This window comes from Halichoerus grypus, chromosome 2 (genome assembly GCF_964656455.1).
Source record: "Halichoerus grypus chromosome 2, mHalGry1.hap1.1, whole genome shotgun sequence".
Lineage (NCBI taxonomy): Eukaryota > Metazoa > Chordata > Mammalia > Carnivora > Phocidae > Halichoerus > Halichoerus grypus.
Genome location: NC_135713.1, coordinates 206,197,886 through 206,266,990, shown reverse-complemented (window position 1 = coordinate 206,266,990; position 69,105 = coordinate 206,197,886). Strand labels below are relative to the sequence as shown.

The 69,105-nt window shown below is 57.3% G+C and overlaps 2 protein-coding genes across 2 annotated transcripts; both read left to right on the top strand.

Moving 5' to 3' along the window:
- Positions 1 to 22,336: 22,336 nt before the first annotated feature.
- On the top strand, positions 22,337 to 68,858 carry TIMP2 (TIMP metallopeptidase inhibitor 2). The gene is made up of 5 exons (XM_036069582.2): positions 22,337 to 22,758; positions 55,785 to 55,885; positions 57,863 to 57,971; positions 63,997 to 64,121; positions 65,937 to 68,858. Exons 1-5 carry the CDS (start codon positions 22,629 to 22,631, stop codon positions 66,132 to 66,134), a joined length of 663 nt encoding a protein of 220 aa, XP_035925475.1. The 5' UTR covers positions 22,337 to 22,628; the 3' UTR covers positions 66,135 to 68,858.
- Positions 38,502 to 45,047, top strand: CEP295NL (CEP295 N-terminal like). Its single transcript, XM_078066211.1, has one exon. It carries the CDS (start codon positions 42,946 to 42,948, stop codon positions 44,980 to 44,982), a length of 2,037 nt encoding a protein of 678 aa, XP_077922337.1. The 5' UTR covers positions 38,502 to 42,945; the 3' UTR covers positions 44,983 to 45,047.
- Positions 68,859 to 69,105: the final 247 nt, after the last annotated feature.

The following is a 69,105-nucleotide window of genomic DNA, read 5'->3' as shown; positions in this document are numbered from 1 at the left end:
GACCCCCCTGCGCCCCCTAGAGCCGGCCTCCAGCCCTGCTGGGGTAGGGGGCCCACCGCGGCCTGTCTGCCCGCGTCAGATCCAGGGGGCTGCGCGCCTTCCAGGCCAGACTCGGGAGGGGCGGGAATCCAGGCCTGCGTTAGTTTCCCCGGGGCTCCCGGCGCAAGTCGCCCCCACACGCGCGGCTGAAAATGACACCTCTCCCAGTTCTAGAGGGCACAGTGCAAAATCAAGATGTGGGCAGGGCTGGTTCTTTCTGGAGGCTCCCAGGGCGGGTGGGACCTGTGTCCTAGCTTCTGCTGGCTGCAGGCGACCCCTGGGGTGTGGAGGCATGGCTCCCACCTCTGCGGCCGTCAGCACGACCCCCTGTGTCTCCCGCCTCCCTGCCCTTTCTCTCATAAGGGTGCCGTTGACTGGATTCAGGCCCCCCTACATCCAGGGGGAGTTCATCTCCAGGTCCTTGATTTAGTTTCATCTCCGAAGACCTTTTCCAAACATGGTCATATCCACGGGTCCTGGGGGTCAGAACGTAGACATATCTTTTGGGGGAACACCATCACCCCACCATGGGGCTATTCGGAGTCCGGGCGCAAGGTTGGATCTGCTCTTGCATGCCTTCCCTAATCCGATCCCTGCTGGTGCCGAGGAGAGGCGTCCTGGTCCCAAGGGGGAGCTCCTGCCTTCCTGCCACAGCACCCTTGGGTGCCCAGAGCCGGATGGGGGCCTCTGGCACTTCTTCTCTCACTTGAAAATGCCAGGCTCTCTCCCCTCCTGGTGGCTGGGGACGGACATTCAGACCCGGAACATCTCGCCCTTCCTGGCATGAGCTTTCTTTGAGTCAGGGACTCTCCCATCCAACTTCACGAGACCCCCGTGCCTGGCGAGTTTCCCGGCCACCTTGGCACACGGGAGCTGGTGCCCACTCCCGCCCGTGCCAGGCCCTGGGAAGTGATCGAGAAGCTGACCCTTGGACACTGCAGGAGAGTCTGATCCATCAGCGAGCTCCCGGAGACTGGCGAGGGGGTTGGGTGGATCATGGACCATGGACCATGACATCTTTCAAAGATCCGAGGGCCGAGGCAGGGAAGCCACTGAGAGACAGGTTTTGATTTAATGTGACCAGGCACATTCTAACCATCAGAGTGGGCTGGGAATGGACGGCTGGCACTTGGGGACGTCCTCGGGGGCTGAGACTGGGCCGGCGGGCCAGGGACCTGGGCCCCAGGCCTCAGCTGTGGAGCTGAGCAGACGGGGGCCCCTCTCCCCCGCCCTCCAGGCTCCTCTTGTGCAGAGGGGACCCTGCCGGCTTCTGAAGACCTCTGCCTTCTTTCCATCTCTGAAGTCCCCACCCTGAACCCAGGGCAACCTGCCCTTCCTTTCCAGAGCCTCCCAGTGACGCAGTTTGGCCAGCACACATTCCCAGTGCTGCCTGAGCGCCAGGGGGACGCCGGAGTGGACTTCTTGGAATTGTAGCAAAACAACACCGCACTTGCACCAGGGAGAGGGGTCCCCCATCCTCCTGGAGCAGTTAAGGGTAGGATGACTCACTGCAAGTGCACAGCCTGATGGACCAGAAGTCTGGTGGCCCCAGTCGGGTGGAGGGCAGCCAGGTGCATCCCTAACAGAGATCCCTTCACAAGGAAAGAAGCTTCTCCAACCACCAACACCCAACCCCAAATCCTGCTCTGGTCAACGGAACTCCTTTCCCTTCTTAGAGCGCCCACAGATGATTTCTTCTTCTGGAACATTCTTTCTCTTCCTCTCTACCAGGTAATTCCCATGCTTCCTTCAGGTCTAGGGGCCTCTCAGATCTCAGGGCTCTGGCGGAAAGGGGCCTGAGTTTCTGCATCTCCAAGCAGCTCCCTCAGACACATGACCTCTGGGAACACACTTGTGTGTGCCCAGCGCCAAGTCAGCCGCCCTGCCCTGTGCCCGCGACGTGATACGGCCCCCTGCAGTGATCCCTCCAAGGGGCATGGCCGTCCCCGCGGCCACCAGCCAGAATTCATCCTTCCGTGGTCAGATCACAGGAACACTCAGCACAGAGCAGGAACACGGTCAACCCCTAACTCTTGGTTGAATGAAGGAGCCAAACCGTGTGTTCAAACACATGGTCAGTCAGACCTGCCCCCTTCTCTGCTACCGCATCTGCACCCAAGGGGAGAAACCCCAACTCTTACAACACGAATCTCATGTACAGTCGTAAGGAGAAGAAGCAAAGCGGGCTGTGGGACGTTGGGCCAGCTTAGGTCAGCTTCACACGGGATCATCTAAACCAGCGGTTTTCAAAGTGGGGTCCCTGATCAGCAGCATCAGCGTGGCCTGGGAAACTTGTCAGCAGTGCAAATTCTCGGGACGGCCCCAGTCCTACCGGGTGGGGGGCCCTGGGCAGGGCGCGACCCTGCGCTCCCGGAGCCCCCCAGAGACTCCAGCGCACTCGAGTGAGTGCAGAGCCATGGGTCTACGCCGGTGACAGCTTCCGTGGCTGCAGTGGGGACCCCCGGGGGCTCTGAGAGCTGCTGATACCCGACCCTCTGCGCTGTCCTCACAACACCTCTGACGCTGAACCGGAGGTTTAGCCGACCCTCCCTCCTCACCCCTCCTGCGTGGCTTCATTTTCACTAACACTGCTCCGGCCCTCAGACACCGGCTGCCTCGAGTCAGCACAGACCCCGCAGGTGAAGGGCTCCGTCCCACGAGACCGCCCCCCACTTCAGTTGCCAATCGCAAGTCCCAGGGGTGTCCCCACGACCCCCTCCTCGGGTTTGATCCTTTGCTAAAAGGGCCCATGGAGCTCAGGGAAACACTTCACTTACTGTTACCAGTTTATGATAAAGGATACAAGGCTGGAACAGCCACAGGGGAGAGATGCGCACCAAGGTGTGGGGGGAGGAGCGTAGGTGTGCGACCTTCCCGGCACCCAGAAGCTCCCGAACCCCGTCATGTAGGGGTTTTCATGGAGGTTTCATTACATAGGCATCTTTGGTTGGATCATGGCCACTGGTGACCAGCTGGCCCTCCGGCCCCTCTCCCCTAGCCGGAGGTCTTGGGGAGGTGCTGAAAGCTCCAACTGGCTCCAACTGGTTCCTCTGGCAACCAGCCCCCATCCTCCGACCTAAGAGACATGTCTTATATCAGGATATCACAGCCCCACCACCCCGGTCTGGCTGGGTCGCTAGGTTCTGGTTCCCTGGTTCCATCTTCTTTGCCCTGCAATGGGAGGGAGGGTGGGAGGGAGGGGGCTGGACGGGAGAGGCAGGGGCTGGCCAGGCATCTGGGCAGCATTGCTCAATGGAGGCGGGGAGCGCTCCCAGGTGGCGAGAGGAGGGGGGACCGGCCTCTCTCGGCCAGAACCTCGCCTGCGAGCAGGGAGGCTGGGAGGGGACAGTGGCCAAGGCAGCTCCTTACGATTCCGTGTGTGGTGTGCTGAGCAGCTGTTCCCCATTAGCCCAGCCCTTTCTGGGGAGCCGCGTGTGAGAGGCTTCTGCTTCAGTCGCAGCAGACCCCGTGCGGGGATGGGTAGCACAGGAGGAGCGTTGCCTTGGCAACACAAAGACTTGGGGGTGGTGCTGGTAACCAGGGCTGCTTTTGACCTTCGCCATTTCATGGGGCTGGTGGCTCTCTCGTCTCCCTGCTCCGCCACTGGGGCCCTTCCCAAGTCTGCGGTGAGATGCCGTCCCCAAGGGAGGCCTGTGGCGCCCCCTCCCCACCCTCCTGTCTGCGAGGGCAGTGAAGGCAGTTTCACCAGGAGGCACAGAGGAATCCCGTGCCCACCGGAAAGCACCTGACCCGAAGCCGAGTCCCCGCTCGTACCAGCCTCACCGCGTGGCCCCTGGGCCACACCCTCTGCGCCCTCCGCACCTGCAACCGGACAGGCGAGGTGACCTCTGAGTTCCAGGCGGGCCGACACAGGAGGTGAGACAGCCTCCAGGCTTGACTCCAGTCTCAGCTGTGTGGCCTGAGGCAGGAGGCTTCACCTCTCTGAGCCTCGGCTGGGAGTCTTTAACGGGGGCGCGGATGTACCGTCTCTCTCCAGGGACTGTCGTCAGTACCACGTGGAAGGCTGAAGGCTCCCATTGTCACGGTCTCCCTTATCACGATGGTGAGGGCGTGTCCTGGCGTGCTCCAGCAGGTGGCCACAGACGGGTGGCTTCTGAACAACCAGGCTGGACGTCTGGGGTCAAAGTGCCTGGAGATTTGGTGTCTGGTGGGAGCCCTCTCCCTGGTTCGTAGATAGCCATCTTTTTCACTGCGTCCTCGCAGGGAGGAAGGGGCGAGAGAGGCCCTGGGGTCCCTTTTATAAGGTCACTAATCCCATCTATGAGGCCCTGCCCTCATGACCTGATCACCTCCCAGAGTGATACTGTCACATCGGGGGTTAGTTTCCAACGTGTGAATTTGGGGGAGTTACTCAGTTTATGTGTTATGTGTCTCCTCTCGTCATTACCAGATGCTTCTGGAGGTCCAGCTCTGTGCTAGGCCATCCGGGAATCTTTACTCTTTTTTTTTTTTTTTTTAAGATTTTTATTTATTTATTTATTTGACAGAGAGAGACACAGTGAGAGAGGGAACACAAGCAGGGGGAGCAGGAGAGGGAGAAGCAGGCTTCCCGCTAGCAAGGAGCCTGATGCGGGGCTCGATCCCAGGACCCTGGGATCATGACCTGAGCCGAAGGCAGACGCCCAACGACTGAGCCACCCAGGCGCCCCTGGGAATCTTTACCCTTTTAGAGACCCAGGTTAGAGACCCCAGTGCCCTCCCACCCCAGGCCTAGCCATAAACTTCCCCCTACCACCCACTTTGGATTACAGGCACTGTTGAACATTTGGGGTCCAGGCTTCACAAAAATTCAAAGGCTCTGCATTGACTGGGGTTCAGGGAGGAGAGGCGAGCTGGCCCTTGTTGGCACCTAGGCCACCCTGTAGCCAGGCAGGCTCCGGCAGCCTGGGTGGGTCTGGTCTGCCCTCCTCGGCGGCCCTGGCCTGGAGAAGTGAGGAGGACTCACCCCTGACCACACGTGGACCAGGCCAGCTCCCCCCACCCTGCTTGGCTGAGCAGCTCCCTTGGACCTTGGCGGGGTCCGTTGGAGGCATGCTTGGGCAGCCTGCCTGATCTCATGCAAGGTCCGAGGATTTCTGAAAACGCTTAAAAGTGTCAGCTCCTTTAAGAATGATTTTCTTCATTTTGGCACAGTGGGGTGTTTCTGGGCTGTGGGCTGCCCAAACCCTGGGGCGCCTGTGTTTATTCACCCAGTCAGGGAGGAGGCCAGGCTGGGAGGACCTGGCCATGGTGTCCTCGGAGAAGTGGGTCTCAGGGGCTTGTCCTGAGTTTCCTGGGGGGTGGGGGTGTGCACCCTCCAGCCCAGGAGGAAAGGGGGCCAGTTAGGTGGGTCCCCTCCAACAGCCAGGGTGGCCGGGCCGTCACAGCCCTTGGTGCTGACCACCACGGGGGGCCATCAGCTGCTGGCCCCGGCTGTTCCAACCCTGGCACCTGCTCCCCACCCGAGGTCAAGAGGGCACCCCCCAGGAGGGATCCAGAGAGAGAGGGGTCCCCGAGGTCCAAGAGGAGGAAAACTAGCTGGGCCCCTTTAAGAATCCGCGTTGCCAGAGGAGAGAAAATGCAGAGCAAGGCCTTTGGTAAACATCTGAGGGCTTGCAGTAACAGCTACCAGCTGTGTGAGGGGGCGCTGGGGGGCGGGGAGGCCGCCCCAGCTCGGCTGGAGGGTGGGATGGGCTGAGGTCAGTCTGGGTGGGGACCAACCAAGAACAAATGTAGGGAGGACAACGGGCTGAAACAGAGAGAGTCGTTTGTTCGAGGGCCGTGAGCGGTGGCAAGCTGCGAGGCTGCTGAGCCACCTGGGCCTAGAAGTTTCCACTGCCCTCAGGGTCTTTCCCCAGATCCTGCTGGGAGATCTCGAACCCCCCTGGCAACCAGACGGTGAGGACAGTGGGAAGGATGGTTTCAGTCCCATGGGGGCAGAGGGGACAGGGGGAGGGAAGGTTGGTGCCACTTTCTTCAAGCCACTCCCATAGTTAAGTTGTCCGGGTCTTCATCCGACAGGGGCGGTGTTTGGGATCTCGTTCTGTCACGAGTAGTACCAAGCACGGCCCCTGTGAACTGTCCCTGCTCCAGACCCATCACCTTGACCCTCACCTTCTCTTGCCTGGAAGCTTGGCTGCCGTGCCCTGAGGCCTGCCTGCCTTCCAGCTGTCACCAGCCCAGCGTCATGGAGCCACCATGGTTATTGTTCTCAAGTACCTGATGGAGACATTGCTCTCTGCTTATACGCAGATGATGGCTCCCTGTTAGTGAGAGGAGCTCCATCAGTCAGGATGCTTTGGGTTATGAGAACGAACCCAATTCAGAAAGGTTTAACCTCTGGAGAGGGTGTTTTGTTGGCATTAACTGGGAAGTGCAGAAGCCGGGTGGCTTCGTGGCTAGCTGAGCCATCAGTTCAGCCATGTCCAGGGGACCTGGTGCAAGGCTACCCCTCCTTTCTGCCTCCTGTAGCAGCAGCTTTATCCTCATACTGCTTTCCTTGTGGTGCCAAAGTGGCTGCCATGGCTCCAGCTGTATGCCACATTTAAAAGGCAGAATGAACCCCTTTTTCAGAACTCCTGTTCTGATTATCTATTTCTGTATAACAAATCACCCCAAAACCTAGTGACCTAATCTTGTATTTTGGTCACAAATCTGTGATCTGGGCTCAGCAAGAACAAGTTCATCCTTGTTCCGTGTGGCATCAGCTGGAGCAGGTGGGCTGGTGTCTGGAGGATCTGTTTCAAGATGGCTCCCTCACATGGCTGACATGTAGCTGTGGCAGCTGGCCGGGGACTCAGCCGGGGCTGTGGACTGGGGGCCTCGGCTCCTCCTCGCGGAGAGCTGCTTGGGTTCCCAAGAAGACGAGGCAGAAGTGCGTGGCATTTTTATGCCCCGGCCTTGGAAGTCAGGCAACATCACTCCCATTGGACTCTGTGAGCTGAGGTGTCACAAAGCACCCCCCAGAGTCGAGGGGAGGGGCTGCGGATGCCACCACTTATTGGCAGAGTGTCGAGGTTGCATTGACGAGGAGCAGTGCCATGGGAGCTGTTGTTGTGGCCATCTTCGAAAATATGATCTGCCGCAACCCCCCACAAACATCTCCATTCTCACTGGGCCAGTTTGAAGCACGGGCCCAGCACGAAACTGGTAACTGAGGTCAGGGGACAGGTTGCGGAGCCGAGGAAGACTCGGCTCTCCCCACGGTGTCTGGACTGTGTGGGGAGGTGTGGATCCCGAACAAAACCAGCAGAGTCCCCCAGAGAAAGGAAGGAGAAGCTCAGGATGCACTCACAGTGCCCCTACAGCCACGTTCATTGAGCGCTTCGTCCACACCAGGGGCCCTGCTGAGGGCTTGATACTCATTCAATTGATTACTTCTCACCACAATTCAGTGGACTGGGGCTGTTGTTCTCCAGCCCCAGTTCACTTTACAAAAACCAAGATTTGTAACTTGCCCAAGTTCACAAGGCCAGAAGACAGCAGAGACAGAGTCAAAGGTCAGATCCGTATGGTGCTGAGTCTACACTACTACCCAGTCCCTAGCAGAGTTCAAGACTTCCGGTTTGTGGCTGAAGAGAGCGACTTGAACGTGGAACATAGTCTTGAACCAACATAGTCTGGTGCGCTGGCAGCTATTTTGTGACCATGAGGCAATCCAGTTTGAGAAAGAAGCAGATGCATGGAGGAGGGGAGAACCTTGATCAAACATGGCAATGCTTGCCATCCCTGGGGACTCTCCAGGTAAGCGAGCCGGTAAACCTACTTTACCATTTAAGACTCTATATATTTGGTGCATAGTTATTTATAATTGAGAGTATCTTAACCAGTACAGGAGGCTATTGTAATATTTTTCCTGTTTCATTGTGGGATTGTCTCTACAAGTGGCTTAGGAGCAGGGACCAGGCCTCAAGCATTTCTCCAGTGCCATCCCCAGTGCCCAGCACAGCACATGACTGTCTATTTTTTGAACCATACTTGAAGAGAATTGAGAGCAGGTGGAGCTATTTTTCCAGAATTTTGGGGTGTTTCTATGATAACTGCCCTCTCCTCTCTGCTTCTGTACCTGGCGAGGTTCATTCACTGCCTCTCATTTTCAAAGCCCAAACACAGAACCTACGTTGTGACTGAGTCCCTCAAGATGTGACTTTGGTCCAAGAAGGGCAGGGGAGCCATGGAGTGAGTGTGCGGGGAGCAGGGGTGCGGCGGGAGGAGGCCAGCCTTGGTGCTTCTCTGTTCTCAACACAGTGCACGGTGGCAGATGTGGCCTCGCTCCCAGAACAGCCTTCACCCCAGGATGCAAAGCCATGCTTCAAGGCTAACTCCACAAGGCAATTTCCTCCCGCTCGCCTGGCCTATCAGGGAGCTTTGGCACACAAAGTTTTGCCAAGCATGATAAAAGAAAAACAGATTGTGTGTTCTGAGAATATTTCTGAGAAAAGCATGCTGGCCAGCTCCTTCTGCAGCCTGCCCTCCTCGAGGGTGCGGGCGCCCAAGGCCTGTGCCCTGGGCCCACGGCGCTTCCCCGAGAACCGGCCGGTCAGGGTCCATCCTCAGGCCAGTCTCGGAGTGGTGGCCACCTGTCTTCCCCACCTGCGAGAAACTGGCGTCTGTTGTGACACTGGTCTCTATGTGGTCTGCCCGTAAAAGAAAACTCCCAACTCAGCGGGTGTAGACAAGAATAGTTTGAAAATCTCACCTGACAGGGAGCCCAGAGCCAGTGTCCCCGGGCGTGTTCAGTCCCGCCCATCACTGACGGACCTCGGTGTCCTTACCCAGCGACATCACGATGTTGGACCTTTTCTCGCTGTCCTGAAGGCAGTGGGACCTTCCTTTAGAGGTCACCTGCGCTTCTGTTGTGGGCACTTCCCCAGGAAGGCGCGGGGACTGTCGGGCCAACTCTGGATCCTCCTCCAGAGGCTGAGCAGTTTAGACAGACGGGATCCCTCTGAGATGGTCACCCGATGGAGATAAGTACAAACAGTGGGTGAGGAATTAAAAGGTAATCTGAACTAGGCAGTGACCGCGTATTTTCTAAGTAAATAAAATCGTCTTTGCAAAAATGACTGGACAGGTTTTTGGCAAGTTGTGTGTTTGAGCCGGTCTGACCTAAAATAGAAGCCTGGCGGAATGAATCCCAGGGCTAGTGTCAGGACTGAGGTCTGAGGGGGGAGCGTCCGGAGGGGCCACGTAGGAGATGGTGCTCCGGGGCTGGTGCCGTTCCGTTTGTTGTTCTGGATGGCGGTCACGTGGCATGCTCACTTTGCAGGGATGTACCAAGCTCCACCCTTAAGATCTGTGCACTTCTCTGTGCATATGTTGTATTTCAATAAAAAGTGGCTTTGGAGCTCTCTATCCAGGGGACACATGACATTCCCTTTAAGGGGTGGGTCAGAGGCAGCTGAAGCTTGTGGGGTGACCCGTCCGAGGGCAGGATCACAGAGCATCGCACCTGTCACGTCACCCCCACAAGAGGAAATCAGCAGGGGCTTTAGATCTGAGCCCCAAGTGCAAACGGACACGCCGCTCCCCTTGTGTGTGGCGACAAGGGCCACGGCGGGCCTGGATGTGGCCGGCAATGCTCCTGAGTGGTGCTGGGGAGGCCCATCGTGTGGTCACAGGTCTGAGATGGCTGTGCTGGGTGCCCTCCTTAGGAGCTTGGGCTGGCTCTGGGACTCTGCCTTTCCGAGATTGTCACACCCTGCTTGGGACTGGCTGCCCACACACCAGCCTTCGGTAGAAGCCTGCCTGTGGCTTGTCACCCAGGATGTCAGGGCTGCCCGGCCCTCGAGCCACAGGTCTCCCCATCAAACCCACACAGTCCCAAAGAACACAGCAACCACATTATTTCATAACATGCGTGCAGATCAGACCCCGTGGGAGACTTCCAGGCCACAGGGCTCGCAAGCCCACCGACGCCAGGGCTTCCTGCAGATGGACGCCCTCTGTGGTTCCTGGCTGGTTCTGTCTCCTGCCAAGGGTTGGATGGATGGAGGATCTCAGCAGCACAGGTAGAATGGCCCAGACCTAGCCTCGTTCCTCACAGGCTGCCTGTTTTCCTCCATAATCCCCCAAACAAAGATGCTCTTATTCGTCTCACGTATGGGAGGGCGGCAGCTAGCCTGTCCAGACCCCAGAAGAGAAGCGTGGTTCCATCACACTAGGGGGGGCACCTGGGGCCCGAAGGCACCAGGCCGGGCCAAGACCTGGGTGCCCCACGGGGACAAGATGACATCTGGTGGGTGATCCTCAAGCCGGGCTACGTGTCCTCTCTCAGCGAATGTCACTTTCAGGGAAACACTAAACTTGTCAGGGTGGGATGAACAGGTGGCGCACAGGGGATTTGAGGGTATTGAAACTATCCTGTATGATAATGTCCTGGTGAATGTACATTGTCATACATTGTCCAAACCCGTACATTGTACAACACCAAGATGACCTCTAATATCAACTATGGACTCTAGTTGTTAATACGTTACCAATATTGGTCTAATCGAGCAATGGACCACATGTGTGTGCGTCCCAGAATTCATGTTGAAATCCTGCCCCCCCATGTGATGGTGTTAGGAGGGGGATCCTTTGGGAGGTGATCAGGCCATGAGGGGGGGAGCACCCATGATGGGGTTAGTGCCCTCGTCCATGAGACCCCTGGGAGCTCACTCGCCCCTCCCGCCACATGAGGACACAGCGGGAAGACACTTATGAAGCAGGAGGCGGGCTCTCACCCTGATCTCAGGCCTCCAGCCTCCAGACCTGTGAGAAACAGGTGCTTGCTGCCCTTCCACATCTATGGCAGCGCCCTAACAGACCAAGACATCGTGACCGACGCGTCACACTGCGTAAGGCGACAACAACAGGGAACACCGTGGGGTTGGGGTACGGGAAATCTGTACTATGTGCTCCATTTTCTGTAAAATTAACCCACCCTAAAAATTAAGCTCTATTCGATAAAAACAAAGAATAATAAAGATTTATTGAAAGCATCGCTCTTGAGTCCTCGGCAGGACCCCCCAACCCTTGTCGCAGCCCGCCTTGCTCGGCGCCCGTGGCAGCCGCCCCCTCCCCACGGCGTGCCCACGTTGTCACTCCAACCCAGCCCGTGTGTTTGACTCTCCCACCTTTTCCCGCCCCCCTCGTCTTCCCGATGGCTTTAATTTTGTGCGCTCTTCTGCCGGCAAAACTCTGCCTTTTGCCAGCCCGAGAACAAGAAGCCAACCTCACCTCCTGTTCTCTCCCCCTGCCCCCCCATGACTCCCCACCCGGGGCCACACCAGCAGACCCTCCGGTTCCGGGGGCGGAGTGGGGTTGGGGTGGCATCAGTACTCGACCGCTGGGGGTTGTCCTGCCCAAAGGGAGATGATGGGCACGAAGGAGCTGGTGGGGACGCCGTGGGGAGCCACCGGCTTCTACTCTGAGCCTTGCTGCTCAGGTCACCGTGCGTGAGTGTGGTTCTCCGAGTGAGCGGGAGTAGCCAGGTGCCACCAAAGCTCTTTTCCTGGGAGTGCGTGGCCCGAACCTTCGCCTCCTCTTCCCATCTTGTCCCCAGTGTCCCCCTGACAAGCCTGAGCAGCTGTCCCTGTCAGTCCAGGGAAAACCTGTGCCCTTAGCTGTCACCCCCATCTCCCGTGTCCCCGCCGCTCAGCCTGGCAACCCTACTGTACCTTTGGTCTCTTCAGACCTACCTGTTCCGGACATTTCAGATCAAGGGACTCATTTGACAGGTGGCCTTTTGTGACCAGCTTCTTCCACCTGGCGCACTTCTGAGGCTCAGCCCTGTTGCAGCCGATGGCAGTGATCCGTTCTTCTTACGGCCACATAAGATTCCATCTTATGGATGCACCGTATTTTTACCCAGTCATCATTTGATGGACATTTGGGTGGTTTCCAGTTCTTGTTAGAACGAATCCACCATGCACATTTAAGCCTTTTCCGAGCGCGGTCTGGCGCTTCCTGTGTCTCCTGCTCCCCCCTGGCCCCACTGGGATATCACCACCGTTACTGCTGCTGACTCCCATCCACCAAGCACTCGCTACGTCCGGGTTCCCCACTGCGCTCTTGCTCATGCCAACAAATGGGAGTCCCGCCATACGCCGAGAAGCGTGGCACGTACTGAAGTTTCTATGTTGTGGATGAGGAAGCTCGAGTCCAGAGAAGTAAGGAGATGGGCCAAGGTCATGGTGGACAGAGAGTGCTAATACAGGTCTGTTCTGCAACCAAGTCCTCCTGGTACTTGGCATTTGGGCATTTAACCCGTCTTTCATTGGGTTTTGTGTATTTATGGGCCTCCCCAAACTATTAGCCTCTTCAGGATAAAGACCATGTCTCGTGGCCCTTTGGTCGTAGACCCGCTACGGTGCTGGACATTCCTTGCACGTGTGTTCCTAGGGCTCTTGTTGGTTTGCAGCCTGTGGGGGGCTCTATGCTTTTTGTCTGCTCAGCATCCCTTCGCTCACTCTCCTCCTGGCTACAGGATGGGCACGTGCTTCAAGCCTGGCCAATCAAAGCCCTCAGTTCCACTGGCTGTCGTGATTGGCTCAAGGACGGGCACAGGATCCGAGCCTGGCCAATCAGAGCCTTCCTTGGGTATTTTGCCATAGCAACGGCTGAGGCCACCTGCTTACTCTTTGGGACTGGGAGCTATAAGGACCATCCAGCCTAGAGCTGCCATTGGCAACTTCCTCCTGCCTCCTGGGGAGAGCCCACATCAGAATGCCAGGCAGATGTTAGGAATGGTACTGCAGGAAACTGTTTTAATGACATGGAAAGATGTTCATGATAACTTCCTGGGTTTAAAATAAGCAAGCTACAAGATAGAACATACAATATTACTTGCTATACAAGTGTTCATGTATGGATGGAAATATTCATGTATATATATACACAGACGCGATTTTTAAAAATGGATGTCAGATGTCAAAACCTTAGCAGTGATTCTTTCTGATTACATGAGTATTATGTATATATTTTTTTCTTTCTATTCATCTGAACTTTGAAAACTCAGCCTGAATTCTGTACTTTTTAGAAATTGTCATTGTTGTTCTGTTTATTTTATAGACAGAGCTCCTGCAGACCCCCCTCAAGAAGTCTTTTCTAGCGCATCCCTCCCAGGAAGCAGTCGGTTCAGCCTGAGCCATGTCATTGACCTTTTTAGAGCACACAACATTGCCAATAATCCCATTTCCTGCCCCGTCTCTGGGCCCTCCCCACCCTCGGCCACCCCGCTCACCTGGCGCCCCCCTGGCCCTCTAGGACTGGCAGTCCAGCTGTGTCTGAGTAACGCCATCCCCCAGTGTCCGCCGGACCCTTGGAGAAAGCCAGGCCTTTCACCCCCCCGCTCGTCCTGCTGGGTGTTGTGTTTTCATTCTCGGCTCACAAGGAACCTGCAAAAAATATTTTCTTTGGCAGCTGACGAGGGAGTAGCAGCCCCAGACATGCCTTTCAGGCGACGTCCGAGCCTGGGGAAGCTGCTGCCCTCCACATCTGCCAGGAGCTGTGGCCGTGGGCAAGGCCGGGGTTTGGGCCTCATCCATCTTGAGTAACGTTCTTTCCCCCATCAGGTTTTGAGAGATCCCAAGGCCTGGGAGACAGGCCCCACAGTACCCTTCTTGTGGACAAAACCTTCCCCAGGCCAATGGCCAGTATGCCAGGGGGGTGGGATCTGGCCTTCCAGAGGCCCAGACCCTGACTGCCTTCTCCCATTGCCAAAGGGAGAGGGTATAGGGGTCTCACAGGCAGGCAGTCAAGGGCCAGAAGGTTGTGGTGGACCAGCCAGGCTCGGATGCAGACACACAGAGAAGCCAGAGAGAGAAAGGAGCCAGGGAGAGGCAGGTGGCTGAGCCCAGCCATCCAGGGGAACGAGAGGAGGAAGAACAGGGAGGAGACAGGGTCCCTGATGTACAGCTGTCCCCTTCAGTCTCCCAACGTTTTCCACATCCTTCGAATAAAGCCCACTTTAGTTCAACTATCTCACTTGGGTGTTTATTCCTTAGAGCCCAAAAATCCAGACAGGTTACACTCAGGGCACCTGTCCCCAGGTGGAAAGAGCTTTCCTCACCAACCTCCAAGTGGAGGGAGCCTTCTTCTTGTCCCTCCCATTGGCTGGGAGGCCCTTTTTGCTACTCATTCCCAGGGGCCTTAATTTCTTGAAGAAAGTGCTTGCCTGGGTTCAGGACATCTCCCCCATCCCTGGAGTCCAGGGGATGGGTTCAGGGCAGAGGGGCCTTCCAGATTCTGAGTAAAAGTCACTGGGCAGCCTAGTTCAGTGGACCCTAAAAAGTATGCTGATTGGGCATGTGGCTGGTGGAAAAAGGTAATAGGTTTCGGAGTGTGGCAGATTTGGGTTTGAATCCTGGCTCCAGCAGCTTCCAGTTTACGCAACCTGCTCTTTGTTTCTTGGCCCCTTCGTACCAATAGCATCCAGGACTTGCCACGTGCTGGACACCGTCCTACAAGCCCCTCTAGAAAGTACTGCTGGTGGGATCCCGTTTTGCAAACAGGAAGCAGAGACGGGTGAGGATGAGAAATCATGCACAAGTCTTGCAGTTGGTGATGGGAGACAAACCCTGGTTTATCTGATTCTGGGGAGCTGGTTTTGCCCCAAGGGAAGAAAAAAAGAGTCTTGTGGTATGACAAGCCCTGGTAAAATAAAGAAGTTAACATGCTTCTCTACACAGCGGAAGGACAGATAACCCTTCAAAAAAACAAAAACAACTGCTCTTCCCCAATTGACAGAGGAACGACAACATCCGGGATTTGCTTCAGGATAACCCGCTGGGGCCAGCGCTGATGGGTTGATGGTTTTCAAAGCTGGGCATCGGTGGCTGGGTGAGCACGATCCTGTTCTCTCTCTGTGTCAATATGCTTGCAAGTTTTCGTAACAAAATGTTTTCTAAAAAGTAGCAAGAAGGAATAGGGCCAGGGTGGAGGAGCAATCCTGTGAGGGGCTGTCATGCTGCAGACAGTGAGCCCCACAGGGAAGGGAGCCCGGGAGCCCCTCCCCACGGCCGCCGCCCGCCACGCCCCCTCCCCACGCCTCTCCCTGTTGACTCCCTTGTGGTCCAAGAACCCTCACTCTGAGTAATAAATGCGCGCTCTCTTGGCGGGACATGTGTTTCCAATCATTCTGCTCGGCGGTGAGTCACTCCCGACAGCTGCTGCCTGTCTGTCTCCCACCTCTTACCTTCGGATCCGCCATGACGACAGCCCAGGCCCTGCTCCCCCCCCAGGTCTGCGCTCAGCCCGCTGGCCAGCCGGCGCACAGCCCCTGCCTCCTCCCACCTGTGCGCCTTTGTGCAGGTCCGTCCTTCCATCTGGAACAGTGTCCTCCCCACCCCACCCCCACCCCTGATGGGGTAACTCATTGTCCAGGTCTCATTTATCCCAGGCAGAGCCCCCCCCACCGCCCCCCAGACCCTCTGACCCCACGGATGCCCATCCAGCACCCATGCCTGCTTGTAGTTCTTTTTGCTAATGGGTGGTTCCTGCTGCAGGAGGAAAGGAGCCCTGTCTGCCCCTTCCAGGCCCCCGGCACCTGCAGAGGCCTGGCAGATGGCAGGTGCCCAACACATACTCGTTGAATAGGTGCATGAATGAACAAATGAGCTATAACCTTAAGAAGCAGGGAGTCGTGGGAAAGCCAGACACAAAGACAAGTAACCCTTTAGAGAAAACGCAAGGAGCCTAAGGAGTCCAGGCAATGGGCTCTGAAGGAGACGTGTTCATCATTGTCCCTGCTTAGGGCATCCTGCTGTCCACACGACTCCAGTTGGGCACCTCCCTAGGACAGAAATCACTCACAGGCCACCTTCGGCTGGCTGGGCCGGCTGCCTGGGGCACCGTGAGGAGGGATCTCCGGCCACTTCCAGGCTCGGTGGGGAAGGAGTGCTCGGGGTCTGATGGGGGCTGGGGGCGGGGAACACAGGCATCCCCCCACTTCCCCAAGGAGTCAGACCACAGTCTGATGTGATGGGGAGCACTGACGGGGACCCACAGCACCCTCGCTGCTGGAGCATCACCCACCCAGACCCCAGTGCCTCCCCCACGGGCATCCAGGTCACACCTGTGAGGGGGTGGCTGAGTCGTAGCGGGGGAAAGCAGGGGACGCCGAGAGGTGGCTGGCTGCTGGCCTTGTTCCCGGGGCCAGGAGCACTGGGACAGAGCTGGGGCTCCCCAGGAAGAGCAGAGAAGGGTGTGGGGCAATACAGCACACGTGGTCCCACCTGCACCCAGGGCCTGGACAGGCCAGGGAGACGCAGGGGCCAGAGTGAGCAACTGCCTTCGGGCCCCTCTTGCGTGTGGAGCTGAGCAGGCTCTCCTAAACAAGGAGAGGGCGAAGTTGCCAATGCGCCAGACCAAACTCCCGAAACCAGCTGGAAATGGTGGTAGGACCCAACGACTCACTTGCCAAGGAGCCCGGTCCCTCCTTGCCTTTCTCATGAATCTGCTGTCTTCTGATCTTCTGGCTGGTGACCCGAGCCACCCCCAAACCTGCTCTTTCTGTTGCCTGGCATTCCAGCTCAAGGTTGAAGGAGCGCCTTTGGGAATTCTGCCCCTCACCCTCACCCCGTCCTCCCCTGGATGCCGTCCAGCGGCTGGGCCCTTTTCCATATATGCCAAGGCTGGTCACGGAGGGAGGGAGGGAGGCGGGCTGGAATCTGAAGGTGACAAGAGCCTGGGCCAGAAGCGCGGTGTCGCTGGCCACCCTGAGAACCCGGAGCATCCCCGAGAAGAGAGAGCCAGGGGAGAGGAGCGGGAAGAAGGCAAGGCAAGAACATAGGAAGAAAAATAGGATGGGGAGAGGGAAGAAGAGAGAGAGAGAGAGGAAATTCCTGGGCACAGTCCTAATCATAGCCTTGAAATGAAATTTACTGCTGCACTCAGCACGGGACGCCGGCCAGCGCTGCCCAGCCAGCCCCCTTCTGTTTGGGTTAAGCAATGACGTCATGGCCATGGGCCCAGCACTGCCGACACCAAAGAAGAGGAGGATGGCGGCGGGAAACCTGAGCCTCCGGCCCCCGGGCTTCCAGGGAGGGGAACCTGAAACCAGCCGAAGTCAGCCTCAACACACCCCTGCTGAGCTGGCCCGCCAGCCCCCATCTGCCCCGCTCCTGGCCGGCACCTGGTCCCCAGGTCGCCAGCAGAGGCGGCCTCCCGGAGCAGGCCCGGGACGGACGGAGGAGCGCTGGGTTCCCGGCTCTGCTCGCTGGCCCTGCTCCCTGGCCCGCCCGTGAAAGGAAGCATATGACACATGCCCGCGGCCAAAGGCGATGGCTTGGGCACGGGAGAACACAGGGCGGCGGGTGTGGGAGCCAGCGCGGGCTGGGCTCGCAGGAACGGAGTCAAGGGTGGGCCAGAGGAGAGCCCGCGCTGGGGGCCTGCGGGACGGGACACCCTCTGCGTCGGGGGGAGGCGGAACGAACGAGGCCTCGGCGGGGAGAGGCAGTGCCCACCCAGAGTCCAGGTGGAACAGGGTCCACAAAGGCTTGGGCCCAGGGGATGCGGTGGTGGCGCCAGCCCGCCTCCCCGGAGGAAGCGTGTCCGCTCCCAGACAGCTCAGATGTGGCGGCCACTTCAAGCCAGTGACTTCACGGGCCTGCCCGCTCACCCAGGGACAGCCTCCCTCCTGCCCTCCCTCCCTCTCTCTGGAGTTACTCTAGACTGGATCAGAGCAACACGGGCGCGCGGGCGGTGTTGGGACGCTGCCCGGCCTGTGTAGGCTGCGCGCGGGGCAGCAGGCGGGCGGGACCCACAGGCGGGCGGCACGCAAGGTGGGTGCCCAGGGTGGGTACCCAGGGTGGGTGCCCAGGCCCCGCTGCCTTTCCCCGTGGGGCGCCTGCCTGGGAGGAGAGGACGGGGGTGCCTGGAGGGGAGGCAGACAGTGAAGGAGAGAGAGGCCGAGGCCCCAAGGAGAGATGGCATAAAACAGAGCCACGGAAGCAGAAGCTAAGGGCAGTGTGGGTGACGGGTGGGGTCACCGAAGTAAATGCCGTGAGGAGCTGTGGCCAGGCTAGGCCATGCAGGGAGCCCCGGAAACACCCGTACTTCCGCCCCAGGAGCTATCCATTGCAGGGCTGAAGCTTCACCTGAAAATTGCTTTCCCTGCTGCAGGGGCAGCATAGGACGCTCATCCCGGGTCCCCCAGGTCCCCGCCACCTGGAGACACTCCACCACGAACTTTGTGGTGAACACCCTCTTCCTTAGCTGTCCCTACCCATGAATCTGTGTAATTTCGTGTCAGTGAAATATTACGTGTACTGTTTGCTCAGGGACACTTGCACAAAACAACCCTTTAACTATCCCTTGCCCTCCCTGTCTCCCCAGAGAGCCCGCGTGGACAGACCAGCCCGCCAGCCCGCGTGCCCTTGTCCAGGCCACACGCGGGCACAGCGACCTCCCACGTGCGCTGGTGCTTGCTCTCAAAAATGGAACCTTGTTTATCTGTCTCTGCATTTTGCTTTCTCAAGTCCAAAGATTTTATCAAATTCCCTTCGCTGGTGGTAATCAACCAGGTGGTTTTGCTCCCCCACGGGGACATTAGGCAATGTCTGAAGATGTGTTTGGTTGTCACAACTTGGAGGGGGTGGCATTTAGAGGGTGGAAGCCAGCGATGTTGCTCAACACCCACAGTGCACAGGGTGCCCCTGCCCCCCCTCAAGAGAACAGTCTGACCCAGAGGTCAGCGCTGCCGAGGCAGAGAGGTCAGGCCTGGCCGAAGAGGGTTAATAAGGGCATTAATGAAATGAATAAATGTGGAAATTCCTTCGAGTGTCCACCTCTGGTCATGAACGTGCGAACTGTGCAGAGACCTGCAGCCCACCTACAGGCCACAGGCAGCCCTGCCTCTCTTGACTCACCTTCTTGTCGTCGGGAATGTTCCTCGCCAGGGAACACGGGAACAGATATCTGGGCTGGGGGTGGGGGCACCACCTGCCTATGGGGCCATGAGTCAGATGCCCAGGCTGGATAGGGGCCCATTGTGATCCCGATCGCTCTCCTAGAGCCACGCATCCCACAACCCCAGAAACCTCCCAGATGGCCGGGCGCACTGATGTCCCCCAGCCCCCCTCACGGCCACCGGCTCTCCACCGCCCCAAGAGCTGCCCGAGGTACTCCCGCTCTTTCGAATCTAGCTTCCTGGGCCGGTGGGGCCAATTTTAATGCCCGTACGCCGCGGAGCGTCTCGCAGTCTGGAACCTGCTGGAAGGAGTGTGGAGGCTTCAGCTCCACTCCGGCTGTCTCTAGAGAGAAAACACACTCCACACACGCAGGAGGCAGTTATTTTCTCCAAACGGAGAGAGTGAGTCTATGGAGAAGACACACTTCCAGTGCTCGCCCCGTGCTGGGGGGACAGGGCTGGTGCCCGAGGCCTGAGAGGTCACTCTGACTCTGTTTACCTGACTGGAGCAGGAGGGAGGGGGTACTGGCATTTCCTCCGGGGCCCGGTCAGTGTTTACTCGGCCAAGCCAAGCCCGGGACCTGTTTACGGGGCGTGCCCCGACCTGAGTGGGACGGCTGACAGCTCTGCTGGGCTCTGCGTTGGAAACCTCTCTTGGTGGGGGAGGCAGGGGCAAGGTGAATGTTTCTGGTGGGCAGCGGTGGGCCCGGGAGTGAAGTCCCCCTCCCCGGCTGGCCTGGCAGGGGCTGCCCCCTCCTGTCTGTCCTAAGAGTCAGCCCGGAGTCAGGCTCTGGGGCAGATAGAAGCCGAGGTCCAGCAGGCTGTAATCAGAAAGGACCCCGGGGAGTGGGCTGGGATCTCCGGCATGGCTCCCCTACTGGCCCACTCCCCAGTAACGAGATAGCGGAGGCCGGTTAGCATGGAAGGCAAGAGAGGGAGCTACTAGCCCCGGGGCCTCTCCGCCCACCCCACCATGGGTGTGGGCAGGGTGTGGGCCATCCTGACCCCGTCCTCCTTCTTGGGGGTGGGGATTCAGAGTGAGCCGCTGCCCTGAGGTCACCCTGCGTCAGGCAAGCCCTCTCGGCATGGAGTGGAGAGCGCGTGAAAGAGCATCTTGTTGATGTCAGTAGCCAGATTCTGATCTCCTCCCATCTTCAGTGTATTCCGTATCGGAGGCCTCGGTTTCCTTGGTTTTGAGATGGAAGATACCACCTGGAAGAGCAGGTCAAGGATGGGAAGACGAACAGAGAGGTCCACGGGAGCGGAGGCTGCTGCAAGCCTCATGTGGCAGTCAGATGGCCGGGGTGGGGGACATGGAGCTGGAGGAGGGGGCCCGGGTTCCAGGACTGCTCTGTCCCTTCACCTGCTCTGCCCCCGTGAGAGTCGTTAGACATGTGGTGCCTCGTGGTAACAGCCGACACATGCACCAGATTCCAGAGACCGTGTCAGCCGTCCGGAGCAATCCATTAGGAAGGGGTTTAATCACCACTTTGTGGATGGGGCGGCAGAAGCAGGGCTAGCGAGGTGGCTGGGCTGCCGTGTCTGAGTCATGCTGCTGCCCTCTGCCCCCACTCTGTCCTTACAGAGGGACCCGCGCTGCCCCTCTGCTCAAAACCCTCCATGAGCTCCCAAATCACTCAAAATAAAAGGTGCGTCCCCTCCCCTCCCAGCCCTTCTGACAACAAGTGGGTGCTAGCTGGCCCCTTTCCCTCACTTTCCTCCTCCTTCACTGGCTCAGGGGTCTCTCCACGCGCTGCCCCTGGGACTTCTGTCTGTTTGGTGGATTTCTAAATGCCCTGCTCTTAAGACGGTGACTACTGTAGATTCTCTTATAAGCCCTGTTGATGGGAGGGAGGCAGGCCAGGTCCCTTGTCTCCACCCCCACGCAATGACCTGCCTCTCCCCCACCCCCACCCCGCGACACCATCAAACTTACTGCTAGGATAGTTATCACCCTCACCTGTACTCGATGGCTAACGTGTGTATCTTGCCTAAAAGGACAGGGTGCCCCTAGGTTATCTGTTTCTCTCATAAACGGACAATCGACTTTGGATTCTGTAAAGTTCAACAGCATTTTGCTCCACTTGCAATAACGAAAGAAGGGCCGGGTAGGAGGGGTAAAGGCAAGAGACAGCCATCATGGTATAATTTTTTAATTAACCACTAAAAAGTTAGCACCCTACATCATTTCAAGACGACACAATTCTATCTTACGGGAACAAAAGCTGGAAGAGTGACTTTGGATTTGTCAGGGTGCTAAAAATAACCACGCTGCCTCTTTAACTTTGCTCCCGGTTGTGTGCTGCAAAGACATAAACAGAAAGAAGCCGTTTTTTCCAGCCTTCCAGTATTTTCCAGTCTCCTATGGCAAGTCAGCACCATGCAGTTTAGTAGGCAATTACTCCTCCATTTAGAGCCCTCCAGCTAGATTACAGACGTCCTGCGGGCAAGAGCGAGGGCCTGTGTATAACAGCACCAACCGACCGCAGGGGGCTCCGGGCAGACTCGGTGACAGGCACACAGGGACCCTGGTGGCCACGCGTCTCACGCTTCTCTGCACCTCCAAGATCCCGGCCTTTCCTGGAACACGGCACTGTTTTGGGGAAAGTCCTTCAGTTCCACATTTGTGGGCAAAGGGAGGGAACTGTGAGCAGAGCCCAGCAAATGCTTTCCTCCAATCCTACTGCCTCTCGGACTCTTAGGCCCACCCCTCTGGCTCTTGTTGGCTGGTCAAAAATATGGCCAGTTTATATAAAATCCTGTTTTGTTCATAGTAACCACTCCCCCTCCCCCTCCATCTGAACTGGCCAAGCGCACTTAAAATTCTAAGACCTCCATTTGTAAAAGGAATCTTCGGTCAGCTTCCCCAGGCCACCTACCACGGGGGGCATGAGCTGGGGGCTGGAATGACCCCTGCTCTGAAGCGCACATCCCTTTCGCTCAATCCCTAGCTAAGGGACCCCAGCGGTGGAAGGGAATCAGGCAGTGTACACCTCCCGTGCCAAGCTGGAGGGGAAGGGGGGGGGCAGGCGCCTGGTGCCCTTGAGGGGTGGGCTGCGAGTCCCAAGTGCTGAGTCAGGGCCCCCCTGGGCGCCGCCCCCGCCCCGCAGTTGCCACCCCGACCTCCGGCGATCTGGGGGGTGGGGGTGGGGTGCCGGGGAGCTGCGGGGGCTGCGGGGCGCGGCCCGGGGCCAGGTGCGCAGCTGCGGGCCCCCAGACGTGTCTCCGGGTCCGGGCACAACAAAGCCCAGTTTGGGGGAGGGCGGGGAGGCGCGGGAGGCGCGCGGGGAGGGGGCGGCCGGGAGCTCCCGGAGCCGCATTGGCCGCCCGCCACCGGGGGGCGGAGCCGTCACGCCTCCGAGCGCAATAAAAGGCCGGCCCGGCCCGCGCCCGCAGCGCACGCATCCATAGAAGGCAGTGGAAGCCGCCGGCGCCCGGTCGCGCGCTCCCTCGCTCGCCCGCCTCGCCGCCCCCACCCGCCTCCTCGCCGCCGCGCCCCGCGCCCCCTCCCCGGCCCGCGACAAAGACCCGGCAAAGTTTGCGCGGGCGAGCGCGGGCCAGGTGCGGAGGGCGCGCCCGCGGAGCGCAGCGCAGGGAGCCCCGCGCGGCCCCGGCGCGCCCAGAGGCCAGCGTCCGCAGAGCCGCGGCGGAGCCGAGCCCCGCGCCCCGCGCCCCGCGCCCCGCGCCCCCGCCCGCCATGGGCGCCGCGGCCCGCAGCCTGCGGCTGGCGCTCGGCCTCCTGCTGCTGGGGACGCTGCTGCGCCCGGCCGACGCCTGCAGCTGCTCCCCGGTGCACCCGCAACAGGCGTTTTGCAACGCAGACGTAGGTAAGGACGGCGACCCCGCCCCGGCCCGGTGCCCGCCTCCCCGGGGGTCCGCGGGCGCCCCGCCCGCCCGCCCGCCCGCCCGCATCTTGCCGAGGGGCCCACGCCCGGACGCCGGCCCCGCGGGCCTTCTAGAATCCTGCAAGTTGACGCCAAAATCGCACTTTCTTTTTCGCCTTACGTCTCCCTTTCTTTGCCTCTCTGCCGAGATGCTTCTCAACCTCAAAATTCCACCGAAATTCCTCCGCAGCTCCAGCCCCAGAAAAGGGAGCCAGGGAACGGATTGGGTTTGGCAGGCGGAGGGCCCTGGGATGCCAGCGTGGGGGGCGGGGAGAGTGGGGGACACAGCGTGGGATGGGGAGAGTTCCGGCCCCGGGGGCCTGGAGGACTGGGGACCCCGGGAGAAACTTTCACAGACGAGACGGAGCTGGGCTTCTGTGGCCCGAGGCTGGGTGGGGAAGGGCTTCCGTGCCTGGCCCTCTCCCACCAGCCCTGTTTGGGGGCTCACCGGATGAAGCTGGGGCAGAATGGAAGCTTCCCTCCCCTGGCCAGGCTCCCTGGGCACAGAGGGGCAGCGGGGAAGGGCAGGTAGAGCCCCAAAGGCAGCTCCTTGCTCTGTGTCCAGGAGGCACCGCACACAGGGCCGGACAGGGAGGAGGGTCCCTGAGTGGTTTGCTGCGGGTGACTGCTTTTTCAGGACATCCACAAAGACTGGAGACTTTGGGGCAAGTGGGGCTGTGTGGCTGCTTAGAATCCTCAGAAAATATCTTTTCGCCTCGGCACTTCTCCCTCCTCAAAGGTGGGAGCGAGCAAGGGAGGGAGGAGCAGCCCGGTATTTGTTCTGATCCATGCAGGGGCCGCAGGGGCGGGAGACGAGTAGGGAGAACGCAGCAAAAATGGGAGGAACCAGCTGGACCCCAGAGGTTTCCTTCCGGGCCTCCAACCGCCCTGGTGAGGGTCAGCCAGGATTTCCTGGGCCGAGTTCAGTTTAGCCAGAAGGACAGATGTGCGGCAGGTGGGCCCCTGTGCCCACCCCCCACTGGCTTCTCAACAGGTTTAGGCTCTGCTTCTAAGTCTCAGCCGGCTGAACATCTGGTTGCCAGGCCAGATGGGGTGAGGCTGGCTGCCCTCACCTGTGCAGACCCAGAGCCAGGGGCTCTGGGTTTCTCTTGTTGTCAGCCTTGCTCTCCTCATCTCCCCACACCCCCACGGCTCCTGGCCACACCCGTGTCGGCCCTGTGACCTGCCAGCTAGCCCAGTGAGTCTGCAGGTGTTCGCACCTGCAGGGATCACGTGGCTTGGCCACCTTGGTGTGGAACGTGGTTCGTGCGTGCTTGCAGAGTAGTTTTACGTAAAGCCTGGGGTGGGGAGTGTAAGACTGACTCCCCGATTTGGCTTTGGTGCTCAGCAGGATTTGAGGGCAATGCACACTGCCCTTCCTCTGCGGTGTCCGCTGGGCATCCAGGCCCCTTTGCTAAGAGCGAGGCCATGCCTCTGACCATCAAGCTGTAGGGCAGGATGGTCCCAAGGCTCAGAAGGAACCGAGTCTTGTAAGGCGCTTGGGCTTGGTTCGCAGGAGCTGAGCAGGAAAGGGCTGGGCCTTGGGACCACCTCACACCCTTCAGCTGCGTGGGAAGAATTTCCAGCCACTTCCTGGCCTGCCCAGTAAGCTGAGGCAGCAAAGGGTCAGGGGTGAGGAGCTTCAGCAAGCCTTGAGGTTCTTTCTTGCTTTGTGCATTCCTCTCTCCTCCACCTGATTCTCCTGGCGTGTGTGTCCCGTTTCTTCGCATCAGAATCATGCAAGAGCCTAAATTTTACCCTGTCCCCACTTGGAGGCCCCGTCGGGCAGCTGACGCCAGACTTGGACTGCAAAGCCCAGTCCATGAGATTCCTGGGGCTGCCAGAGCGAATCCACAAACTGGGGGGCTCAAAACAGCAGGAGTTGCTTTTGTCACAGTTTAGGAGGCCCAAAGTCCAAAATCAAGGTGTCAGCAGGGTTGGCTCCTCCTGGAGGCTCCGAGGGAGCATCTGCTCCAGGTGGCTCTCTCCCAGCCTCTGCTGGCTACCAGCGATCCTTGGTGTCCCTTGGCTTGTGGACACGTCACTCCAGCGGCTGCTCTGTTTTTGAGGGGGTTTCTCTGTGCCTGTCTGTCCAAATCCCTGTATTAGAAGGACCCCGGTCCCTGGATTTAGGGCCCACCCTCATGTAGCATGACCTCATCTTAACTTGATCACATCTACAAAGACCCTGTTTCCAAATACGGTCCCAGACACAGGTTTTCAGGGGAAGTTCTTCGAACCAAGCTGCCCCAGTCGACCCTTCCGTGCTCGGTCAACGTGGGGTACGGAGCCGAGACACGCTCTGGGAGGCCCTGGGTGGCTGTGGCATCCACCTCTCAGGGAAGGCTGTGGCCTTTCTGTGTCTGCTTTCTCCTGTAAGTGCGCTTGTTCATGGCATTCTTGCAACGATCTGGACTCCGGCTGAGAACAGAATTGCCTGGGGCCCTTGCAAAGATCACTCAAGTCTGGGTCCCTTTGTAAATACAGTCTGGCTGGGACCTCCGTCCGCTCGTGTAGTTTTAAAAGCCCCCCAGGTGACTTTGGGCCCCCAGGGGCTGTGGCCCAGGGGCCCATGAAGGGTGATGGCTTGCGTGCATGTGGGGGAGACTAAAAGCTGCCCTTCAGTGTGGTGTGCAGATGCCTTTAATTGCTGGCTGTCTACAAGAGGCCTTTGGCTTAAGAAACAGTTGGATTTCTGTCTGCCTGTGTCAGGCTTTCTGGGAGCTGGTAGGACCGGAACTGTGGCCGGCAAAAGGAGTTCATGATGAGGTCATGAAATTTGGGATGAAGGGAGCGGTAGGTAAGAGGTGATCGGGGTTCCTCCGGGAAGGCCCTGTTCCCTGTCCTTTCCAGGAAAGCAAGGACAAGCGGGATGCGTTCCCTGTCTCTGAGCACTGCTCCCATGTGCTGCTGGCCCGACTCCGACCACCTAATGGAGCTGTGGCCGTGGATGGCAAGCCTGCCCAGCCCCCTGAACCTGGCCAGAGACCAGCTTTGGGCTTGCTCTTCAGGCGGTACCACCACGGAGGGCGCCTGGAGTCACTCAGCCTGCTGAGCGGCTTGGCAGATCTGGGCCGTCTGGGCCAGTTTCTGGTGTCCTGGGTAAATCCAGGAGCTCTGTGGATGGGGGCAGCGGGAGTAAAATCTCACTTCTGGCCTGGGTGGTGGTGCCCAAGGCTAGTCTGGAGGAGTGCCCACCATGGCGTCTTTCTCTAGGGGTTGCTGTCTCCAGACACGGCTCTCTGCAAACCCTCTGGTGATCTCTGGCACCAGGTGGAGAAGGGCCCACAGCCAAGGCCATGTGCTGGTTGCCGGGGCAGCGGGCCAGCCCCATGCATGCACTAATGGGGGTCCGACGGCAGCCACCCGCAGAAAGCACGCACCAAGCATTCAGAAACGGCCGTGTCTTCCACGGACACGCGTGCTCGGGAAGAGCAAGGCGGACGAGGTTCCTGTGAGTTGAATCAGGCCTTGGGTGCGTGGGGGCCAGGCGGGGATGGCGGTCTTTCTGCAGAGCGCCTGAGTGATCTGTGCTCCGAACATCCTCGCTTTCATAGTGGGCTGGGTTTCAGCAAACGGTTTCGGAGTGGCCGGCTCCGCCCCATGGATGTGAGGAGGAAGCAAGGCCTGATCCCGTCCTCATGAGACGCCGGTGCCAGGCAGTTTGCAAGTGGGTTTGGAACTGTCCGCGGCAGGTGCGCAGAGCCCTGCAGACCCCTTCCCCGACGGCTGGGTGTGGTGTAAAGTCAGACAGACTCCCGGGGTTTTGGGCAAATGATAAACAAAGTCACCGTGTGAAAGAGGGGAATGCATTTTCGGGGTCAGATCGAGGGTTTTGAAGGGAGGGGGCCGTGGGGGGCGCCCCTGGGCCCGGTTTTGGACGGCGTCCCTGGAAGGATGCGTTCTCCCGGGGGGAGGGGGTGACTAGAACCGGAGCTGCCGGCAGTTCCTGGGGTTGGACTCGGGCGCGGAAACCATGCTGGGGCGGGCTGGTGGCTGCAGGGAGTGCTCCCCACATCGTGGTACCTGCCTGCGATCTGAGGGCGCGCTGCCAGCCTCCTCCAGCCAGGACCCACTCCGTCCTCGGGAATTGACAGTTGTGGCCTGGGGTCCGTGAGCTACAGACGAGCATGGATACCTGCCTGTCCTCCCTGCGGCCTCAGCTGGGTCGCCAGGCAGACACTCCTGCAGGCTGCATGGTCCACGTCCATTGGCAGCATGTGAGCGCGTTGAGAACAAGGATGTGGAAGGCCCCAAGGCTTACGGGGTCGGCAGGGGCACGTGGCCGCCCTAGTCCAGGTGCAGAGCCCCTGCTCCGTCACCCGAGGGGCTGCAGGTGTACGTGAACCCCTTAGATTCCGTAATGGCTAAGAGATGTGCTTGGAGGAGCCTGGCAGCCGGGAGGATGGAAAACACAGCAGGAGAAAGAAAAAGCCTGGAGGAGAAGGGGGAACAGCGTGGCGGGCAGGGTCAGCGCTTCTCCCCTGCCTGGGATGCTCCGTCTCTTCCCAACATACACACGTGCAAGGGACCCAGGGCAGGTGGACCTGTAGCTAGGATGGTCTTCCTGGGAGGAGAAAAGCAGAGCGGGGAAGTCAGGTTTGGAGAGAGTGAGCCCTCACTCTGAGGCGAGAGCTTGGGGAACACCCACGCAGGCAGAGTTAAGCGCATCATGGGTGGTGGCAGCGTGGGGATGTGCTGAGCAAAGGGGCCACCTGCCGGGGCAAAGGTGAGAGAGCGTTCTGGGTGCAGATCAGGCCAGAGAGGAGGGCGAGGGGCCAAAGAACACCACTCTGGCTTATCACATGCAGTCTGCGTCCCCTCCCAAGGGCCCCAGGTGAGCCAGCCATCGACGCCGTGCACCTGTGGATGACAGCAGGCGTGGCCCCGGGAGTTGGCTAAAAGGCCGATGTCTGAACTGGTGTCCCGAGTTAGAGCCTCAAGGTCCAGGTTGTGGGCACTGGTATTTCTAAGACTGCCCAGGTGATTCTGATGCCTGCCTCCACAAGTTTGCACAGGGCAGTCGTCTCCAATGCAGGCTACCCCAGACTCTAGGTTCGAGAAAAGAATGTTCCAGATTTTTAGATAGACATCGATTGCTGCACTTGTACATAATTTTAAATGGACAGATAGGTGTTGAGACTGCTGGGCCAGGCTTCTGTCTTGGTGCTAGAGGGTCTGAGCAAGTATGGAGAGTGAGGACCAGGGGTAAGAGGGTCAGTGAGATGCCCCAGAATTTGGGAGGCGAGGTGGCTGAGGGAAGCGGCTGAGGAAGTCTTCCAGACCGAGGGATGGTCAGGGGCAGTGTCCTAGGGGGCAGGTGGGATGAAGCTGGCTCCCCCATCCGGAGCTGGGAGCTCCCAGGACCCACTCCCCTGGACCCCTGGGGCCTGAACTGGCTGGACTGCTGGGATCCTTCCTGTGTCTCCATCATTGTGTGGATGTGCGGCTCCAGGGGGAAAATGCGCAGAAACCCAGAGGAATCCCATTTTGTAGCAGACAAAACTGTACGGCTCCCTGGGTCAGCTGAGTCTGAATAGTATCCCGGGTTAGGCTTCTGGAGACCCCAGCAAGGCAGAGTAGACGAGTATTTAGTCTAAAAAGCAAATTGAGGTGTAGTCTTTGTAAGGAAGGATCCTGTCCTGGGGTATATGGACATCCGTCCAAAGATAGACTGGGGAGTGGTGGCAGGGGGTGACTCGGGTCTTGAGCCCAGAAGCCGGGAGCAAAGCTGTGTGTATGTGCGTGCAGCCCTGAGCCTGGAGTCCCAGCAGCGGGACCCACCAGAGGGCTGTTAGGTGTGGGCGGGGGGAGTGGGCATGAAGCTACAGGCAGGAGAGTGATTTTAAGGGGCTTGTGGTTCCTTGTGGTGCGTGCACTGGGGGGAGGACTTGAGACAGAAGGCAGATCTTGCAGCTGGGGGTGGGGTGTGAAGGGCTCGTGGTGGGGTCGCCTCTGGGGTTTGACCTCTGTGCCCGAGGCTCCATTCCCTGTTTGTTTCTGCTGGGGTACAGCGACACTGGGGTCTGCACGAGAACGGCTCGGGCTGTGGCTCAGCAGACAGTGGGAAATGTGTGAGGGGACCCGGAGGGAAGGGAAGAAGAGTCAGCAGGAAGCGAGGAGACTTACTTTTTCTAACAAGCCTGTGAGGGAGGCCCCTGTGCAGCCCCCAGCGGTGTCCAGGGGAGAGGGCTGGGCAAGTGCTCTCTGCCTCCGTCTCTCCAGCTCCAAATAGAGGTGGTAATTTGCCTGCCTCCTAGGGTTGCAATGAAGATCACAAGAAAGAGTGGTCACATGCTTAGGACAGTGCCCCCGGGAGGTTCTGGGGTGTGTGGGTATGGAGGGTGGGGTGTGAGCCGTCTCAGTGCGAGATCCTGCTCCATGCACACCATCCCCACCCGACCTGGAGGGCGGGCCATGCCGATCAGCTGCGCAGGTAGGGGAGCTTGGGGAGACCCAGGCCAGGTTCTGGTGCTGCCAAGAGGCAGCCAGGGAGCTGGGAGGAAAAGCATCATCATTTGATGAAGGGAGGATGATGGGGACCTGTTAATACTGTCCTTAATAAGTGCTGAGTGCTTGCAAGTGGATTCTGCACGTTCCTGGTGTCAGCTCATTTGGTTCCGTCATTATGCCCATTTTATAGAAGATCAAACCGAGGTAAGGCCGATGAAGTCCCTTGCTCGGGGTCATGCAGCTAGCAAGCAGCTGAGGCAAGGACGGGGTGGGAGGGATGTTAACAGAGGAGGCTGACCTTGGTGATCCTGAGCCACGTGGGCTTGGCGGGGTGGCCATGGCCGCTCCAGGTGGTGGGAGATGAACCCCTTGCTCAAAGTTTAGCCCATCGACTTCGGATGAGCCAAATAAATGGAGCTCTATCCTGATGGCAGGATATTCAGCATTTTGAGCAGCGTTACGGATTCGTGTTTCTGACCTTGAAGGACATTCAGAGGGTATTACTTTTATTTATTTTTTTAAAAATTTTTTTATTGTTATGTTAATCCCCATACATTACATCATTAGTTTTAGATATAGTGTTCCATGATTCATTGTTTGTGCATAACACCCAGTGCTCCATGCAGAACGTGCCCTCCTCAATACCCATCACCAGGCTAACCCATCCTCCCACCCCCCTCCCCTCTAGAACCCTCAGTTTGTTTTTCAGAGTCCATCGTCTCTCATGGTTCTTCTCCCCCTCCGATTTCCCCCCCTTCATTCTTCCCCTCCTGCTACATTCTTCTTCTTCTTTTTTTCTTTCTTAACATCTATTGCATTATTTGTTTCAGAGGTACAGATCTGAGATTCAACAGTCTTGCACAATTCACAGCGCTTAGCAGAACACATACCCTCCCCAGTGTCCATCACCCAGTCACCCCATCCCTCCCACCCCACCCCCCACTCCAGCAACCCTCAGTTTGTTTCCTGAGATTAAGAATTCCTCATATCAGTGAGGTCATATGATACATGTCTTTCTCTGTTTGACTTATTTCGCTCAGCATAATACCCTCCAGTTCCATCCACGTCGTTGCAAATGGCAAGATCTCATTCCTTTTGATGGCTGCATAATATTCCATTGTGTATATATACCACATCTTCTTTATCCATTCATCTGTTGATGGACATCTTGGCTCTTTCCACAGTTTGGCTATTGTGGACATTGCTGCTATAAACATCGGGGTGCACGTACCCTTTCGGGTCCCTACTTTTGTATCTTTGGGGTAAATACCCAGGAGTGCAATTGCTGGATCATATGGTAGCTCTATTTTCAACTTTTTGAGGAACCTCCATACTGTTTTCCAGAGTGGCTGCACCAGCTTGCATTCCCACCAACAGTGTAGGAGGGTTCCCCTTTCTCCGCATCCCCGCCAACATCTGTCATTTCCTGACTTGTTAATTTTAGCCATTTTGACTGGTGTGAGGTGGTATCTCATTGAGGTCAGAGGGTATTACTTTTAAAAGCCCAGTTGAGGCCTGAATGCTTTCATGTTTTGAACATTATCTCTCTGACTGAGACGGAGTCTGGGGCCGACACACATTTTGTTAAAATGTACAACCAAGCGCTCTATGTTTCTCAAGTTTCCGAGTGAGCATCCAGGTCAAGAAACAGAACATTGCTGCCCCCCCAACCCTCTGTTGATCCCTCCTGGCCCTAACTTCCCCTTTTCCTTAGGGTCACCACTGGCCTGCTTTTTTGGTGGTAATTCACTGGCTTTCCTTTATGTGGTTTTCTGTGTATCTTTATCTCATAAAGAAGCCTGTACACATTTAAATGTGCATGGAGAGAAAAGTCTGGAAGGGTGTCCGTCAAAATTCTAGGCAGCGGGTGAGATCAAAGGGCAATTTCTATTTCCTTTTGTTTATCTGCATTTTCTAAATTTTGTTAGATTAACGTGTCTTAGGCGGATAATTGTTTCCAAGTTGAAAGGCGCTGGGGATAGATGTGGAGGGACAGGGAGGTGAGGGTTTCCTCAGGAGTGGGGAGGCGGCGGAGGGGCCCCCATGTGATAGGGTGAGGGTGCTGAGCCTGGGGGGGCCGCCTGATGCTGCCTTGGGTCCCCTGAGAAACCGTCGCCCGGAGGGTTGGTTGCTCCTTGAGAAGCCTGTCGTCCTTCATGTGCCTCAGAGACAGGCTGCTTTCTGGCGGCTTCGCTGAGCTGCCGTGCGCGTGCCGCTCACCTGTTCAAGGTGTCCAAGCTGGTCTTGAGCACGGTCGCGGGGCTGTGCGGCTTCGAGCTGGGCCGCGGAGCTGAGCGGTTGCAGGAGGCGGGACGGTGCGCAGAGCCCGGCAGGGACCCCTCGTCCCTTTCCCGACGCAGGCCGAGCCCGGGGCCGACAGGTGAGGGCCGGCTGCCCGTGAGGGCCGCCTGCTGCTGGCCGCTCTCTCCCCTTTGCCTGCTTGAGAAGCAGCCATGCCCCTGGGGTGTCATTCCCCGACCTGACCCCAAAGATGCAGAGAATCCACCCCCCGCCCCGGGGTCTTGAGCCAGAGGGCAAAGTGGCCTGGATGAGGCAGAAGTGAGCTTCGAGGCAAAACCCGGCTTTCTGCGGGGGGATGTGCCGCGGGTGGGAGCCCCTGAGGTCTCCTCAGCGTGTCCTGGGGCAGGACCTGGCCTGGGTTGAGGCTTTATGGGTCCCTTTCTGATCTGTAGTCTGGAGGCCTTGGCTGGGCCTTCCTGGCCGTCCCGTCAGGGCTGGGGGCACCGTCACAGACCCGGCAAAGCACGGGGTCCGGCCGCAGGTCCTGCCCACAGCCCCGGCATGTACTCCAAGGCCCTGGTTCCAAATCAACAGCTGATTCTTCACCAAGGGCAGAATGAGGAAATGGACTGACATTTTAGAGAAAAAAGACAAAGTGGAAGGAATTGGGAGCAAAAAGCCAGCCGGAACTGGTTCTGAAGCCCGACTCTGTGCCCGAAGCTCCTTTCCCTCTTCCGTACAAGCAGGATGAAACTCCTTGAGATGCTGGCCTGGTAGAGGCTAGTAAATCTCTGCCAGGTGAGCCTAGTGCAGACGCCAGGGAGCCCCCCCCCTCTGCCGTCAGCCCCCCAGCGCACCTGGGATGCTGAGCCCCAGCTCGGTGCTCCGGCTGGAGCTCCGTAAGAAGGCCACAGGTGGGACAGGAAAATAAACCTCTCCTCTCCATTCCCGGCCGACTCTCAGCCCTGAAGCCCAGCCCGCCTGTTGTGTCCAGCTCGCTCCGGCTACCTACCTCCTCGCTCCCGTCCGGATGGGGGATTCAGGGCACACGGATGGAGGAGGGCTGTGTACTTCCTCACGATCACACAAGCTCACAGCACCAAAGAAAAATCGTACCCTCGGGGGTCTGTGGCCCTGCCTTTGCCAAGCCACTCTGCCTGGTCACTCCAGGGGTTGAGAATCCACTATGCTGAGTCGGCTGACCCTCCACAGGCCACCGTGTCCTCCCCTGGGTCCCGTGACGTGCAGGAGAGTGGAAGGCAAGGACAGGAGGCCGAAGAGAGCCAGGACCATGTTGCAGGCAGAGACGTGGGGCGACAATCCCGTTGGGTTGCATGTCTCGCATGCTTGCACGTACCCAGCGGAGTCTGCACTCACGGTGACCTCACCACCAGGGGCTCCAACACCGAGGAAGATTACCCGAGCCTTTGCCCGTGGTCACAAGGCTACTGAGTGTCTCTGCTGCAAACCTAGCTGGTCACTAGAGTCCAGGTGCTTTCAAGAGATGACATTCCTTCGGTCACCAGCCAGGGAGAGGACTTTGGCCGCCTGTGGGCTTCAGGTCCGAGGTGGATTGTTCTGTTCAGAGGACAGAATCCATTTCACGATGATGATGTTGACTCTGTGACAGGGTGGCTTGGGGGCCCCACACAAGGCGCCCTGCTTTTTGGGCAAAGGGTCGTTAGTTGGACATGTGCGCACAGTTCTCCCCTGGGAGCGTTTGTCTAGCGTTTAACCTTCCATCCTTCAATGTCTGTGGGAGAAAAGGACCAGCCTGGCATTTCAGGAGGGAGAGGCTCTAGCGCAGAGCCGGGATGCGTGCTGCCCGTCCTGGGTTCTCAGTCGCGACATCTGGTTTCCTTGGCCCAGATGGCTCCAGGACAGAGAATGAAGGAACAAATCTATGGTGGTCTTTTGCTCTGTGTGCACTGTTCTGGAAGGCAGGGATCAAAAACACGAGACACATCCTCCCCAGTCCTACGTCTCTTAGATAAAAACATCCCGTCTCCGCCGTTCCAGCGCAGAAGGACTTCCCATCTCTCTCCTGACTTGCAGGGACTCAGTGAGGCAGGTGAGGCCCGTGTCCCCTCCTGTGTGGGTGGGGAGGGGTTGGATGACTCACCCAAGGTCATGGCACCGAGGGCTCCTGCCAGGAGTGGAAGGAGCCCGGTCCTGGCACGAGTCTCTGGAAGCGGGATTGGATGTCACAGCGCTGGACTTCCCATTGCTCGGCTCATCTGGCTACGAGGCTTGTTGTCCTTGGAAGGGCTTGACTATAGGTATATGCCGTCTTAACCTGAGCACTGTGGAGGCTTGGAAGCGTGTTTTGGCAGTGCGGCTCGAGGGCTTTAAACATGTCTCCCCTCTGATCAGGCAACTCGTGTATCTAGGCACTAATTGAGGACACATGCTGACATTAGGCAGGAGGATATTCATCTCCGTCTTGTCTTAGGGAAACTTTAGAAACACCTACACGCACAGCAGCAGGGGGAGTGGTTAAATAAATCACAGCTTCGGACGCTCCCCGGGACCAAATGGCGTACAATTTTTTTTTACTATAACACGTTCAGATAGAGGGGGTGAAATTAGACTCTCTTTCACAAGCGTGTGTTTTCTAATTTTCCTATGATGAGCGTGAGTGATACGTGTAATTTTGAAAGTTACAGCTCGCTAAAGTGAGGGTCTAATTTGCGGAGCGCAGTAGCAGGGGGCCCGGATGTTCAGAGCTGGTGGGGCCCGGCGCCCAGCGTTAGAGCCAGAGAGGAGGGATGGGAGCTGCCTTCCAGGATTTGCTGAGGGAGTGTTAGGAGGACCGGGTGTGGGAGAAATGTCCTCAATCCAGAAGCAGCAGGGAGAGGATGTTGGTGGTGGCCATGCTGGAACATTCCGGAAGGCCATCAGAGGCCCTCTGAGCTGTAACATTTGGATGCCATGTTTATCTACCCCCCCCTAGTTCTTGTCCCTTGCTTGAGGGGGGTACACAGACCACACTGCAGAGACCAAGGGGTTGGAGGGTATTCGCTGCAGAAGGAGAAGACTAGATCTAAAGGACCAAGAAGAGAGACCCCAACAAAAGTGGGTGGAGGGGGTGGGCTGTGGTTGAGAACTTCCCGTGGGAAGAATTCCTCCGAGGGCCCTTCCAGCCCCAGACAAAGGCTTTTGTCCCCGAGATTCCCACGCTTCAGCCAAGTTCCTGTTATTAACTTTCTCCTCTCAAGAAACCAAACCCCGAGATCTGTTGCTTTGACTTCTTAGGGCCAAAGTCCTGTTCCCCAAACTAAATTTCTTAGTTGTGAGATTCGTGGAGAGTGCCCCTAGCCCTAGAAACGAGGTCAGGCATGTCCGACTTCTTACTTTGTGTGGGTGGGTGGGTGGCCCACAGGGTCCTGGGCCAGGAGCCCTTCTTCCCCACCCCCAGGGAGTCCTGCTCAACAGTGACGCCCTTTAGCAGCAGATGTCCCCACCTGAGTGGGAACAGATGCTCTCCCCGCGGGGTGAGGGGCGGCAGGCATCGCGGGGATCCTGACTTTGATGTGGGACAGCTCGGAAGAGCGAGCCCCTGGCAGGGAGGGCCGGCACGTGCTGCCAGGCTGGGGAGTAAAGGATTTTCTCACCCAGAGCCCCTCTTTAAACACCAAAAGGGCACACGTGCCAGGACCTTCCTGATGCCCCACGCAGGCCGTCACCCTGCTTGTCACCCCAGCTGTTTTGAGCCAAATCTTTGCGATTGCTGGACCCACAACAGGGGTCCTGCCAGGCGCTTGCCCTCTGGCTGGCTCGTCGCTGTCCCTGACTTCACCCCTGCTCTGATGTCACAGGCCAGCAGCTCTGTCGTTCCCGCGGCAGCAGCCTGCCACAGTTCACCAGCTGGGGCAGACGCCGGGCTGCTGGTGGAGGTGGGGAGCTGCGATTCCAGCCTGCTTTGGTCAGTGGGCCCCAGAGACCCCAATGCAGGCCCTCTGAAGTTCCCGCAGTGCCCACCCTGTGTCTGTGGTGGGGTGGGCTCTTTGTGTGCCCAGCCGTTTGGTGAGGCTCCTCCAGGGGCCTTGGGAAGTGGGCCGGTCAGGGTGGCCAGGCCACATGCCCAGAAGGCTAATTTGAAAGTCCTGTACTGTGGGGCTCTCCATATACAGTTGGCTGGAAGGATGGGGGGTGGGACGGAGTTGGGGAGGAACGTGGTTGTTTGGAAGAGTGGGGGGAGGTCATCGTGTAGCAGGAACAGCTGTTAGTCATGGGGAACCCAGACCTACACTGTGTCCCTGGAGTCTGAGGTTGCAGGGAAACCCGATGATTGACATTGTCAAGGGACATTTAGTAAGCCACCAGTTGGGTTAGCCGTAAGTGGCCCACTTGGCTAGCCTGGTATCTCCCAAGAGTTTGGAAGAGTCTGGGCCTCGTTCTGAGTCTGAAGCTGGTCGAGGGGATAACAGAGACACGGGCCTGGCTGCCTGTCCATCTTGGCCTTCGAGAACTGTCCCAGACAGGCTGTACGTCAGGGTGATTGATGGTGAAACATACAGATTTATAAGCCCCCACCCCAGGATTTTGGTGCAAAGATCTGCCATGGGGCCTGGCCAGGACTCCTGTCTACCACTGCCCCAGTGATTCTGATGCAGCTGGTCCAAAACCCAGCTGGCTTTAGGAACTACCACTCTGGAACTTGGCTGGGAGTCAGGAACTGGGCAAACCTCGAGGCTCTGGGTGTCACAGAGTGTATTTTTAGAGGCTAGAGCTCAGAGAAATGGAGTTAAAAATGTTTCTGATGTTTGTTTTATCTGGGCTTGGCTTGGATGCCTCCAGTGATGGGTGTCTCACTACCTACCAAGTCAGCCCAATGATTTCAAGACAATCCTGTAGGAAGTGCTTCTTTCCACCTGGCCAGTTTCTGCCTCCCTGTAATGTGTTCTTGGTCTAGCTCAGTCATCTGGAGACGTGCACAGTAAGTACCATCCTCTTCCCCAGACGACGTACTGAGCCTTTGGGTGTTTCTAAGGGTGATGAGTGCTGTTATTTCCACTATTTCACAGAGGAGCAAACTGAGGCATCTGGAGTTAGGAAACTGGCACCAGGTCACACAGCTAATACTCTTAACCACCACACTGTGCTGTTCTAGACTTTTCTATCACCTGCGAGCTCCACTCCAAACATTCTCGGTTCCTTAGGACTTCTCTTCCTCGGACAGGTTTTTCATTCGCCTCCTGAACTCAGGCGACATCCTCTTCCCCCTTTGTTGAACACTCACTATAGAGGTTTTCTGAATTCTTTCTGGGAAGTCCAGTCTCTCCATTATTTAGGTTTTCTCCTTATTTAGTGAAGTTGCACGGTTGTCATTTATCGTCTGTTTCTTAATTAGGTGAATTCATAAGCGTTTCAGTAGTTACATTTTGATTATGAAACTTTCCACCAACATTGTCGAAGTAGACGTTGTGAGCTGTCGGCACCTCTTTGAGGTTATTTAGACTCAAGTCTGTCAGCTGCGTGCACGTGGGCTCCATCCCCTGTCTTTACAGCTCTGTGGTGCTCAGACATTCACCGAGCCTTCCTGTGAGCCACAGGCTGTTTGCAGAGCCTCACAGACCACCTCGCTTGATCCAGACAGCCCGTGGGATGGGAGCAGGGTGGGCTCCTCGGGTGTGGGCCTGCCTCTTCCACGTGCCCTCCAGCTCAGCACGCCAGGGCCTGGAACGCCCAGCTGGGGTCTGACCCAGGTATCGCCGGGCTGGACTATTGCCCTGCTTATTCTAGGCCCCTCTGTCCCCACGGGTAAAGATCACACCGCCTCTGTGGGAGGCCACACATCTCTGCCGACCTGCTCCTGCTTTGCACTTGTGTAGTTGGTTTTGGGGGGCCCACGCGCGAGTTGTAAATGTCTTCCCAGTACGTGGTGCCTTGTTAGATTTGGCCAGGTATCCAAGCCCGTTAAAAATCTTCTGAGCTGGAAGGGCACCTGGGTGGCTCAGTCCGTGAAGCATCTGACTCTTGATTTCAGCTCAGGTCATGATCTCAGGGTCATGAGATCGGGCCCTGCATCGGGCTCCACGCTCAGCAGGGAGTCTGCTTGGGGTTCTCTCTCCCTCCTCCTCTGCCCTCCCCCTGCTGTCTCGCTTGCTCTAAATAAGTAAATAAAATCTTAAAAAATCTTTTGAGCTGGAGACGTACCTTCCAGCAACACAGCTGGTTCTGTGTGTCCCTGTGGGTACTTGGGTGCTGGTTGTCCGCAGCTAGGTTGGTATGTTCAGAGTCACACACTCCTGTCCTCGACTCACAGAAGAGCCGTCCGTGCCCCGTGCTGCCGACTCTGTTGATCTCCAGACACAGTTTTAGCAGCTCCCCGTGTGGGTGCCAGGCCGCTGGAAAAAAGGAGGCTAGGGCGCTGTCCCCGTGTCTGTGTCTCAGCCAGGGAGGAGGACAGAGGAGGCTATAAAGAGTCAACCTATAGAACCCAGATTATATTCTGGGGTCATTTCCTGTAGAGGCACTCTGTCCTACATAAATTTTTTTTTCTTTCTTTATTTTTTTGGTCTTATGCATTTTAAAAGCCCTAAAGGGATTCCTTACGTTTTAGTCCAAAAGATTATCTGGAGTGTTCGAAAAAAGGTCAAACTTGATCTGTTCTGTGGACTCTCAGAAGACAGAAATGATTAACTTCACACATGAAAGAGTAAGCTTTAGCTATAGGGAAACATTCTCCGGCCATGCCAGCTAATGGGGGCTTTTTTGTGTCTATTTTTATACGTTTCAAAGAAGAAGTGCTAAACCGTGTCACCCAGGCGCCCAGTCTGTAGGCCTTTAGAGAAAGGCAGGAGCATTTCTCTCGTCGCTACAGAGGTCGGGGGAGGAAGGAGGGACCGGACCTGGCTTGGGGAAATGTGGGTAGGGTTGAGGAAGAAGAACCCACGTGAGCACAACTCTGGCCCTGGACCTGGGCGGGGCGGGGATGGGGGGGTCAAGGAGCCCAGCTGGGTAGGGGAGCTGGATCAGGAGCTGCCGGCATGTTCTCGGGCCCACAGGCCAGGGATTGTTGACCTTGTTGGGAATTCCCTAGGAGCTGGTGAACTGACCAGGGTCTGGGCCCTTCCCTGCAGACGCAGGGCCCAGGAATCTGCTTTTTTTTTTTTTTTTAAAGATTTTATTTATTTATTTGACAGACAGAGACAGCAAGAGAGGGAACACAGCAGGGGAGTGGGAGAGGGAGAAGCAGGCTCCCCGCTGAGCAGGGATCCCAGGACCCTGGGATCATGACCTGAGCTGAAGGCAGACGCTTAACGACTGAGCCACCCAGGCGTCCCAGGAATCTGCATTTTAACTGGCAGCTCAGCGGACCGTGCTGCAGGTGCCCTGTGGACGGTGCTGGGACACCTGCTGGCGTGGGCAGCAGGGCACCAGTGAAGATACCACTGGCTGAGTGAATGGTGGCCGTAGCCGGCTGTGGAGGTGTTGGGGTCAGGCTCAGGGCAGGGGGACGCAGAGAGCCTGATTAGGAGTCTTGTAGGAGGGGCTCAGGTGGGGTAAGAGGCTGGGAGGAGGCAGATCGAGACATGGATACTGGGTAGAGCCGTTTGCTAGGACCGACTTCCTCAAAGTGTGGTCCCCGGACCCGAGTATTGCATCCCCTGGGAGCTCCTTACGAGTCAGAAGGTCGGCCTCACCCCAGACCTGCTGGATCAAAATACGACTCTTAACAAGATTCAGGAGGCACCATGCTGGCTCTTGCCTTTCAGTGTTTAAGGAAAATACTTGAGTGGGAAAGGGGAGGGTGGTTCATTTGATGAACTCCAGTAAAAATGCAAGGAAAACACTGAGGCCCATCCCATAGCACAGAGGCTAAGCGCCTCTCACGATAGTGGGAGGTCAGGTGATAAGTTCACCCCAGGACAGAGTCCTAGCTCCTAGCTCTGACGTCCCTCAGCTGCAGGGTGGGTGACTCAGATCAGGGGTCTGCCTGCTCGGATTTGAACCCTTCCTGTACTGTTTATGAGCTGTGTGGCCTTAGGCAAGTTACTTCACCTCTCTGAGTCTCTGTTTCCGCATCAGAACGCAGGGATAGGGCTAGAGCTCGCCTGCCGCGGTGAGACCAGGCAAGAGGGATGGCCTGCGCCACGCGGGTCTACCGTCAGTGAGGTCTACGTGGTGATCAGTGTCCTGTCCACACAGCAAGCTCCGTTTTACCGTTTTCTTCATGCACGTTACCTCATTTGGTTAAATGTCTGTGAAATCGCATGTAGTCCCATGGGCACAGATGAGCCCTCAGATCACGTTGTGGGTTCCAGCCGAGAATAGGGTACGTGCAAGGTGGACGGACTCCCCAGGCTCCCTGGGGGTATGTGATGTCCACCACGTGCCATCCTGACTCCGCCACCACGGACATCGTTCTGGGGGATCTGGGGCCCTACTAGCACCTGCAGCATCCTCACAACACATGCCAACACTTGGAGGGCGGGGGGGTCTGTCCTGACCAAATGCCACAGATCAGCCACGTGACTGCCCACCGAGCGCGGGCCAGCCCACCCGCCGGCTCTGAGCCTGCCCGTGAGGATGGGCCACAGGCGGGTCCTCGGTGGCACGTGTGCGGCTTCCCCTGTGTCACCCCTCCGTGGCCCTGCACGGGCAGCCTCGTGCCTCTTGTATGTGGGAGGGAGCCACGGGACCGCGACCCTACGGTGGAGCCATGGGACCTGCCTGACGTCAGAGCCTAGGTACCTCCCAGCCTCTGATCGTGGCACAGTTGCCGTTCTCCGTCACGGGTGTGAGGGGCCCTGCAGTCTGCTGTGGGCCTGGCGCCGGCCGGCACCCACGAGCAGGTCTCCCCAGTGGCCTGGCAGGGGCCCGTCTCTACTGGAAGGCAATCGGAGCGACTGCCTGGGGGTGGCCACCGCACCGGGGCCACAGAGGGTGCGAGAGAATGGGCCCAGTGTCCGCCTGGCGCAGGAGGCCAGACGGCGTCCACCTCGCCTTCCGTCTACTGCTCTGAGTGGGGCTTGTGTCGGGACGGGGGCTGTGGTTTCCCTGAGGGGTTGAAGGCGGCCGGCATGGTGCAGGCAGCCGTCCAGCTCTGGGGGAGCAGGATTACAAGACCAGAGGGAGAACCCCAGGACGCTCAGAACACTCCGGGCTCAAGTTAGCAAGTGGGGCCAGGCTTGGAGGTGGCAGCTTGGAGGAGCTGGGGATGTGGGCGGAGGGCAAGGAGGCGTCTGCTGGGCGTCACGGGGTTTTCAGTTCCTGAACTGGGAGCTGACTCTGAGTTCTGCACTTTGTCCCCAAGAAGTCTGTCCGGAGGTTTTATGTTTTCATCCATTTGTGTGTCTCCTAGAAAAGCCAACTCGGTGGTATTGGGGCGCTGGCCTCCATGGGCCTGGCTCAGGGTGACCGAGTGGGTTAGGGCGCTCGGGAGCAGGAGAGGCGCATCCACTAACCGTCACCAGTTAACAGAAGATGAGCCGGTGGACCGCTGCATCGAGGGGCGCAGTCTCCCTTCTTCTCTCCAGGTGTCTTCCAGAGCAGACGAGGGGACATTCACAGCTCTCCCCACCTGCTTGGACACCACCGTGGCCATTCCCAAGGTGGAAAAAGCTCAATCGCTGGCATTTGAGACTCGGACCCAAACTCCCATCTATCTGGCCCGTGAGCCGGGGAGGCCGTCCAGTCCCTCTGTGTTTCCACGGCTTTGGTCTGGACATGCGCTCTTCCTTTCTCTTGGGCGTGCGCTGAGGCATGCAGTTGCTGGGCCATATGGTAAATCTGCGTCTACCTTTTCAGAATCGGCCAAACTGTTTTCCAAAACGGCTGCACCATGTCGCATTCCGCCAGCAGCGTGGGAGGATTCTGGCTGCTCCGCGTGCTCACCAACACGTGTTACGGTCCGTCTGTTTCATTACTGCCATCCCGGTGGACGCGAACGGTCCCTCGTAGCTTCCACGTGCACCCCCCCCATGACGGCCGATGCTAAAATCTCACGCTTTATGAGCCGCGTGCCTCCTCTTTAGTCAAGTGTCTGTTTTGCTTTTTTTTTTTTTTGCCCGTTTAAAACTTGGATTATTTGTCTTATTACATCTTGAGTGGCTTATATAATCTGGATTCAAGCCTTCTGTTGCGTATGTGATTCGCAGGTACTTCCTGCCGCTCTGTGCTTTTTGTTCTCACCATGAATGAGGTCTCTTGGCATGCCAAGGTGTTTAGGATCGATAACGCCTTCTTAACCAGTTTCTTTGGTTGGTTGTGCTTTGGGGATCGTATCCAAGAAATCTTTGCCTAACTCGAGGTCACGAAGATACACTTATGTCTCCCTCTGAAGCTGTAGCTTTAGACCTAACGTTAAGGTCTGTGCTCCATTTTGAGTTCGTTTTTATGTGTGGTGTATGATTTTGCATGTGGGTGTCCAAGTGTCCCAGCACAATCTGCTGAGAAAACACCCAGACTGTTCCCCCGTCGAATTCCCGGGGCACCTCTGCGAATCCCCGCCACTCACGTTCAGCGCCCCAGCTCTCTCTCTCCCCCCTCTTGCTCATCGTGGTGGTTGGCAGAGTGGCTGGATGGCATGCTCACCGCTATTCTAAGTGTCTCACTGGGTGATCACATTTACCAAGAGCCGGCGGCAGTGTGAGCAGCCTCGGCCGGTCGCATGTGGACCACACGCCAGCTGTGTGATCTCGGTTAAGTTTCTTCATCGGTCCCTGCCTCAGTTTCCCCAGCTGTGAACCAGGGGTGCTGGTAGCCCCTTACCTCACAGGGTTATTGTAAGAAAGATGGGCAGGTACACGTAACTGATGTTTCATGGATGCGGTGTTGTTTTCCAACTCCCGCCATGCCTCTGGGCCGGCCTTGCTCAGCCCGGCTGCGCACAGACTAAAATGAAAGCCGGGAGGGGTGGTGGAGGGGCACTCGGCACAGCCTGCAGCTGTCTAGGAAGGGGCTCCTTTAGCCCACCGGTCTGGCTGGTTTTGACATCAGCTGCCGGTGGACGCAGTGTGAGTCCACACGTTTTTGGTGTAAATGCCCCTCCTTTTCTAGCAGGGCCTGCAGGGCACGGGTCCCTTCCGGATGCCAGCGCGTCCCCCTCCGATAACCCCATGAGAGAAGAACTGCGAATCCTGAAAGCAGAAGCTTAAGCGCCCTCTGATTGGTTTGCAGTGGATTCTAGTACCACGCATTCTCGCACACACGCACGCACGCACCTGCACACGTGCACACGCACCGGCCGACAGGCTCCTTTGCCACCTTTTCTTCCTCCCATTTGTAAGCAGCTCCCCCTGCAGAGCCCAGACACATGCACCCTTCCATCCCTGCCTAGGGTGGGGGTCTCAGCCTTGGCACTGTTGACACGGGGGGGCTGAGCCACTGTTCATTGTGGGGACCTCTTGGCCAACGCAGGATGTCGAGCAGTGTCCCTGGCCTGCGTGCACTAGATGCTCCCCCTCCCTGCAGTTAGGACAACAAAAAATGTCCCCAGACGTTGCCACATGTCCCCTGGAGAGCAAAAACCACACCCCGCGGAAAACAGCCGCCCCACAGGGTCTCGTTAAAGGTGTGCAAGACAAACTGGGAACCGAGCCTGGGCCCTTGCGGGCGGGTCTTGGCAAAAGTGACCCGGAGGGACGCGTTTCAGAGCTTGTCCTGCATTCAGAGCTGCGTGTGCCTTGTCTCCAGGGGCTCGCTCTTCTCAGAACGCTCCGGGCAGCAGAGTGTGTCCTGGTCTTGTGGGCTCGGCGTGGGACAGCCGTGGCAAGTGTGGCCCCTCCACCCCCCGGCGCCGTGACTCCCGCGCTTGGTTCCCACCACCTTCGCTCTGAAGCCGTGTCTGCCCAGGTCACCGACATGAGAAGAAATGCAGACCGAGCCGCTCGGCTGAGTCCCAGCCCCGATCACGAGGCCTCGCGTTCGAGGCAGAAGCACAGGTCACTGCAAGTCCGCGAGAAAGGAGCCCTCGCCCTGCAGAGGCGACAAGACCTCCCGCAGCAGAAGAGCCCACAGCGCCTGGCCGACGAGCTGGAGGCTGGGTGGCAGGAGGCCCCCAGCCTGCAAGTCCGGGGCCTGGAGCGGCCGTATTTAGCACATCTGTCAGGCACAGGGGGAGGACAGGCCAGGGAGCCCCTGCCTGACTCGCAGGGGCCGGCCCAGCGAGGAGCAGCCCGGCCGCAGAGGGCCAGGGAGAAGCACAGAGCAGCCGTCAGGGAAGAGAAGAGTCGCAGAGAAGAGCTAGTCGGACGGCAGCCTTGGCGCACCAAGTCCCAGAGGAAAGCGGTGGGCACGGAGAAGCAGGGGCCTCCCAGAGCCGCGGGCCGGACCCGTCACCCCCTCTGCCCCCATGAGAAGAATAAGGGCAAGCGAGTACCTTCGATGAAGACCCGTGGTGGCAGCCGTCCCGCTGAGCCCCGGGGGGACAGAGGGGTGCACATAGAAGAGTTCTTGGCTGCTGCAGGGGAGCTCGAGCGTCGGGAGAAAGAGGGGAGAGAAGGAGCCCGGGACGGGCAGAGGCAGCCGGGAAAGGGGGCGGCTCCTCCTGGTCAAGGCCCGGACAACAACTGTCAGCATCAGAGTCCCGAGGGAAAAGCTGAAGACCTAGAAGAGCTGTGGCCCGTTGGCTGGACCCACAGAGGGGGGGGCACGCCCCAGGCGTCTCCGTGCCAGCGCGGGGACAAGAGCAGGTGGCAGAGGGAGCTTGAGTTTGCCTTCCAGGAGCTGTTTAACACAAACAGAGAGCTGAAGAAGTACCTGAACTTGCACCTTGCAGCGGGGCCCGGGGTGGATCAGAGCTCCAGGGAAGAGCTCGGCCTCTCCGAGGTGCAGGAGTGTAGAGGTGAGCCCCAGAGAGACAAGACAGCGGTGGGTGCAGAGGCGGACGTGCGGCCTGGCGGGGAGCCCACGTGCCCAGTGCAGGCGGACGCCCACCAGACTGAGTCCCAAACCAGCTTGAAGGAGTTCCTGAACAAGCTCAAGAACCAGAAATATCTCCGGTTGGCCAAGTTCCCACGTAAGACTGAGAGTGAACCGTTGTCTCCCAAGGCAAGAGTATTTATTGGTGAAGAGAACCGGCTCCTTGGCGGCACGGGCTCTGGACAAGCAGCGGCCAGACCGGACCCGCTGGTGGAGGGCGCCCGGCGCCGGTCCCCGCGGGATCAGGCAGACGGAGCTGGCCTGGCGGGGTTGTGGCAGGGACCGGGTGGGCAGTTGGAGCTGTGGCACCGCACGGGCCCCCCGGGGCTGAGCTGGGAAGCCCACTCCCAGGCCGGGCTGGAAGAGCAGAGAGAACAGAGAAGGGCGTGCCTGGCTCGCCTGAAGTCTTTCTCCTCCCTAGACCAGGGGAAGGAAGGGGCATGTGAGCACGACACTTCCCTCTGGGCCCCCAGCTTCATGGACGATGACAGGCACAGTCAGATGATCCGTGACCTTCAGCAGCAAATTGAAGAGCAAAACAAGTTGCACAAGCAATTTCTTGAAGAAGCCAGGAAACGCTTGCAAGAGTTTCGGAGGATATGATAAGAGCGAGCGTCCCACCCATGATAAATACATCACTGATAGCGAGCATGGTGCCGGAAATGGTACCCAAGCCTCTGAGAGTCTGTGTGCGCGTCCCCCACTCAGACCCCGGTGGGCCACCTGTCCCCCCCGATGGCCTCCGGGGCGCGTCCTCCTTCCCTGGGCCTGCCTTCTGACGAAGTCCCGTCCGGGAAGGCTCCCTGGCATGACCACGGGAAGCTGGCCGGCAGGGCGCCCAGGTGGGTCCTGGGGCTGAGGCTGTGCCCGCATGGGCCGTGAGCACAGCCGGAGATTCAGGTGAAGGAGGGAGTTCGGATGTTTTGGCCACATAAACACTGGACTTTCAGGGGCGTCCAAGGTCAAGCCGGCAGGGTTTCAAAAGATACATCATTTGTTGCTTAGCGATTGGCTGGGATATGAATGGGGACATTGCACTCAAACCTCTTTCGTCTTTCAAGCCAACAAAACCAACCTCATTTCATGGGACCTGGCTTAGGGTATTCTTGTCACTTTAACGTTGGGAAGTGAGACAGAGGGAGAGACAGGCAGAGGAGAAGCAGGGGGGAGAGGGGAAAGGGAAGACAGAGCCCCAGAGAAGAAAGGGGAGTGGTCCCCAGCAACACGGCGCCTGCCGGATGCCTCTGCCTGGGGCTGGAGTGGCGGGGTGCCTGGCTGGCTGGTCAGTGTCCCACTCCCGGCTGCACCCCTGACCTGGCAGCTGGGCGGGACGAGGTTCATCTGCCAGTTGCAGATACTTAGAGTCTGAACAGGGGTGGAGGGATGCACTTCTTCTGCAGAGGGCCAGATAGTGAACATTCTAGGCTTTGGCAGCCCACCAGTCCCTGCGGCCACGACCCGCCCCTGCCGCTGCACCTCGAACACAGCCATAGACAACAGGAGTGAATGGGCAGGGCCAGGTTCCGGTAAGACCTTATTTACAAAAATAGGGGGGTGTCTGCGTGTGGACCTCAAGCCACAGTTGGGCAACCCCTGGACTGGCGTATGAAGGATGTGGCTGCCTCCCTCCCTCCCTCCCTCCCACTCTCTCTCCCTCTCTCCCTCCCCAGGACCTCAGACGCACTCAGTTGGATCATCCGTCTTTGGTCATGATGCATTTGTATCATTGGTCCGTGAATGGCCTTCTCTCCCTTAGTGTCTATTTCCTGGATAACATAATGAACAATCGTGAGCCCACTATCCAAACCCAAGATCTAGAATATTTGCTCAAAACCAGCTTCTACCTGTGTGCTCCTTCCCTGTTCTGTTCCTCCTTAGCTACGTGCCTGCTGAACTTGGGGTTTGTCCCTCCATTTCTCCCTGTGGGGTGCACAGGGAGATGTGGGGTGACCCAGTCCTGTGAGAACCTGAGCTGGGCTTCCCTGGGGCGCATCAGGCTCATGGAACCCCCACACGTGCCACTCGGACAGGGCAGTAACAGCACCCTCTAAGTTTTTTGCGTGCTTTTCCAATCCCCGGTAGCTGGGGTGAGGAAGCTTTTACGGTCTCATGTAGTTATTTCATTGAAAGCATCTCCCTGAGCCCCGTTGTCTGTCCGGCTTTTCCACGTTAGGTAGAGAAAATGTTTGCTCCCAGCCCGTTTCCATTCTGTCCTCTGCTGCTGGAATGTCACGGGACAGGGCTGCAAAGCCAGCTCGACAGTCTGATCTAAGCCCAGCATGAGTGAGAACGAGACCCTGGGGCCGGGAGGGCTCTGCGACTCCCAAACCGAATGAGGATTACCTGAGGGGAGGCTGGCCTGGGGTCGCTCAGCGTTGTAGGGTACAGGATCACCCGGGGCTCCTGCGTGCTGCTGAAGCATCACCTTGGTCCCAGAAGGTGCCATGGGATTACCGGGTTAAAGCCGTGACCATGATGGGACCCGAACACTGACCGCCTGGAAGCCGCGGTCCGATGAATGGATGAGCCTGCCTTTGAGGGGGTTATTTTTGTTTCTCCTTTCCAAGGTAGTGTTTGTGGCCTGAATGTCCTAGGTGAGGAAGCGCCCCTTCTCGGCCACACTTGAGCTAAAAGTAGTTGTAGGAGATGGACAGCGAGATGAGGTGGAGGGTGAGTCATCGGTGCCCGACGGTCACACCTCCACGGTCCCCCCGGCAGCAGGATGAGACACCGCGCCCTTTCCCACCTGGGCTGCAGAAGGCTGGGGGCCGCGGTGCTGAAAATGAAACTGCCCTCCAGCCTGCCCCCCGTTCCGTCTGGAGACGCCATGGGTATCTTCCATCTCCCTGGTACCCAGAGAGCAGGCTGGCGTCCTGGTGGACCCTGTCTTTGCTCCCTGCGGATCGCTCTGACACACCTGGACAGTGGTGCCAGGGGCCCTGGGACGGTGCCACCTGCAAGACTGGGGGGCTCCTGGCAGGTTCCCACGGAGCACGGCCAGGTGGCAATGAGGATTCCTGACATGAAGGCTGTGTGCACCTTCGTCCTCCTGGAGCACTTCTCGGGTCCTCCCCTATGGGTCCTCCCTCTCCATTGTATCTTCTAGAACTTTCCATGGGTTTCATGCTTCTGCTCACACATTTGGGGACAGCTTCCCTGTTTCCGTCTCATTCTGAATTTACTAGAACCTTTACGGTCTGGTCCGAGGGTCCTCACACCTGTCCCTTCCGCCACCCAGCCAGGTGCGTGGTCATAGGGGGTGTGATAATATCCAGACCCTCAGAAATGTAAAATAACAGGAAAACGAAGATTTTAAAAATTGGGGCACAGGGTCCCCTCTCGGGCCTGCAGTGGTTCTTCCAGTCTCCTGCCCCCACCCCCTCCCTCTGTAACACGATGGAGGGTTGATGTGGACATGTGGGCTGCCTTGACAGTTCCGGGAACAGTCCAGTCCGGGTCGCAGGCTGGAGAGGGGTGCCGGGTTGACAGCACATCTCTTGACACCTCTGACTCCAGGAGGCAGCCTTGTTTGCTCGGCTGAGCTCCAGGGCGTAGGAGGAGAGGGCACACGTGCCTCCCGGGTTCTCCCCATGTCAGAAGCTGGAGTGTAGGCCCTGGGATCCCAGCCTTTACATCCCTGGGTCTGCCTGAGAGAGGTCAGCCCACAGGCTGCATGCCTCAGTCCTACACGAGGGCCAGGACTGCTGCCCTGTCCGTGCTCACGGGCCCGAGCCATGGGCCTGGCCCTCCTGCTTTCACCCCTGCAAGTGGGGCAGCCCAGAGAGGACAGGGCCCCCCGGCCTCTCCGTGCCCCTTCCCCAGCCGGTGGATGGGCAGGGATTGCAGGGGGGCAGGGGCGGGGTGGCTGATGTTCCCTCCGCGCCTCTCCGGGCTCCCTCTGCCTCCTGCCCTGCCCCATCCAGCTGCTGCCCCCGCTGTGGGCTCCAGGCCTGGGGTTTGCAGGGCCGAGCTTGGCTGCTCCTCGGGGTCTTGGCGGAGAAAGTGCAGACCAGCAGTTCCTTCCACAAAGCCGCACTGTTCTCAGCAAATCCTCCCAGGATCGGGATGCATTTTTTTCAAGTGATTCAGCAGCACGTGAATGGGAAGGGCCTGAGCCCAAGGCTTCGGGAACCGTGACCAAGGCCTCTGGCATGAGCTCCCGCTGGGCTCACAGTGGGAAGGAAGGGTGGCGGGGCGTGAGTCGGGGGCCTGCCGGGGTCCTGGGGGGCTGGGGCAGGCGGCCGAGCAGCGAGTGCCCCAGCTTTTCTCTGCACAGCTGATGAGCTCTTAGAGATGTTTCCCTCGTGCTCCCAAGGGGGCCTGAGCCAAAGGACAGGAAGTGGAGGTGGGAACGCTGGTCTCCATGGAGACCGGGCATCCAGTGGACAGCAGCTCATGGGAAGGTGCTAGAATCTCCAAAGGCCCAGGGCTGGAGCCACACTGCTGTGTGCTGTCCTCTCTCGTGCACCCGGTCACCCTCCCTGCCCCACCCTCGGCCCCCACAGACACATCTGCTCCGAGTGGTGGTGAGTGCAGGCCTTTCCAGCCCTGGCCTGAGTCACGCCAGCCAACCTCGCCCTCACCCTGGACAGGCGCAGCCCTACCCCAGAGCTGGGGACGTCGGTCGGCTCCCCGGGATGAGGAGGCTTGCAGGGACCCGAAAGTGGCTTCTGGTCTGTCGGGGCAGCTGCTCAGACAGAGGGAGCCCCTGGTTGCCTTCTACCACCACAGAAAAGTTTTAATTATAAAATGAGCCCCCCACACCCTTTTTCTCAGTTCCCTAAAAGAAGTGAATTGGAAGAAGTCGGCTCCCCTGCTGACTGAAAGCGGCCAGGCCCTGACACCAGGGAAGGTTGGCGGGGCCAGGTGTCCAGGGAAAGCCCCCCACCCCCGGTGTCCACCGTGGGGCACCTGCAAATGCGCAGCGTGGCCAGACAGTGAGGCCGGAGGGGCAGGTGGGGCTGGATGCTCCCAGGGACGTCTGGGTGCTGAGCCAGCGCTGCCGCCACCCATTCCTGTGACATCTCCCAGGCTGTCGGACCGCACCCCATTTCTACGTGCGGTTCTGTGGGGAGGGGCGTGGCCTGGAGACCCAGGGGTCCGAGCGGGCCTGCAGTCCATGTGAGCCCGCTTCTCTTTTTCAATCACTGTCTGCCCCGTTCCCTGCCCTCCAGCTGGGGGGGGTCGCCTACCCTGCTCGTGGAGCAAATGCAGGCCCATTGGAGAGGTTCAAAACCATCCTTACTATGCCCCCCAAAGCCCACTGAGGTGCCGTTAGGGATCCCACGGTAGTGGGGGGCAGGGCCCTGAAAACGTGCTCCTTTGGTTACAGCTTTTATAGGCCAAAGCTGCAGCTGTTACTGTGGGGTGTGTCTGGGTGGAGATGGGGGCTGTGGGGCACCCCCTGGCTTTCCCAAGTCTGGCCCCGAGGGCTAGTGTGTGGGTGGGATGGGGGCGCCACAGGGCTGCCCTCAGCCAGACTTTGGACCAGCTCATCAAAACTCAGAGGGGCCTCAGCCAGGTCGACCAACCATACAGTGTCACCTGTTCACCCAAAAGGGATAAGAAACTCCCAGACGGCAGCTGCAGGACGTTGTTACAGGTATTAGGGGGGACGTTGGTCGCTCTGTGATTGGAGGGTGTAAATGTCCAGACTCAGGGTGCCCCCTTCTCTGGAGAGCGTAGACGAAAGCAGGGAACCCTGCAGCTGTCCCCAAGCGCCCCAGCGGAGTGGAGCGCATCTGGAGTAAGGGGCAGCTGGGTTTCCTCTGAAGAGGTTGGCATGTAATTCTGCGTGGAGATGAGGAAGTGGACCGAGTGACCCACGGAGGGCGTTTGCAGCCCGGGCAATGCAGTGGCCCTGTTTCCACCTAAGAAATGCCCTTCCCCACGCTCACCCCCATGATGGCACACCGCTGCGCGCGGTGGGCTTGGCTCAACTGCATTCCGGTTACCGTGCAGGGTGACCCCCTCTCGACTGGGGGCAGGACAGGAGGGTCTTTGGCAGATGTACTGGCAAGCTGAGGGCCCCATCTCTCCATCCTCCTACATGTGTGGCACTGGGAACATGCCCCTAGCGGAGGGACCCCAGGGCTGGGAGCAGGACGGACGAGCAGAGCAGTGCCATCCCTGCGGGCAGCAGTCTCCCTGGGCGACCCTCCCGGGTTCTCGCTGGCGGCTGCAGCCCGTGGGCTGGGCTGAGACGGGATGTGGCCTCTGCTGACATTGAGCCAGCCCTGCCACTCTGATCCGTGCACTGGTAAGGCTCAGATGATCCAGGGCTGGATTTTGACCTTGTACTTAGACGAGTGTTTTTTCTGAACCCCAGAGATTCCCACGACTCTTCTGGGCAAATGCGTGATTTTTCCCTAAGCCAGAAGCTCAGCCTCAGCTGGTACGGGGGCCTAGGGACTTAGCGTGAGTTGAGTGCATTGAAACAAGGCCACGAGGGTCTCAAAGTCATGTTTTAATATCCACAGCTTTACCTGGCTCTGGAATTGGGAGCCGGTGCCCAATTGGGAAGCGGTGCCCCATTGGGAAGTGTCCTATTAAGATATATTCGTATATGTAGCAGATGGGATTCCTCCGGAGAGCGGCCAGGCTCGCGGCAGGATAGTAAAGACGACTCAGTGGGTGTGAAATAAATGAACTCCTTAGAGGCCGTTCTCTTTCTGGGTCTGGCTCCCCACAGATTGTGGGGATGGCTTGCTATTCTCCGTTGCTTCCCCAGGAATGTCCACGGACGCAGGAGGACTCACAAGATGTCGGTGGGGTGCAGGCGGGATGATCTGAATCTCTGCCTGGGCTGGTCAAGCGTGCCCCCCCACCCCGGGCCCACGCCAGCCCAGGCCAGCCCAGGCCATGTTGCGTGCTGAAGACACCCTAGGTTTCCTGAAAGCCCCCTGCTCTTCTCACCCCACCCCACCCCTGCCGCCCGCCCCGGGCAGCAGTGGGACAGTCTGGCCTCCCTGGGTCTTCCCTGGGCGGGCGTCCTCTCTCATAGTCTGAACAAAGCTTGTGTTCCTTGGATCATCGTCCCCGACCTTGACTCTCCACCCACCCAGCTCTTTTCCATCCCAAATCTGGCTGGGTGTACCGGGGATTGTTTTTGCAGGCTGCTAGCAGGGGGAAGTGACATCATGTGGTGTCCGCGGCCCGAGGGGTGGGGGCAGGGGCTCTGCGGTTGCGTGTGCTTTGAATTAAGTTGACGGTTGTGCATCCCAGTAGCCAACATCTGGCGGCGAATCCATCAGCCAGTGTATCAGCCTTGATCTCAAACCCAGATGTTGTGTTAACGGCAGAAGGGAAAGAAGAAAAACAAAATCTGCGCAGCTCAGGGAGAGGCCATCATTTTTGAGCACAAAGCAGTTAAAACAAGGATCTTTATAAAGCCTCCTGCTCCCACCGCTGCCTCTGGTTCCTACAGCCAAGGGCAGGCCTGTGGGGCAGAGCCGCTCACTGCTGGGGGATGGACAGGATGTGGGCTGGTCGCCCACCCCAGGGCCAGACAGCTGGCCCAGCACATAGTAGGTGTTCAGCAAACATATGTCCATGCCTGGATTTTAATTTCCTCTCAGACTCTTTGGGTCTCTTTGCTTTTCCCCAGTCCTGGCCTTTAAAAGGCCTGGGATTGAGCGGGGCCCATCCTTTACTTAGAGTGGCCTCCATCCCAGAGCTTTGGTGATGCCTGTCTCCTGGGGTGTTGGAAATGCCTTTCTGGAGAGCTCTCGGCCTCCTCCCTGTCCGCCGCTTGGGTTGGAAACGGTGTGCTTCTCTGTTCCCCTGTCCATTGTCTGACTTCTTGCCTGGGTTGGATGCTCCTTAAAGGCCATCTCTGTTTTTCGAAGACCCTCCCTCTCCTTATGCCTTTCTCCCGTGGGCAGCAGAAGGAGGCCCACACTTTTAGGATCACTTGAAAGGCTCCGAGCCTCAACCTCGAGCTCCGAGTCTGGCTGCTAAGAAATCCCCACCCCAGCCTCATGCTGGGGGCAGAAGGCTGAGGGTCAGAATGTCTGCAGCCAGAGCTGGCTGGGGTCCACCGTGAGGCCGCCCCAGCCCTCCTCCCTGTGGGGCCCCTCCACCTGTGTCCCCCAGGTCTCCTGCCCTCAGCTTGCCTATGGGATCCTCCGGCTTTGATGAATTTATTTGCTAAAGCTTTGCTTATGCCCTTCCCCGCCTAGAGTGCTGAGCCCACACGGCCCCTGCTGCCCTGAGCGGGTCCACGGCATCTCCGTGGACAGATGAATGCGCAGCATCTCTCCTTCGTGTCCGGATGGTGTTGATGCTTTCGGAAGATTTCCATAAAGCTGCTCTTTCTTTGCTTCTCTTGATTCTCTTTCTTTCCTTCACATTCTCTCTCATTTTTCAAAGTGGGGAGGAGGTTCCCACCCCAAATTCAGAGACCCTGAAGAATCGTGAGTTCTTGTTTTGCATGGACAAGCCCAGCTGGGGTTCCTCCTGGCCCCTGCCCCCCACTTCCCTGCAAGCCGCGGGCAGCCTAGGAGCCAGTTCACATTCTAGTCTCAACCCGCAAGTCTGCCCTGGACCCTGGATGCAACCACTCCCTTTCCGATAATTTAAAAAAGGAAAGTGTGCCGTTCTGTCGTCTTGAGCTAGACGTGCATTGTGTGCCAGGCCCCTCATCCCCTACTCCTCCCGGCAGCCCGGAGGAGTGCAGGGGCTGGGGGGTAGCTCAGCGAGGTCAGGGAATGTCCTTGGCACTACACGGCGGGGAGGGGGCTAGGGCAGGGGCTAGCCCGGTGCTGCCCCTCCTGAATACCGATTCGGACTGCCTAGGAGGCTTAGGGGCTTTTCTAGGACAAAAATGCATGGATCTGGATGCATGGAACAGAATGGAACCTGTTCACTGAGAGGAGCGTTGACTGGTGTTCTCCTCGCTACTGGCTGTTTATTGAGGACCTGTTTTGGGTTAAGCATCGTGTGAGGTAGCGGACCTCTGAAAAGCAGTTCGGAAAAGCATGCAGGACTGGGTGTATCCTAGGGAAATCCAGCAGCAGCGCTCCTCCCACAACTGTTGTCTCCCTTGGGCGTTCCTGGTTCCTTCTACCACCAGCCAGCGACCGTGCTGACGCCCAGTGACGCCTGGGGCGTTAATCTGGGATGGTCCGGGATTTGCATCAACACTTCCCCGTGTGGGGGCGCAATAGGGTATAGATGTGGCAGGTAGTGAGAGAGACCACAGACGGACTCAGCTGGGCTGCCCGGATGTCTCACGGACAGCCCAGTTCCATCTGGCAAGGACCTAGCGGGCACTGACTGGTCAGAACGTAGCCTCTGCCGGGTAGAAGCCCCCTGAGCACACAGGCGTACAGGTGTTCACGACGGGATGGACGACAGATGTGGAATGTGCCAAGTGCCACAGGAAGACAGGATCTCCCAGAGCAAGGAAAGGGCGATTTTACCTGGGTCTTGAAGGATGCGTAGAAGTTTTCCTGGCAGGGAGGGGTAGATGGCATTCGGGGCAGAAGAGCCTTGTCTGTCCAGAGGTGGGGACACCCCTGGGCAGGTTTGGGTTCAAGGGACTATTGTGGACTGGCGGAACAGCGGGACGGGAGCAGCTGGGGTAACGAGACAGCCGCTGGCTGGCACCAGGTTGCAGAGGGGTGTCCTATTATAGAGGAGGGCAGTGGGCGGCTGAGGAAGACGTTTGAGCCCGGAGGGATGCGGCTATAAAAAGTCTGCTGGTGCTGGGGGTGGAGAAGGGTGGGATCGGGAGGAGCCACTGGAAACAGACCCGCTCCCAAGGGCAGAGCCCTCTGTTGTACGTGGCCCACTGGGTGGCATTTCCTAGATGTGGCTTTGCAGGTTGGGGCCTGGCTTAGCCTGGGAAATAGGAACCTGCGGCCTCTGCCCATCATGACTCAGCTCCAACAGAAGAAGGCATAAGAATGGGGTTTGGTGGGCGCCTGGGTGGCTCAGTTGGTTAAGCGACTGCCTTCGGCTCAGGTCATGATCCTGGAGTCCCGGGATCGAGTCCCGCGTCGGGCTCCCTGCTCAGTGGGGAGTCTGCTTCTCCCTCTCCCGCTCCCCCCCTCTTGTGCTCTCTCTCTCTCATTCTCTCTCAAATAAATAAATAAAATCTTAAAAAAAAAAAAAAAAGAATGGGGTTTGGGCCTGGGCGGGGCAGGGCGGGGGGTGGGGGTAGGGGGTGGGAGTAGGGGCCGGGGGGCGGGCAGGTTGTCTTTGGTGCCGCCTGGGGTCCGGGGGATGGGCACGGATGGGATGCACGTGCCCAGGCCTCCCTGATCTATTGGGAAGACAACCCCGGCCAGGGGCTTCCAAGATGCGAGTCGCCCGCCTGGGGGTGGAGGACAGAGGCGCCTCTGTGCCTGGCTCCGTCTGTTCCCTGTTGCCCTGTTTTGCTCACATCCACATTAGCATAATACTCGCCCGAGTGACCCTGCGCAGCTGGGCCGTGGAGGGCAAAGCTTTTAAAGCCATTAAAACAGGCCGTGCCACCAGCCGATAAGCCTCCGAATGAAACGAGGGAGGGCTCTGCCCCAGTGACCCGCGAACGGCTGACCCTCACCGCATCGGGGTGCGGGCCGAGGCTGGGTCCTGGCTTAATTGCTGGTAGGACGCCCTGTGGTGCGCAGCCCACGAGCAGCCTCAGGAGCTCTGGCAAACATTCCAGAACCTTCCCAGCCCAGCCTCTTCTCCTCTCCTTCATCTTGTGTCATGGTCTGGGATCATTTTCTTTCCATTTGGCCTCCTTCCTAGGCACCTGTCCCGTGGGTCTGCCGGTGAGGCCCGTGAATGTTTCCTTTGGGGGGCAAAGCACTCTGAGCCTTCCCCTGTCGTGCTCTTGATAGAATATGTATTGTTATTATAAAGAATCACCCACAGGACATTTTTCAGGGTCACTTTTAGGACAGATTAGGCGTAGCAGGATAGACCCTTCAGTTGTAAGACCCCCTAACCCTAAATATGATGGGACCTCTTGGGGAGGCAGTTACCCCTCAGCCTGAAAAAGCCCGTTTGCCAATCGGCCATGGATGGAGGCTGGGTGGTAGGAATCTGACTATCCTTCATTATATGATGATGATTACGGCCCAGTTAATTTGCTTATCTGCTTCCCCAGCCACCAATGAATACACACTGGAGAGAATTTTCAAAAGCCCCCAAGCACTCAAGCATGGCATCAACAAAGAGCTTTCTCGGTGACTACCTCAGGAAGCCCGCTGGTCCTGAGAGACCAGGCTTCTGCTTTTGGCCCCGGTCAGCATCCGTGAAAAATCCTGGGACGAGAAGGGGTCTCCGAGCTTCACCTCTTGCCCCTCCTGCTCGGCGTGTGTGGGGTGTGACCTGCTGGCTCATCTCGTCCCTCCTCGGAGCCAGGACGGCGCTGTGGGGGTTCTGCTCACCTCTGTGTCTTTGTTTCGCAGTGATAAGGGCGAAAGCGGTCAGTGTGAAGGAGGTGGACTCTGGGAATGACATCTACGGCAACCCCATTAAGCGGATTCAGTATGAGATCAAGCAGATCAAGGTAATGGGGACCACCGCCAGGTTGCTCCACCGGGCAGAGCCGTGGCAGGGTCAGGAGCAAGGTTGGGTCCTCCAGAGGCTGGAGACCCCGGGGAGGTGTCCTGCCTTCTCGAGGAACACCGTGCCCCCATCCCCGGAGCAGACACGAGTCGATCCCGTTTTCTTTAATCTGTAAATGCTTGGAAAGTTGTTCCCATTGACTAGGTTATTTCAGAAATGCGTTCTCCTCATTCTGGTGGATAGTAAATGTGTGGTAGAGCCTCAGCATCGTTACGAAGCTGGCCAGAGCTTCTGTGGAACATTCGTGGGTGCCCGTCCTTAGCTGAGCTAGTGTGAGGCTCGAAGGCAAGAGAGCTCGGTCGTTGCGTCTGGGAGCCCTCGCTCCCCCACACTGTGCTGTGGGCTCTAGTCTTGCCTGGTCAGCTTTAAATTCTACAAGGAAGGAGGCCTGTGGGCAGGTGTGGTGGGGGCCAGCTTCCCAAAAGAGGACATGGGGGAAGACGTGGAGACCACGGCCTGGCCGGTGGCGGGACAGGAGGGTCCGCCAGGTGGGAGAGGGACAGGCAGGCATGGAGGCCGTGGACCGAGGGGCAGGTGGGGGGGTCAGTTTTCTCAGAACGTTGCTTGTGTTCGAGGGCGTATGGCGAGGAGCCCGTGTTTGAGAGCAGACGGCGTGGGGGAGGTAGGAAGAACAGGACCAGCCCTGGAGGAAAGTGATCATTGTCAGTAGTCACTACCTTGGTGTTCAGGAGAGAGTCGAGTCTTAGTCTCCAGCTGGAGAGACAGCTTTGTAAAGGCAGGAGCTGTCGCTGGCCGTGTTTAATTTTGTTACAAATATAAGAAGAAGCAGGAAATAAATGTTTTCAGAAGGTCAATGAAATGCTTGTTCATTGCATCTGTGTCATTTGAGGGGGTGACCTGCTCTCTCAGGACCTAGGTCTCTGTGGGAGAGAGAGCGTCTCTGTTCTTGCGGCCTCATCGTGGCGGCGTGGAAAGGCAGGACTTAACACCAAGGCAGCATTTTTGCCCTCAGCGGGAGAGGTCATTTAGGAGAGCACGTTGTCACCATCGGCCTCACCTTTCCTGGGGCGGGTTGGACCGAGCTCTTGCAAAGCTGCTTTATCATGACATTGGGATGACCCTGTTGCGTTGGGGTTTGCTTGTTGAAACAACCCCCTCCCCCGCAAGCCCCCACTAGCAACCCTGGTTTAGGCACGGCAAAAATCCTCACGAGGTTCCAGCCGACTCGCAAGCCCGAGGGCGCCTGCGCTCTGCAGCCTCTGTCTGTGGTCCCGGCGCGTGTGTGTGCTTTCCCCTCTCCACCGCCTCCCTCCCCCCGCGCCCCCAGCCTCCGCTGGGCTGCACCCCCCGGCCGGGGTGGAGGGCCATCCTCCGCGCACACTCACGTCCCCGCCTGTCACTGTCCCCACCCAGTGGGGCAGCAGGAACCCTTGGCTGCGGCGGTCTCACTTCCTGCCAAGGTGTTGGAACGATGCACCCCCCACCTGGGCAGCAGGTGTGTAGATCAGTTGAGACGTCAAACCCCACTGGCCCGTGGAGTCCCATCCATGGCCACGGAGTTAAGGGTGCCTCTCCCATCAAGGAGCCAATGCTTGACCAAAGTTCCTGGCAGTCCTCAAAGGCGGTGGTCCTCCACGATGGGTCAGAGTCACCTGGAGATACACAGGCCTCTCCCTGGAGATTCTGATACGACCTTGTCGGTGGTAGGGAGAGCCCACGTGTTATGGGAAATGGGTGCCGGGGACCCCGTTGTGCCCAGCCTGCTGACAGCTGACCGGATGTGTCCAGAGAATCTCTCTGCAGGTGACCTTCTAATCTAGCTCCTCCGCTTTTCCATGCTGGGGGTCCCACAGGGGCAGGTTGGGCTGCCCCCCCAGGATGTTTTCGGGCGGGGGGGCCCCAGACTTCCTTAGCTATGCAGGCCAGCTCTGCTCACGTCTCACCTTCGTCTTTCCAGATGTTCAAAGGCCCTGACAAGGATATAGAGTTTATCTACACGGCTCCTTCCTCCGCCGTATGTGGGGTCTCACTGGACGTCGGAGGAAAGAAGGAATATCTCATTGCAGGTGCGTATGTGGAGAGGCATGGGCATGCTCTTAGGGACTGTCTGGGGCGGAGTCTCCTGGGCTCCAGGGCTACGGCTCACGCGGAGCCTGAGACACCGCGAGGCCAAGCAGAGCCCTGACCCCGTGAGGCTGTCGGAAGTCTCCGGGCTTCCCTGCCTCTTCCCGTCCAAGAATTCCTGGTGCGTTCTCGCCTGCCCCCCACAACAGTGGAACCGGTGTGACTTGATGGGGAAACACAGTAAGCCAGTATTCACGGGAGACATGAGATCGGGTGGATGCCAAGAGGTGAGAATTTTTGCCTTTTGTTCCTGAAAGGGAGGCTCGTGCCGGACGCTAGAAATGCTCCCTAGGGAACCAGGAGTCAGCTCACAACTTGGGAGGAGACGGGGGGAGTGGAGGGGACAGCTCCCCTAGTCTGACATTATATTTTGTTATACAATCCGAATTTAATCATAAAAATACATTCTGAATCCAAATCTCTGTGACTTGGGGGATTTTCTTCTGTTTGGATTATTTGTACTTTTTCCCCCATTCACTGAGAATATTTAAAAAATCACATACTTAGCAGGTAGGTGCCCACTAGGTGGCTCGCGCTGTGCCCGGCGTGACAGGAGTTCAGGAGGAGATACCCCGGAGGGAAGTGCACACACGCTCCCCCTGGGCGGGGCGGGCAGGAGAAGAAACTAGAGAAAATAAGACAGGGTTTTTTTTGTTGGGGGGAGGGTACTGTGAGCAGCGAGCGAAAGCTCAGGAGGGAGAGACCGTCTCGGGTGGCAGGTGCACGGATCCAAGGATCCAGAGGATTTGGCACTGACCCCGGCTGGGCCGCGCACATGGGGTCCCTGCCGGGGGGAGATGCAATGTGGAGTGAGTGGGACAGAGGACATGGCTGTCACCTCTCCTTGGGTAACATCCCCTCCCTCCCCTAAAACACTCTTGCCTGGCATCTGTGTCCCTGGCTCGTCGCTCCATCAAGACTTCTGTCCCTCTCCTTGGGGATGATGAGAGATTTTTTTTTCTTCTTTGATGGGCACTTCTGACCTTTCTAAATGTTTTCTTATGAGCATCCACGATTTTTTAAGTTTTATTGACTATAACTCACACAGCCTACCATTCACCCATTTAAGGGGCGCCATTCAGTGGTTTGGGTAATCCATCGGGTTGCAACCACGGCCACAGTCGGAGAACCCTGGACCCTTCTGCTCTTCCGCCTCCCCAGCCCCCACTCCCCTCCCCCCAGCTCCAGCAACCGCCAATCTATTTCTTTTTTGATCCCGTGGGTTTCCCTACTTCAGAGTCCTGTGAATGGAATCGTAGACTCTGTGGTCCTGTCTGTCTTGGCATCCCTCGCTCAGCACTGTGTTCAGCACAGCATTTTTTGAGTTCAGCCACATAGCGTGAATCAGAACGCCTCTCCTTTTTATGGCCGAATACTATTTCTTTGACAGGATAGACCACAGTGTGTTCCCCCATTTGTCATCTGATGGACACTGGGGTTGTTTCCACCTTTGGGCTCGTATGCACGATGCTGCTGTTAGCACCCGCCACCAAGTGTTTGCGTGGCTGTGTTTTCATCCCTCTCGGGCCGATGCGTAGGAGTAGAATTTCAGGGCATATGGTGACTATGTTTAATCATTTGAGGAGCTGCCAGACTGTTTTCCAAAGCAGCTGCACCATTTTACATTTGCAGTATCTACTATTTTTACAGTAAGAAAAACAAAGTCAACCAGAGAGACAGGTATGGGGACAGAATCATGAAGCAGGGACTTTCCTGACGGTGTTTGTCACCGTGACCTGGGGGAGGGCAAGGCAGGGCAGGTGCACAGAACACGGGGCGCGGGGTGCAGGCGCCCGGGGAGGGCTGGAGACGACCTGGTCCGCATGTGCCCAGGATGGACAGCATCAGTGTTATCTCCTTTTACTGCTTCCCTGTATTCATAAAATTTTCCAAATGACATTTATTGTTTTTATGGTCAGAAAAATAAGCCGTGGAGAGAAGGGAAGGGAGACGAGACCTCCCATGGTTCAGGGAACTTATTGCCCTAAGGAACCAACGGCTTCCCGTTTTCAGCACCAGGTTGTGTGCTGGTCTCTGGGGAATAAACCCTTAAAAGGAGCACCTCGCTCTTGGTCTCTGGCTCCTCACACCACCCTCTAGAGGCAGCCGACCAGACTGCAGAGCTGCCGAAGCAGGCACGGATGGGAGGCAGGCCAGGGTCCTCTCCCGGTGGGCTCCTGGGAGGGAAGGTGACCTAGGTCTGGGTTCATGCAAACCAGCTTCGCCGTCTCCCTGTTAATAGAAATAGGATCGCCCTCTTCCTGGCCCTGACGGCCTCGGAAAGCTTCTCATGTGGATTCCGTTCAATCCTTATAACCCCTTACAATGAAGGCACTGTTATATGGTCCCCATTTTACAGATGAGGAAAACGGAGGAGTAGAGAGATGAACGATGTGCCCCAGGTCCGGTGGTGTGTGCCTGAACTTTCACACGTGCACTTTCCCAGGCCGATTGTTAAATTCTGGTTGATATCTCATTGGTACCTTGAAATCAGGGCACGAGCATCTGCAGCAGATTTTGGCAGGTGCCGGGCACTGCAGCTCTTTCCCCCCGGGGGGAGCCAGTTGTTAGGCATTTCTCAGCACACCCGTGCCTGGGCTGCACTGCCGGGCGTGTCTTCCTGACTCCCGGGCCCGTGGCACTCTGCTTCTTTGTTTGTGTGGTCCTGGTTTTAGTCTTGCCGCCCCAGCTGCTTCGAAAGTGTGGGTCCAGAGTAAGAGCTGAGGATGGAGGCTGCACACGGCAGCTTGGTGGTGATTATCTTGTGAGTGGTTGCTTTGTGTTATTTCGGGGGACATGGTAGGAGAATCTCTTTATCTATTTTGCTCAGCCTCTTTTCTGGAAGGAAAAGGCTTCTGTGTCCAAATGAAGCATCGTGAGTCAAAGGCAGAGAGCCTGATCATCTCCGTTACTCTGCTAATGTTGATATTCTCATGCAGAAGCTCACTCGTTCATATTTGCCATCAGAGGTCATTTATCACGTCACATGTATGTGTCCTGCTCTGTTCCTACACACGGGTCCATTAAACTGTCCCCAGTCTGAACTAGAAGACAATTCTCCAAGTAACTGTAGCGCACATCTGCTAGGCTTGCTACAACTGAAACCGTCCAAATTGTAGCTCCACTTGTAAAAAAAATGAAGAAGATACATTTTGTTTGAAGATACATCTGCTTGTAACTGTGTGCCTATCATCTTCCACTGTTTCACGTTTAATACTGGAAGCAAGCAAGTGACATGGGGCACATCTGAGTTTCCTAACTGGCCCTGGAGTCTAAGATCCACAGAAGGCACGTCCAGCAGGGGCGAGCCCACCCATTATAGGGGGACCTCGCTGAGCTGACTCCTTTCCACAGCTCAGTGAGGTGGCTCTGGGTCAAATCTGGTGTTTACTTTCTGAGCACAGACTCTCCATCTTGTCCTGGAGTCAGGATGGGCCACCCAGAAATCACGGGGCACAGTAAACCACTCAGCCAGGGCTGGCAGCAGCCCCAGGAGTGACCGCATGGCCCGAGGCAGCCCACCGCCTCTTGGGCTGATGACTCAAGTTCACATGTTGAGCTGGGCACCAGGAGACGCTCATGTTCAGGAACTGTAATAGAATTGGCCCTATAGTTTTCTTCTGCAGCGTTCTCCTCCAAGAGGAAAAAGAAATCTACAGCCCTCAGTTACAAATTTTAATTAATTCCTGTTTTTCTCTCCAAGAAAGACTGTGCATTTTTCCAAGGCAGACGTAGGAAGATGTTGTAACAGATGTTCACATGGTGCGTGCCCAACCAAGTCTTAGTAACTGGACCGGTACAGAAAGGGTGTCCTTTGGAACATTCTGAGATGCTATGTCATTTATACGTGACATCCAAGGTAAACAGGAGCCCCGTAGCCAGGGCCATGGAAGACAGACAGTTTGCATTGCATCTCCGTGTCCTTCCATGTCCTACTCTCGGCGGGGAGCTTGGATTGGTGATGAAAAGATCAACAGCAAAAGAAGGTGGGTGATGAAGCAAACTGTTGGAACAAATACCCATGTCGTTGTCAGTAAACTTTTACTGAGCAACTACTACGTGCGAGGAACTGCAGATAAAAAAAGGATTCAGACTGAACTTTTACCCTTCATGCTTATGATCTGGTTAAGGAGCTGGAGGCATAAGAAAGGCAAAGACCAACAGGAAGCAGACGTGGATGGCAGCCTGGTGAGGCGTTTGGAGGGCGGAGCCAGCACGAGCCCCGCCCCTCTGTCAAGCACGACAAGGCAGGGCCGGAGGAGGGCTACTGTCCGTATATACCTACTCTGGCCGTACATTCCGGAAGGAAGGAGACCAGAATGAGTTACTTGTCATCTGTCCATTTCCGCCCCCCCCCCCACCAGCTACTCTGAACTCATAGAAAAGGGCTGTACAGTTCTTAAAAAGAAAAAAAGAAAAAGCCAAATACTTATTTTGGAAGTATTCAGAGCCACCCGAACACTTCTCTTTCATTAGTTAGGATTCAGAATAAATGCTGCAGTAGCAATCCTGCTCCTTGATCCTTTTATTCACCTGGAATGTCATTTAAGTCCGAACAGACACAAGGGAAAATAGAGCTCCCAAAAGTAAGGGGAGTCGTTAAAACAGAAGAGAGAGCATCAGAATTCACATCCAGGGGGTGCCTCCTGCGACCTGCCCGACACACAGGATGTCCCCGTGCCCACTCGTAGCCTCAGGCCTGCCGACCCACGTTTCCCCTGGCCAGAGATCGCGGTGCGATTGATTCGCTGCAGGGGTGCATTATTAGCACACAAGCAGCATTATTCACCGAACTCTGTTTCTATTAGTGGATTCTCCACGGCCGTGCTGTGCCTGAGATCATTAAGTTGGATGTCCTGGAGCTTTGTCAAGTGGAGAGCCCGGGGTGCAGCCCGAGGCTCCTGTCTGCCCCTCGGGGAGCCTCCCTCTGCGGCTCATCACCCCGCCCTTGTGGCTCTTCACAAGGTGCCATCGCAGCCGGAGGGCTGAGATTTGACATGACCTCTCCAGCCCTCGTTAGGTTCTGCCATTCACCAGAATGCACTTGCCTGTCTTTGTGTCCTGCCTGGCTAATGCCAAGGCTGTCACCAGCACGAACTCTGCGGTGCAGGAGAGGGAAGGAGCAGAATCAGGAGCCTGAGGTCAAAAAGACAAACAGTGCCGCCTCCTCCCCCTGCCCTGAAGGGAATTCGGAGCCGATTTCCAATTTTATAAAATTCCGTGTTTTTGCTATTCATGGTGGAAAAACCCAGACAAGTTCAACATCAAATGGCGGAAAATGTGTGTGAAAAATAAAATGGGAAACAACATGATCTACATACAACGTGATCTCTTTTGTGCGAATACACGTGTGTGAAGGAGTATTGGAAGGAAATGCGTCTTAAGTGTTCGCTGTAATGAAAATGGGAGGTTTTTTCCAACTGTGTCCTTTCCTGTGTCTGCCAAGTGCTCTGGAGTGTTCGTTCTACTCCGCACAAACGATCCGTGATGTATCCGTCAGCTCACGGTGCTGTAACAAAGCACCACAGACCAGGGATTGATTCCCTGGCAGTCCTGGGGGCTGGGGATCCAGCATCCAGGCATGGGCAAGGCTGGCTCTCCCGAAGCCTCTCTCCTGGGGCTCGCAGGCGGCCGTCTCCTCCCCGTGGCCTTGATGCTTGTCCCTCTGTGCCTGTCTGGGTCCTGATCTCATCTTATAAGGACCCCGTTCTTATTGGATGTGGCCCCCCCCATGTGATCTCACTTAATCACCTCATGAAAGACCCATCTCCAAACACAGGCACATTCTGAGATGCTGGGGGTCAGGGCTCCCACACGGGGATTTTGGAGAGGCTGCAGCTCCGCCCACAGCCCACGGCATTGTGAGCAGTGAGCCCCCATACACCCGAGCTGCACTCGGGCACGGGGTTCAGCAGGAGGAGGGGGACCAGCAGCCTGCCTTGAGCTTGGTGATCTCTGTCTCCTCAGGAAAGGCCGAGGGGAATGGCAAGATGCACATCACCCTGTGTGACTTCATTGTGCCCTGGGACACCCTGAGCACCACCCAGAAGAAGAGCCTGAACCACAGGTACCAGATGGGCTGTGAGTGCAAGGTAAGCTGGTGCCGCCTCCTCTGGGCTTTCCCTCATCACGTCTGTCTCCAGGGAGACTGCCGGGCTTTGATCCCTGGCTTTCCAGGACCTCTCCATCCACGGGGTCCTTAGGATAGGACTCTGGGGAGGTACGGCCTCTCCACCAGTGAGGCCATCAGGCCAGGGACAGAGCCCCAGGCATGCCCCTGCAGAGGGATATTTGGGAGGTCCGGGCAATCTAGCCGTGTGGCCTGTAGCTTCTAGGAAGGAGAGCCTCCCAGGGGGAGGAATTTTGTGGGGAGAACAAGATGCTTGTTGTGAGTCCTTTCTATGGATGCACAAGTGCAAAGACTTGAGTGCCTTGGGAAAGAACGTCCCAGCCATTTCCATGCCCTGGGGCCACAGAGAATCCTGACACCCGCCCCCTTCTTAAAAGCAGCCCAGAGGGGCCCCTGGGTATCTCAGTCTGTTAAGTATCTACCTTCAGCTCAAGTCACGATCGAGCCCTGCATGGGCTCCTCAGCGGGGAGTCTGTTTTGTCCCTCTCCCTGTGCCCCTCCCCCTGCCCACCCAGCTGGAGCCGTGCTAACATTACGCGCCGCTGTAGACGGGCCTCCGTGGCCCCAGGCTTGGGTCCTCTCTCTCCTGCCGCCCTTCGTCCCCACCGTCTGTGCCTCCGGCCCCGGCACAGGAAGCAGCGCCAGGTGCCAGGGCCGCTCTGCCCCCAGAAGTGGGTCTGGGGCCGGAAGGCTGCAGGGACTGGCTTTTGCTGATTAGCGCTCTTGCTTGTGCTGATACATCATCGCCAGCCGGTCCCTCAGCTCATTCGAAATGTGAATTCTGACCCACGGCAACGTGTATGTGGAGCAAACGGCTCCGTGCCCAACGTGAAATTAAAACTGAGTTCTTCAGCATCAAAACAAATGAAATCTTGCCACTTGCAGCGATCTGGATGGAACTAGAGGGTATTACGCTAAGCAAAATAAGTCAGAGAAAGAATTATTATATGATTTCACGCATATGTGGAATTTAAGAAACAAAACAGGAGCATAAGGGAAGGGAGGGAAGAACAGAACAAGACGAAACCAGAGAGGGAGACAAACCATAAGAGACTCAAGCATAGGAAAGAAACTGAGGGCTGCTGGAGGGGAAGGGTTGGGGGGGAGGGGGTAACTGGGTGACAGGCACTACGGAGGGCACATGATGGAATGAGCCCTGGGTGTTACATACAACTGATGAATCCCTGACCTCTACCTCTGAAACGAATACTACACTCTGTGTTAATTAGTTGAATTTAAATTTAAAAATTCAAAACAAAATAAAACTGAGTTCTTCCCTTTCCCTCTGTGGCCTGAGTTTCCTCCACCCCAGTGCTGCTTGCCGATCCCCCCAAAGCCCGTGCATGCTTCAGAGCAAGAGAGCATCCTTTTTATTTGACTAGAACCCAGCTCCAGGAAATTTAAGACCCTCTGTGGTTGTCGTTCTCCTCCCAGGAGGGTGCGGCTACGCTGAGGCCTTTGTGTCATGCTCAGAGGGGCCACCGGCCGTCGCTGGGGGCGCAGGGACAGTGCACAGGGGTCCCGCCAGAGCCCATCCCCCCCACCCAGGCAGCCTGCCTTGCTGCTGCTTAGAGAGTAGGGGGAGCTCAGGAAAGGCTGCTGATGGAATAGGTTCGACTCGAGCCCCCGTGTCCCGCCCCGCCGCTGTGCTCATGTGGTCATTCATTTGACAAACCGCCCTTGAACGTCTTTGCCGGGTGCGTGGCTAGGCTCTGGAGATGCCTCCTTGAGCGGCCTCAGTCCCTGACCGGATCCGCCTCCGTGTCCCTCTTCCTAGATCACGCGCTGCCCCATGATCCCGTGCTACATCTCGTCTCCGGACGAGTGCCTCTGGATGGACTGGGTCACGGAGAAGAACATCAACGGGCATCAGGCCAAGTTCTTCGCGTGCATCAAGAGAAGCGACGGCTCCTGTGCGTGGTACCGTGGAGCGGCGCCCCCCAAGCAGGAGTTTCTCGATATTGAGGACCCGTAAGCAGGCCAACAGCACCCCTTTGGCCAACGGAAAAGCCTCCAAGAGTTTAGACTGGTCCAGCTCTGACATCCCTTCCCGGAAACAGCATGAATAAAACAGTCATCCAAGTGGGTCTAAATTAGTGTGAGTCTCCTCCCACCCCCATTTCCCTTTTAAACGTGGTCGTGGTCCCACACCCCATCCGCCAGCCTGGGCGTCCTTGGGTGCGGGCAGGGGTGGGATGCATGGGCCCAGCCCCAGCCCTGGCACCGTCACAAACACTGAGCAGGCGGCCCGTACGTAGGAGTCCCCCAGGCCTGGTCAGGGCAGAGCCTGGAAATGTGCATTTTGCAGAAACTTTTGAGGGTCGTTGCAAGACTGTGTAGCAGGCCTACCAGGTCCCTTTCACCTCGAGAGGGGCATGTCCCTCATTTCCTGCAGCTTCCACACCTCTGGCCCTACGGTGGCAGTCCCCGCCCCTGCAGGTGCCCGTCTCCTCGGTGCCCATCATGGACTCCCAGTACCTGTGACTCCCATAAATTCAGAAGCAGCCCTGGACCAGTGGCTCGCTCTCGAAGGAGCCCCAGTTAATCCTGCTAATCCGCAGACTCGCAGTGGGAGCCACGCTCCAGGGCCTTGTACGATGCGGGTGACAAGCTTCAGCTTCGGCCAAGTCCTTTTCAGTCCCCCTACCACACACCCCGACTCTCGGGCAGTCCGTGGCATTCTGCCCCAAGGGCAGACGTTTGGGGGGACACTTGGCTCCCCTTGCCGTTTATTCCCAGGCTTCTGAAATCAGTCTGGCTTCCTCCTCCTCCTCCTCCTCCTGGCATCAGGCATGCAGCTGAGTTGCACACGTTGGCTTTGCAAGGGGTTGCCCGTGGCCAGTGGCAGGCTGGTTGTGCTCTGTTTGCACATCCCGAGGACATCGAAAACCGGGTCCTGCTGTGCCCCCCAGCGCACCTCAGAGCCCCTCCTGAGCAGGTGCCACAGCTTTACCGTGACACCCCCCTTCCCCCCGCAAAGACGGACAGTCACTGCGCTGGGCACGGATTTCTGGGAGTGAAGTTAGCTGGGCGTGTTGTGAAGTCTTACCTGGGAAGAGAGAAATTGGGGAGGTAGGTGGGTTCGGTGAATTTCTTTCTGGGCCTCTGGGATGCTGCGGCCAACATCTCATTTTTCTAAAGATCAATTCTCAGATAATCTGTGAACCCAAATCCCAGCTGTACCAGCCTCCACTTAGATTTGTCATATTCGATGTCTCGGTCAAAAAACATCCTAGAGGACTAGAGAACCTGTTCCCTGAGCACGGCTTTCTGCGGCCAGTAAAAAGGGGATTAACGCAAGCAGAAATCTCTCAGTAACAAAAAGTCATCTTTTTCTTCCTACTTGTATATGGTATAAACGGTTCTGAATTTTTCATGCAAATTAGGCAAACGTACATGGACACGAGCACATGCGCAAACACACGCACACACGGAAACCCAAGTGTGTCAGCCTGTGAGTGGTCCTCCTGCAGAATGCTTCCAGAGTCACCACGTTCTAAGCATTGCTGTACTCTGCGGTGACCCCAAACCACCCGTAAGACTCCTGACCCCCACGTGGCAGGTAGCCCCCCATGCCTGCCAGGACCTGGTCAGCATAGATTTTGATGACTTCCCTTTCTAGGGCAGACTAGGGGAATAGCCAGGAATCAGCCCCCGCGTTAAGGGTGCTTTCATGCTGTACAGTGGTAGAAAGTTTGTAAGATGTCATAATGGACCAGTCCATGTGATTTCAGTATATACAAGAACACCAGACCCCTCCAATCAATATAACACCCCACCCCTGTTTGCCTCCTGTATGGTGTTATCATATGTAACATTTACTCCTGTTTCTGCTGATTTTTTAAGTGTTTTGGTTTGTTTCTGACATCAGCTGTAATCATTCCTGTGCTGTGTTTTTTATTACCCTTGGTAGGTGTTAGACTTGCACTTTTTTTTTTAAGGTTTCTGCATCGTGGAAGCTTTTGACCCTGAATGGAAAGCATGGCATGGTAGCTAGCCTATGATGGTGGATTCCTTCAGATCTTTTCTTTCCTTCTTAGAGTATGGTTGCTTTTTCCATCTGCTACCTTTTGTTCTCTGGTTCAAATCATTACAAAGTAAAGGATCTTTGAGTTGGTTGGTTTTAAAAGATGGCCTTTATACTCAATCCACACACATTGGTCTTCTAGCCATGCTGAGCAGAAAACAAAAACAGAAACAAAAAATTCAAGATGAAGTGCCCGGTGGCAGGCAAGAGACAGAGCCACCCAGATACCGTCAGAGTCAACAATTGCAATGTGCACGTAGTTGAAGAAGGCTCTCCATTCGGCATTGTTTAATTTATATGTTATGTTCTATGCACTGCTCATTCCTCCTTCCATTCTTGTCTTCATGCAAGCAACTCAAAATATTTAAAATGAAGTTTACATTGTAGTTATTTTCAAACCTTTGCTTGATAAGTATTAAGAAATATCGGACTTGCTGCCGTAATTTAAAGCTTTGTTTGATTGTGTTTGTTTTTGCTTGTTTTTTGGGGTTTTTTTTTTTTTAAACTTTTGGGCAATGTGTTTTTGCTGGAATATGAAGTCTGAGACCTTCCTGTGCTGGGAACACGTGAGAGCTGTTGAACGTTGACAAGCAGACTGCGCATGTTTCCGATGCTTTGTATCATTCTTCAGTGATCGCTCGGTCAATGGACAATAAACAGTATTATCAAGAACCCTGGCTCTGTGTGGCTGTATCCGATGCTCAGAGGAGCCTGTCCCGTGGAGGTGGACATGTGTCCCCAAGAGGAAGAGAGGCCTGGGTGCCTTGAGGGATCCACTGGCATCTAATCAGTGTTCAGAAGTCTCCCGTGGTCTCTTCAGTGCTTTCTTATGGTCCTCTGGCTTGCATCAGGAGCCTAATGAGGGCCATACCTGGCAATTGCTCTTGAGGCTCTTTTTTTCTGCAGGTTTTCCTCCCCT

What these genes read in the sequence shown, in the direction of transcription:
- CEP295NL (XM_078066211.1), top strand. Translation starts at nt 42,946, where the DNA reads ATGTCCCCAGACGTTGCCACATGTCCCCTGGAGAGCAAAAACCACACC.
- TIMP2 (XM_036069582.2), top strand. Translation starts at nt 22,629, where the DNA reads ATGGGCGCCGCGGCCCGCAGCCTGCGGCTGGCGCTCGGCCTCCTGCTG. An exon ending in GTTTTGCAACGCAGACGTAG is followed by an intron (nt 22,759 to 55,784) that starts GTAAGGACGGCG and finishes TTTGTTTCGCAG; the next exon opens with TGATAAGGGCGAAAGCGGTC. An exon ending in AGATGGGCTGTGAGTGCAAG is followed by an intron (nt 64,122 to 65,936) that starts GTAAGCTGGTGC and finishes CCCTCTTCCTAG; the next exon opens with ATCACGCGCTGCCCCATGAT.